The sequence below is a fragment of the Bombina bombina genome, chromosome 7, assembly GCF_027579735.1.
Source record: "Bombina bombina isolate aBomBom1 chromosome 7, aBomBom1.pri, whole genome shotgun sequence".
Taxonomy (NCBI): Eukaryota; Metazoa; Chordata; class Amphibia; order Anura; family Bombinatoridae; genus Bombina; species Bombina bombina.
The window spans coordinates 386,561,943-386,634,031 of NC_069505.1; the positions used below are offsets into that span (position 1 = coordinate 386,561,943).

Genomic DNA, 72,089 nt, shown 5'->3' on the forward strand with positions numbered 1-72,089 from the left:
ATGGTAGTGAGTTTGTAATGATTGCTGATTGTATTCACCTGTTTGTATGTGAGCGGCGCGAATGCTTTCACAGTGGGCATTTTTTTGTTGTTTGCTGAAATGTTGTTTTCCAACAATGAATCTCAATGTGAAAGTGTCAAATATCACACATACAGTGCATGTTTGTAATGTTTGATCATATGCGTAATCAATATTTCTTAAACGCGATCTTATAGTAACAAGCACACGTCCAGGCTAACATGAATGAAAGTGCATAGTTGTGTATAATGTGCATCGAATGTGATCGATCAATGTTGCTGCAACATTGTTTGTAAACGATAAAGTAACATCTGCCATCTGTAGTATTGTATATATAAGTGATTTCCGAGATGTCAATATTTTATGCGTCCCATTAAAATGCCACTAATACTGAATAACTTCCGGCTGTCATCTGTAGTATTGTATATATATAAGTGATTGCCGAGCAGTCAATATTGTATGTGTCCCTTTAAAATCGCAAAAATAATTCAGAACTTCCCGTCTGCCATCTGTAGTATTGTATATATAAGTGATTGCCGAGCTGTCAATATTGTATGCGTCCCTTTCAAATCGCAATAATAATTCCAAACTTCCCGTCTGCCATCTGTAGTATTGTATATAGAAGTGATTGCCGAGCTGTCAATATTCTATGCGTCCCTTTAAAATCGCACTAATACTGAATAACTTCAGGCTGTCATCTGTAGTATTATATATATAAGTGATTGCCGAGCTGTCAATATTGTATGCGTCCCTTTCAAATCGCAATAATAATTCCGAACTTCCCGTCTGCCATCTGTAGTATTGTATATATAAGTGATTGCCGAGCTGTCAATATTGTATGCGTCCCTTTAAAATCGCACTAATGCTGAATAACTTCCGGCTGTCATCTGTAGTATTATGTATATAAGTGATTGCCGAGCTGTGAATATTGTATGCGTCCCTTTAAAATCGCACTAATGCTGAATAACTTCCGGCTGTCATCTGTAGTATTATATATATAAGTGATTGCCGAGCTGTCAATATTGTACTCGTCCATTTAAAATGGCACTAATACTGAATAACTTCCGGCTGTCATCTGTAGTACTGTATATATAAGTGATTGCCGAGCTGTCAATATTGTATGCGTCCCATTAAAATGGCACTAATACTGAATAACTTCCGGCTGTCATCTGTAGTATTGTGTATATAAGTGATTGCCGAGCTGTCAATATTGTATGCGTCCCTTTCAAATGGCACTAATGCTGCATAACTTCCGGCTGTCATCTGTAGTATTATATATATAAGTGATTTGCGATCTGACAATATTTATTAATTGTCCCATTCAAATCTCCCTAATAATGCTGTTCCAAACTGTTCTTTACGTATATGTTGTATTGTAGTATTGAGTGTTAAAGTTCAGAAAGGGGCGGTACAGTCGTGAATCTGTGATGTGTATGGTTGAATCTTCTAATGACGTCATGATATTATTAACCTGCCTATGTAGTTCTGAAATCCTCATTGTGTTGTTGTATTGTGCTACATTGTTATTGTGTGCTGAATAAAATCTAAATGTGTGCTTTGTGGTTGCGTGATGGGTGATGCGTGTTATGTACATGTACGTATATATTGTGATTGTGTCCCACATATGCTGACTTCTATATAGCGGTCTGGCATTGTTGTTCCTTCCCATAAAGTGACATCTGTAATCTGGTGTAATGATGTTCTTGTTGTACGTAATTCCTAATGGTTTCTGGTGATGGAATCATGATGTTAAAAGTACAGTAAAATCCATATGTTCTGTTTTGTGATTCCTAGAGAGAATGTAATGTGTTTTTCCCCCATCATTTGAATGCACATGTATGAGTGAATGTTAAAAGTAATGTATGTGCATCCATGACTGATCATGTGTTAAGCCTATGTAGATATGCTGTTGCTGCAAGCATATGAGTTGAATAACTGAAATGCAATAATAAAGGTAAATGAGAATTTTTTCCCATTGTGTAGTGTTTGTGAATCCTGAAAAGTTGACATTATTTTTGTGTCCGTTTAAATGTAATATTTTTTTTAAAAAAAGTTTGTTACTAGTGATGTTGATTTGTAGTTGATGTAATATAAAAGTCTGAAACAATTTAATGGTGTTGTGAATATTCAATAAGTAAAATCCATAAATCCACCATAGGGAAATAGTCATTTCTTGATCTATTTATCATAACTGGGTCTAACGCATAAAATCATGTCTTTTCTAGCGCTGGTATTTGGAGTTTTTCTGTCTACGCTATTTGCGTGCGTTAGGGAAATGTGGGTTTCTCGTGCACGAGCATGTCTTCCCAATAGAAGTCAATGGAGGCTCTAAAAATTGGTAATTTTTTTTTTCTAAGACTGGTTTTCCTCGTAAAGTGAGTGACGTCATGAGCTTGTGTGAAAAAGTAACTAAATCGTGTTCTTTTTGTAATAAATAAATATTTTTTGTATGTCATGTGGTGTATATTGTTTGTATGCATTGATGAGTGTATATTTGTGATAATGTTATTAGTTAGATGTAGGTATATGAGGGTCTTTTCCCGTGTGTCAATGTAAGTCAATGGGAAAATGGATTTGTGTTGTTTTTTTTCTAACACCCGAGATCTCGCAACTTTGATCCTTTGTATTTTGATGAAAAATTATTAAATCTTAAAAATAAATATAGTGTAGTGTTTGTATGAGTGTAAGTGTACTTTGTGTAATATTTGTTTTGTGATTCGTGAATGTTTATTTTGTCGGTATATGTTTACTACTGGGTCTGAGGTGTCGGTAGAAATTTGAGTGTTGGGTGATTTTTGAGTGTCGGTAAATGACCTCTAAATACCGGAGTCCGTAAGAAACCAGCGTTAGGGGCCTCTAACGCTGGTTTTCACGGCTAACGCCAAACTCCAAATCTAGGCCATGATGTTCTTTTTACTGACATAAATAAATATACTTTATGCTCGTGCCATTATTTACTACTAGGAGATTGATATTCAAGTCTTTTACCACAACATGAGCCTTGACAATAACTCCTCCACACGGAGTAAGGCAAAGAAAGATTATACTTGTTAAAGAACATCAGTCAGTTCTCTCAGTCTCTTTAATCCTTCAGGGCCTTTGCTTCCTTTTAGAGACCTTTGTCCAACGTTCACTTTGAGCTGTTCCTCTTAATGGCTGTGTGGGTCTTTTGGTATTGTCTTGAGAGTTATCTGGAATCTCTGGACAATCCAGCTTAAGCAGTTGGCAGAGACCTGGTATGTCTTGTTTCTCCTTGATAGTGATTGTTCTGCCCTCATGGTGTATGTGAAGTGCGAAAGGGAATCCCCATCTGTATAATATCTGATTTTTTCGCAGTAGTTGTGTCAGCGGACGGAGAGCAGAACGCTTCTGCAGTGTTTTGACAAAGGTCCTGGTAAAATTGTATGACTGAGCCCTGATTTTTTCTAGCTGCAGTCATGATTTCTTCTTTTTCTTGGAAGCGTAATAGTTTAATTATGACGTCCCTTGGTGGTTCTGTGTCCTTTGGTTTTGCTCTTAGAGCTCTATGGGCCCTTTCCATTTGGAATTTTCCATCCTCAGCAGAGCTTGTGATAGCCTGGAATAGTTGTAGAAGATAATTGCTTAATTCTGTTGTAACTATAGTTTCAGGGATACCCTTTAGACGTATATTACACCTCCTGCTCCTATTTTCCAGGTCTTCCAGCTTGTCATTAATGTCTGCCAATTCCTGTTGTTGATCAGCCATTTGTTGAGTTATGGTTGTAATGTCTTCTTCCAGTGTTTCTTCTTTTTCTTCCAAGGATTCTAACCTGGATCCCAGTTCCGAAATATCCTGTTTGATTTCAGTGAGACTGTTTGTAACAGTGTTCTGGAGGGTGTCCAGCTTTTCCCACATTTTGTCAAATATTGTGGATATGTCTTGTTTGGAGACAAGGTTCCTTATGTCACTTCTGGTAATGGGTATATTATTACCCGCTGGCGAAGTTGGTTCTAGAACTTCTTCCATTTCTTCCTCAGTTACAACAATTTCTTTATCATGAGCCTTTTCTCCTTTCTGAGGTTTAAAAAATATATTGGCTACTGCAGGTTTATTTGTAGCATTTAGTTTACTTTGTCTTCTGACTGACATGATATAGCTCATATAATAAAATGGAGGAACACTTGAAATGATCTAGCTGTTGAACAAAGGATAGCAAGACCCCTGTTTATGTCCTGAAGTGGGAGAAAGTCTGCTGCAGCACTAGTGTTTTAATAGCACTTTGGAGTCACATGCGAAGCCGGAGTGGTTTACAGGAGAAAAATAAATTGCAGGGAGTGATTTATATAGGGTGAATGTTCTGTGTCAAAGTTATTTTCCTTCCATCCAAAGTTTCTGAGTAGTTTTGGTGATATGCTGTGTACTATAGATAGGTACAATCTGTGCTATATCACCATACAATGCTATTTCTTTTTATGTGTTATTTTGTGATCCAGCTTTCACATTTTAATGCTTTATTTACTTATGCTTCCTCTGCAGCCCGATTCATTAACATCATGTAGGGTTAAAAGTCTTTATTAAATAGTAGGCATGTTGCTGCTCAAGTCTCTCTGGCTGTTTATAACATGCTGCCTCCCATGTGGCTGATTCCCTGCTATGGCGTCTTAAAATTGTCTTTCTTCCTCAATCACCCTGTAGATTAATTGCTTGCCATATTCCCCTCTGAACTCCTTACCCTGTGATGTGGCAGCTTCCTTGCAGTTTTAACCTCTGTTTTCTCTCCAGCTTATCTGATTCTTAGGAGACCGGCATTTTGGTTCTTGTACTCCTCAGCTTGCAAGACGTCAAAGACTGCATGTCAGCTTTTACACTGAGCAAACTGAGTGGTCATAAAACACAGAGGATTGATGTATAAACACTCCGGTGGTGTTTTAGTGACCCTCTGGGAGCTTATGATAACCTTTTCTCCACTTTTCTTATTCACTGCACCTGGAGCTCACATATCACACGTCCTCCATTATGCCTGCCTTGGCTCCACCCTCTACACCATTATTTTAAAGGGACATCATATAAAAAAATGTTTAAACAATTGAATATGATGCAGCATAACTTTAAGATATTTTATGTTAAGATGTACTTAAAGGGACAATGTACCCAAAAAAATTCTTTTATGATTCACATTGAGCATGAACTTTAAATCAACTTTATAATTTACTCACATTATCAAATTTTATTCTTTCTCTTGGTATCTTTATTTGAAATGCAAGAATGTAAGTTTAAATGCCGGCCCATTTTTGGTGAACAAACTGGGTTGTCCTCGCTGATTGGTGGATAAATTCATCCACCAATAAAAAAGTGCTGTCCTGACTACTGAAACCAAAAAAAAAGCTTAGCTGACTTCTTTTTCAAATAAAGATAGCAAGAGAACAAAGAAAAAATGATAATAGGAGTAAAATAGAAAGTTGGTCATTTACTTCCAGAAACAACACGTGCACAGTCTTTTTATATTTACAATTTTTGAGTCACCAGCTCCGAATGAGCATGTGCAATAGTTCACAGCATATATGTAGATGCATTTGTGATTGGCTGATGGCTGTCACATGATACCTAAAAGAATTTTTTTAATTTTTTTTGTTTATGAAAAGCACTATCTGAATCTTGAAAGTTTATTGCTTTTATGACTGTCCCTTTAATGGGTAATGATTTCCAGGCAACAATATACTGCCTCAAATAGTATATAAAGCGAACGTTAAAAATTGGATAGTAATAGCACATTCACTTAATATAGTATTTGAAACAGTATATTTTTGTCTGCAAAACATTAACCCATTAAAGGGACAGTCATAAAGGAAATAAACCTTCAAGATTCAGATAGGGGTTTTCATAAAAAAAAAAAAGTTATCAACAATTCAGCTTTGTTCTTTGGTATTCTTTTCAAATTTAATTTTCTTCAAAAACTGATGATTGATAAAATGAAGGGTTAAAGGGACATTATTGTGAAAATTCAACTTTTAAGATCCATATAGGCAATCAAATATTATTCTAATTATTTGAAGATTGTAGCGGAAAACCAATTAATTTAACCATGATGCTTTTGTCCAAAAAATAACAAGATAACCAAAAAAATATGTATTTAACAATTTTTTTTAATGAACGATTAACAAAAAAATTAAATCGATAGGGCTTGAACTGGATTCATTCTTCTCTATTTTCTTTAAACCGCATTTGATTCCTTTAAAAAGAAAAAAAATATATATACATTTTAAAATGGGAAAAGCACAGACTAATTAAAAAAGGTATTGGTTAAAACTAGAATAAAATATACTAACATGAGAAATATCTAGCAACAAGGCTATTCCGAACTTCGACTCCACCAGCGGTGGAATCTCTTGAAGCATCAAGATCTTCATTGTTTTCATTATTACTGAGGACAGTGAAATCCACATCTCCATCTTGCAGCGCTATGTTGTGCAAAATGCAGCACACCAAAATGATATCTGATACCTTGCACGGGTCATATTGCAGCACTCCACCGGATCTATCTAGACACCTAAATCTAGTTTTTAATAAACCATAGGTGTGCTCAATGGCTGACCGAGTGCTCCGTTGAGCATCATTATATTTTTTGTGAGCGTCGGTTCTTGGATTTGTGAATGGCGTCATGAGCCAGTGCCGACAAGGATATCCACTGTCTCCTAACAAAGAAAAAGATTGTAAATAAATTAGAAAACATTTACAATAAAATAAAAAAAAGTCAAAAATAAAATGTGAAATAGACTATCAAATAAAGGAATAATATACATAATTACCTAATAGCCATCCATCAGGCATCTCTGCCGACTCAAACATCCGATAAAGTGCCGACTGTTGAAGAATATAATAGTCATGACATGACCCAGGAAAATTTGAGCGGACACTCATTATTTTGAGCTTTGCATCAGAAACCATTGGTACATTTAAGGAATGGTTGTGTTTCCGATTTCTAAACTGCTCTTCTTTGTGTTGCGGAGGTCTCAATTGGATGTGTGTACAATCAATAGCCCCTAAGACATTGGGCATACCAGCAACTTTAAAAAAATTAGTTTTCAAACTTTGCCAACCTTCAGCATTATTAGGGAAATGAATAAATCATTTTAAATGCTTCAAAATAGCTTTGAGCACATGTGTCAGATGCCTTGAAAAAGAAGGTTGACTGAGGCCCACAACTATACTACTGACAGATTGGAAAGACCCCAGTGATGTGCAGTAATAGGAGGCAGGGGAGATTTCCAATAATATTTATTTAAAAAAAAAAGTTTTTTATTGTATTTATTTTTTGGGCACCCCCCAAGTGTACCCCCCCACCCCCCATGGCGATTGCTCATTACCCACATCATTTATTTGTGTATTTATTTCTTATTTGTGTACTACAGTACTGCGCTTGCGCTGCCAATTCATTATCCATTGTTGCGCAATTAGGAGGCAGTGAGTCGGTCCGCTGCCCTCCATTAATTGCGCAACATGGATCTACATAACAATAGACTGCTCACTTAGAGCTGCGCCACCTACTGGTGACTCTCTGGGGCCTCATACAAGCTCCAATGGAGGCGGTTCTCAAAACCGCCTCCATGATGAGCTAGATCATCACTCAGCCAATCTGCCCAATCATCATTCAGCACTGCAGGGAGGCGTGCCTGCTGGGCTGCTGAGTGACAGTCTGGACTCTGGAGTGTGATGTTGCGCCGCCGACACAGTGAGTCAGACTGGCCTGGCGGGAAGACTCAGTAGCTCAGTAGTTGGAGGGAGCTGCTGCTGCAGATAGTGTGACTGCGTGTCCGTGCTGCCCTGCCCTCAGTGCCCGCCTGGGCTGAAACTACTGCTCACAGCCTCACACTACTGCTGCTCAGTCAGTCAATTAGCTGCGGACCGCGGTTGTGGAGGGGAGAGAGCCGGTAAGAGAGCAGAGAGAGTGAGACTCAGCCGGGGGTGGACTCGGGTGGAGGAGCGGAGGCTAGCCAGTGCCACTTGGGTGGACCCGGACACCCGGTGGAGTGAGTCAGGTCAGGAGTGACAGAGTCTCTCAGTCTTCTGTCTGACGCAACCGACCGGATGGACCTCATCAGCTCAGGACAGGTAAGGTTCCTTCCACTAAACCTTCTCACTTCTGTGCTGGCTGATATAAGGGTAGCAACTCTTACCCTGACATAAATGGAGCAGGTTACCAGCATAAATAAATGCAACAATGAGAGCAGTCAGTTTGATAGTTTGGTGTTATGCAGATATACTAGAATATTTATAGGACAGTTCAAAGCCCATATCAAATTAAAAAAAAGAAAGTGAAAGTATTTAATTATAAGGATTAAGGACTGTATAAAGTACTGTAAATGTGATCAGAATTTTTGGGAAAGTTATTTAAAAATTTCTGGGAAAGTTATTTAAAAAAAATAAAATAAGTGCACTGTAGTGACCTGCCTGTGTCTCTCCCCTCCCTCCATTGTGTCTCTCTCCCCCTCCCTCCATTGTGTCTCTCTCCCCCTCCCTCCATTGTGTCTCTATCCCCCTCCCTCCATTGTGTCTCTCTCCCCCTTCCTCCCCTGTGTCTCTCTCCCCCTCCCTCCCCTGTGTCTCTCTCCCCCTCTCTCCCCTGTGTCTCTCCCCCCTCCCTCCCCTGTGTCTCTCCCCCCTCCCTCCCCTGTGTCTCTCCCCCCTCCCTCCCCTGTGTCTCTCTCTCCCCTGTGTCTCTCCCTCCCCTGTGTCTCTCCCTCCCTTGTGTCTCTCCCTCCCCTGTGTCTTTCCCTCCCCTGTGTCTCTCCCTCCCCTGTGTCTCTCCCTCCCCTGTGTCTCTCCCTCCCCTGTGTCTCTCCCTCCCCTGTGTCTCCCCCCCTGTGTCTCTCCCCCTCCCTCCCCTGTTTATCTCCCCCTCCCTCCCCTGTTTATCTCCCCCTCCCTCCCCTGTTTCTCTCCCCCTCCCTCCCTTGTTTCTCTCCCCCTCCCCTGTTTCTCTCCCCCTCCCCTGTCTCTCTCTCTCCCACTCCCCTGTCTCTCTCTCTCCCACTCCCCTGTCCCTCTCTCTCCCACTCCCCTGTCCTTCCCTCTCCAATTCCCCTGTCCCTCTCTCTCCCCCTCCCCTGTCCCTCTCTCTCCCCCTTCCCTTTCTGTCTCTCTCTCTCCCCCCCCTCTCTCTCTCTCTCTCTCTCCCCCCTCTCTCTCTCTCTCTCTCTCTCTCTCTCTCTCTCCCCTCTCTCTCTCTCTCCCCTCTGTCTCTCTCTCTCTCTCCCCTCTGTCTCTCTCTCCCCTCTGTCTCTCTCTCTCTCTCTCTCTCTCCCCTCTGTCTCTCTCTCTCTATCTCTCTCTCTCTCTCCCCTCTGTCTCTCTCTCTCTCCCCTCTGTCTCTCTCTGTCCCCTCTGTCTCTCTCTCTCTCTCTCTCTCTCTCTCCCCCCTCTGTCTCTCTCTCTCTCTCCCCTCTGTCTCTCTCTCTCTCCCCTCTGTCTCTCTCCCCTCTGTCTCTCTCTCTCTCTCTCTCTCCCCCCTCTGTCTCTCTCTCTCCCCTCTGTCTCTCTCTGTCCCCTCTGTCTCTCTCTGTCCCCTCTGTCTCTCTCTCTCTCTCTCCCCTCTGTCTCTCTTTCTCTCCCCTCTGTCTCTCTCTGTCCCCTCTGTCTCTCTCTCTCTCCCCTCTGTCTATCTCTCTCTCCCCTCTGTCTCTCTCTCTCTCTGCCCTCTGTCTCTCTCTCTCTCCCCTCTGTCTCTCTCTCTCTCCCCTCTGTCTCTCTCTGTCCCCTCTGTCTCTCTCTCTCCCCTCTGTCTCTCTCTCTCTCTCTCTCCTCTCTCTCTCTCTCTCTCTCTCTCTCTCCCCTCTGTCTCTCTCACTTTCTCCCCTCTGTCTCTCTCTCTCTCCCCTCTGTCTCTCTCTCTCTCTCTCTCTCCCCTCTGTATCTTTCTCTCTCCCCTCTGTCTCTCTCTGTCCCCTCTGTCTCTCTCTCTCTCCCCTCTGTCTCTCTCTCTCTCCACCTCTGTCTCTCTCTCTCCCCTCTGTCTATCTCTCTCCCCTCTGTCTCTCTCTCTCTCCCTCTCTCCCTCTATCTCCCCTCTGTCTCTCTCTCTCCCCTTTGTCTCTCTCTCTCTCCCCTCTGTCTCTCAGTCTCTCTCCCCTCTGTCACTCTCTCTCCCCTCTTTCACTCTCTCTCCCCTCTTTCTATCTCTCTCCCCCTCTGTCTCTCTCTCTCTCCCCCTCTGTCTCTCTCTCTCTCTCCCCTCTGTCTCTCTCTCTCCCCCCTCTGTTTCTCTCTCTATCCATCTCTCTCTCCCTGTCTCTCCCACCCCCTCTGTCTCTCTCCTTAAGTGTCTCCTTGTCCCCCATGGTCTCTCTTCCTCCCCCTCTGACTCTCTCATCCCTTATGTGCCTCTCTCTCTAACCCTTTGTCTGTATGTCTCTCTCTCTAACTCTGTCTCTGTCTCTCTCTCTCTCTCTCTCTCTCTCTCTCTCTCCTGTCTCTACCTCTCCCCCCAAGTGCTTTTCTGTGTTTCTCTCCCCCTCCCCTGTCTCTCTCTCTCCCACTCCCCTGTCTCTCTCTCTCTCCCACTCCCCTGTCCCTCTCTCTCCCACTCCCCTGTCCTTCCCTCTCCAATTCCCCTGTCCCTCTCTCTCCCCCTCCCCTGTCCCTCTCTCTCCCCTTTCCCTTTCTGTCTCTCTCTCTCTCTCTCTCTCTCCCCTCTCTCTCTATCTCTCTCTCTCTCTCTCTCTCTCTCTCTCTCTCTCTCTCTCTCTCTCTCTCTCTCCCCTCTCTCTCTCTCCCCTCTGTCTCTCTCTCTCTCTCCCTTCTGTCTCTCTCTCCCCTCTGTCTCTCTCTCTCTCTCCCCTCTGTCTCTCTCTCTCTCTCTCCCCTCTGTCTCTCTCTCTCTCCCCTCTGTCTCTCTCTCTCTCCCCTCTGTCTCTCTCTGTCCCCTCTGTCTCTCTCTCTCTCCCCTCTGTCTCTCTCTCTCTCTCTCCCCTCTGTCTCTCTCTCTCCCCCCTCTGTTTCTCTCTCTATCCATCTCTCTCTCTCCCTGTCTCTCCCACCCCCTCTGTCTCTCTCCTTAAGTGTCTCCTTGTCCCCCATGGTCTCTCTTCCTCCCCCTCTGACTCTCTCATCCCTTATGTGCCTCTCTCTCTAACCCTTTGTCTGTATGTCTCTCTAACTCTGTCTCTGTCTCTCTCTCTCTCTCTCTCTCTCTCTCCTGTCTCTACCTCTCCCCCCAAGTGCTTTTCTGTGTTTCTGTCTACCTTTTATCTATTTAATTAATGAATTGGTGGTGCCATCTGAAGGCGTGGCTTTATTTAAAGGGATGGGGTCAAGCGCCCCACCATCATTAAATTTCACCAAGACATTTTTATATTTACTGGATAATGAAGGAACCTATAAGCATAATTTGCAGCATTAAAGTATAAAGTATGTTTTGAACATATTTTACTTGGTCTGGATTTCTAGATATCATAATCAGAGCAAGCATTTTGTTATCTGGCAAGACGTTCTGTTTACAATCCTTTAGACTAAAATCAGATGTTTACTAAGGTGACCAGTTTCCAAAATGCCATTTAAAGGGACATGAAACCCATATGTTTTCTTTCATGATTTAGAAAGAGCATACAATTTTAAATAACTTTCCAATGTTCATCTATCTAATTTTCTTCATTCTCTTGATATCCTTTGTTGAAAATCATATCTAAATATGCTCAGTAGCTGCTGATTGGTGGCTGCACATAAATACCTGATGTGATTGGCTCAACCATGTACATTGCTATTTCTTCAACAAAGGATATCTAAAGAATGAAGGCATATCGTAGCCAGTGCCTCACCTTCCTCTGACCTCACCGCACGTCACTGAAAGACCCAGTAGCCAAAAAATGGATAACTGCCAATAATTTTATCATTCCTGGAAGAGCATTGGTCCTTCCTGTCTTTGGGTCGATATCAGCCTCAACGAGATGATACAAATTAATTAAGGACTGTCTATTCAGTCGGAATCTTCTTTTTATTTCTTGGTCAGAAAGGGCTTCCAAACCAATTCTTAAACAAAAAATTCTTGGAACCCTTCTTCTTGTTTCTGGATCCGCATCTTGCTCTGCGACCTGTTGTGGGCGATTTCTGTTTCGAGAAACAGCAATAACCGCAAGAAAAAGGAAATTTTCCATTGCAAACAAGAACAAAAAACAACTACTTGCGCTTTTCCACTATCTCGCAACCTAAAAATTGGTGAATATAGAAAAAGTGAATAGGACATGCGACAATTTTGATAAATACAAGATAATTGCGAATAAAAAAGGGCGTGTATGAAAAGGGTATACATGTAATAGAAGTATTAGGCATTTCCAGACAATTGATTCTCAAAATTCGAAACTTGCGAGTGAACATAAGTCACTTTATTCGCATATCAGAGAAATAGAGACTTTTCTGGTGCATCAACTTTAATAAATATGTCGATATAATGTTAACTTTCATTTTATGAGAAAAATATGAGAATTTTCATATTCGGCGCTTGATAAATCTTGCCCAAAGTTACATTACAGCAAGTGAATAGTAATATGTTACAGTGGTTTTCCATGTATCTGCAATTGCAGTGTAAAAATATTGTCTTGTTTCATGAGAAGACATAGGAACAGCAATGATTTAAGACTAAACAGACTAAGAATGGAAAAAAGGCAATTGTTTCAAACAATAATAGATCTTACTTCTAATTAAGAGGCTTAATCTTTATAAAATAGATTTTATTTCTGGTAGTGCATTATTTTGCTTGGGGGGGGGGGGTATGATCATAAAGTTGCTGAGATAGAAAAGTTTACATTGGAAATAAAAAGCCACATAAACAAAAGCATCTGTACAGATGTGTAATTAGGCCATGTGAGAACAGACCTGCCATGTTTGTTTAGGGAAATGCCCTTTTATACCATTTCTATAAGAGATTATTAACTTGTTACTTCCTTAACATACCATATTCATCACAGTCACATTTATTTAGCCTTGTACTAATGAGTTTGTATACAGGGCATGTACCTTTATCCAAGGGCCCCATCACCATAATAGCTGTCTGTTGCCCCTCATCTAATAATAGATCTTCTAGTTAAGGGGCTTTTCAAGTGTTTTGCCTTTTCTGTTGATGTGCTGCCCTAGGCACTGGTAATATATTGAGACTTTCCATGTATTGTTTTTTTTCTGTAGTTATACAGCTCTAGGCACTAGTAATTTGTTCAGACGTTGTAGGTTATTGGTGTTTAAGGCACTGGTAATATTTTTGTGGAACTACAGCCAATGTGTTGTGTGCCAGATGAAGAAATAACAGAGACCAGACCAAATATCCAAACAATGGCTAACCCTTCACAGGCTGATCTCTAATTCACTGCTAGCAGAACTTCCCTTACAGACAAAGGGAAAGTGAAGCTCTTGCTAAGTGTAACAGCTAATATAATCGGAACATTCCTAGATAGGAGAAATAGATCTGATAAGTCATTATTAATCACACCACCCAGCTCCTCCAATAGCAGGTGCAATGGGAAGGGGAGCAAAGAATCACAATAACGCTAGTGTCATTATTGGCACCTCACTTGTAATCCTGCTCTTATTTGCACATTTCTTTCATGTTGGTTGAGTTGTTAGGCAAAATACAGACAAAGAAGAGTTTTATTTCTCTTAGAAAAACTAAGTCTTGTTTGTTACATTTCATGTGAGTTACCTGCAGACAAGACTATGTGACATTACAAATATTATTTAAAGATAAATGAGGTTTCTACCAGTATAAATTAGACTTGTGCGCGGCAGAAAAATTAGTTTTGGATGTTTTAGAATTTCGTTTTAGGATCGATTCAAATTCGGATACATTCAAATGCATTTGTTTCTGATTCATTCGGATTAAAATAAATTTGGATGTATTTGGTTCGGATTCGATTTGTAAATTCGGAAGTTCGGTATGTGTTAGTTTGGATGTGTTGTGTATTAGATTAGTATTATGTACTGTAATATTAGGTGTAACTCATAGCAGAGTGATATAACCTAATATACTGTAAACTACTAGTGTAATTGTGGTTAGTCCATGGCCATCCGAATGTAACAAATAAATCCAAACTAATTTGAATTTATTATTTATTTGAATTTTTATTTATTTGAATTTTATTATTTATTTATTTATTTATTGGGATCTTTCTAACGCCGGTATTTAGAGTCGTGGCTGAAGTGAGCGTTAGAAATCTAACGACAAAACTCCAGCCGCAGAAAAAAAACTGGAGTTAAGAGCTTTATGGGCTAACGCCGGTTTATAAAGCTCTTAACTACTGTGCTCTAAAGTACACTAACACCCATAAACTACCTATGTACCCCTAAACCGAGGCCCCCCCACATCGCCGCCACTCTATTAAATTTTTTTAACCCCTAATCTGCCGACCGCACGCCGCCACCTACGTTATCCCTATGTACCCCTAATCTGCTGCCCCTAATACCGCCGACACCTACATAATATTTATGAACCCCTAATCTGCCACTATCGCTGACACCTGCATATTTTTTTTAACCCCTAATCTGCCGCTCCGTACACCGCCGCAACCTACATTATACCTATGTACCCCTAATCTGCTGCCCCTAACACATCCGACCCCTATATTATATTTATTAACCCCTAATCTGCCGCCCCCAAAGTCGCCTCCACCTACCTACAATTATTTTATTTATTTTTTTATTTTATTTTTAGAGTTCTCATGCAACCTTTTTACTCAGCAAAGTTTGTTCAGTTATGAGACAAGCATATTTAGCTAGTAAGGATTAAAACAAAGTTCATCATGTCAACAAAACACCATGATATTCAAAATACAGATACTATAGGGATATATAAATCATGGAATACTGTGACAAAGCAGCCAACATAAATGTCCTCATCAAACAACAATTTTCCTGGTAGCACTGTCTCTGGATACAGTCAAGACCTCTTATAAAATTAGAGATAAAGATGCAGTTGTAAACTATAGATCTCCTATACTATGAAGAGCTAAGTAGCATTTTAAATGTAAAGACAAGATATAAAAACAGATTATACATCCTAATAAACTAGAGCAAGCTTTTGAGTTTCAAATGCAAAGTCTATCAGTCAGTAGGTGTGCAATTTGATAGGAAGCCATTGGACACTCACTACTCGCCAACTTAGGGACATTTAAAAGTTACCAATTATCCTATCTCAAAATAAGTAATGTTCCATGAGAGACTCACTATCAATCCTTCCCACTGGTTATATTGTGAGAGTCCGGGTTATACATTTGGAGAGATCGTGGGAGAGAAGCAACCATCATCCTGTACTGGATCAACTTCGTAGAGGTTTCTCCTTTATCAAGCATCAAGTGGGTAGTTTTCCTCTCCCCCATTGAGTCGTTCTCACTAAAAACTTCCAATAGATCTGGACAGGAAGAGAAGTGCAGATCCTGCAAGAGGGAGAAAAATTGCGGCCATATTTCCTTTCTGCATTTGGCGCGCACGGTATCCTTAGTCTTTTTTTGCTCCTGTGCTCTGGCTGTTGAGCCTAATGTGAGGGCCGGCTTAGTAATGCCTGTGCTGAGTACGCTAAGCCCCATGTACTTGCTATCTTGCTGAGCCACATTCAGAGCCCCTTTATGCACAAACACCGGCTCCGTTATAACAGGGACCGAATCCTTAACAAAGCCAGCCGGAACACTATCCAGGCACATGAGACCTGCAGCACAAGTATGCGCATCTCCGGTCAAAGCAGGCTCAAGACGTCCACATCGCTGGGAGACACAAGAAACCCCGTGTCTGAGCGCATTAGTCAAAAGTCCCTCAAGAGCAGCATGGTGCTCCGCAAGGATACATCCTAGGGTCTCCACAAAGCTATTTAGGCTTGTCATATTTTGTAGTTCAGGCGTCAAGGCGGTTATATAAAGGGATTAATTATAGAATAAGTGTCTTCTCTGCGCAACTATAAAAAACAGTATTACCGCAGTATGAGTGCTTCAAGATGGCCGCTCCCTTAGAGTATAGCATGGAAGATGTAAGCAATATAAAGTAGTTCCATGTCCTTTCGACTCCTCTTTACCTCATCAAAACTTCTCCTGTGTATCTCGATGGTCTTAGCCGCCACTTCGTGAGCTTTTGGGCATCCCTGAGCGATCTAAAATGTGGCCATGAATTTCATATGAGCAGAACTCTGTATATGTGCGACCGCTCAGGCAGCCATCTTGCTCCGCCCCCCCACCTACAATTATTAACCCCTAATCTGCCGACCGGACCACACCGCTACTATAATAAATGTATTAACCCCTAAAGCTAAGCTCTAATGCGAGCTCAATCTGATTGGCTGATCGGATCAGCCAATCGGATTGAACTTGAATCTGATTGGCTGATTTCATCAGCCAATCAGAATTTTCCTACCTTAATTCCGATTGGCTGATAGAATCCTATCAGCCAATTGGAAATCGAGGGACGCCATCTTGGATGACGTCCCTTAAAGGAACCGTCATTTGTCGGGAAGTCGTCGGTGAAGATGGATGTTCCGCGTCGGCGGGATGAACTACATGGATCCGGAAGAAAGAAGATTGAAGATGCCGCTTGATAGAAGACTTCAGTCGGATCATGGACCTCTTCAGCTCCCGCTTGGATGAAGACTTTAGCCGGATCATGGACATCTTCAGCCCCCCGCTTGGGCTTGGATCAAGACATCGGAGGCTCTTCTGGATCGATCGGTGAACCCGGCGTGGTGAAGACAAGGTAGGGAGATCTTCAGGGGCTTAGTGTTAGGTTTATTTAAGGGGGGTTTGGGTTAGATTAGGGGTATGTGGGTGGTGGGTTGTAATGTTGGGGGGGGGGTATTGTATTTTTTTTTTTTTACAGGCAAAAGAGCTGAATTCTTTGGGGCATGCCCCGCAAAGGGCCCTTTTCAGGGCTGGTAAGGTAAAAGAGCTTTTCTATTTTAATTTTAGAATAGGGTAGGGCATTTTTTATTTTGGGGGTCTTTGTTATTTTATTAGGGGGCTTAGAGTAGGTGTAATTAGTTTAAAATTGTTGTAATATTTTTCTAATGTTTGTAAATATTTTTTTATTTTTTGTAACTTAGTTCTTTTTTATTTTTTGTACTTTAGTTAGTTTATTTCATTGTATTTATTTGTAGGTATTGTATTTAATTAATTTATTGATAGTGTAGTGTTAGGTTTAATTGTAGATAATTGTAGGTAGTTTAATTTATTTATTGATAGTGTAGTGTTAGGTTTAATTGTAACTTAGGTTAGGATTTATTTTACAGGTAATTTTGTAATTATTTTAACTAGGTAGCTATTAAATAGTTATTAACTATTTAATAGCTATTGTACCTGGTTAAAATAAATACAAAGTTGCCTGTAAAATAAATATTAATCCTAAAATAGCTACTATATAATTATAATTTATATTGTAGCTATATTAGGATTTATTTTACAGGTAAGTATTTAACTTTAAATAGGAATAATTTATTTAATAAGAGTTAATTTATTTCGTTAGATTTAAATTATATTTAAGTTACGGGGGTGTTAGTGTTAGGGTTAGACTTAGCTTTAGGGGTTAATACATTTATTAGAGTAGTGGTGCGGTCCGGTCGGCAGATTAGGGGTTAATAATTGTAGGTAGGTGGAGGCGACGTTGAGGGCGGCAGATTAAGGGTTAATAAATATAATATAGGGGTCGGCAGTGTTAGGGGCAGCAGATTAGGGGTACATAGGGATAACGTAGGTTGCGGCGGTGTACGGAGCGGCAGATTTTGGGTTAATAATAATATGCAGGGGTCAGCGATAGCGGGGCAGCAGATTAGAGGTTAATAAATATAATATAGGGGTCTGCGGTTTTAGGGGCAGCAGATTAGGGGTACATAGGGATAACGTAGGTTGCGGCGGTGTACGGAGCGGCAGATTAGGGGTTAATAATAATATGCAGGGGTCAGCGATAGCGGGGGCGGCAGATTAGGGGTTAATAAGTGTAAGGTTAGGTGTGTTTAGACTCGGGGTACATGTTAGGGTGTTAGGTGCAGACTTAGGAAGTGTTTCCCCATAGGAAACAATGGGGCTGCGTTAGGAGCTGAACGCTGCTTTTTTGCAGGTGTTAGTTTTTTTTTTCAGCTCAAACAGCCCCATTGTTTCCTAGGGGGGAATCGTGCACGAGCACGTTTTTGAAGCTGGCCGCGTCCGTAAGCACCGCTGGTATCGAGAGTTGCAGTGGCGGTAAATATGCTCTACGCTCCCTTTTTTGGAGCCTAACGCAGCCCTTCTGTGAACTCTAAATACCAGCGGTATTTAAAAGGTGCGGGGGAAAAAAAGCATGCGTAGCTAACGCACCCCTTTGGCCGCAGAACTCTAAATCTAGCCGTTAGGGTTTATTTTATAGGTAAGTATTTAGTTTTAAAAAGGAATAATTTAGTTAATGATAGTAATTTTATTTAGATTTATTTGAATTATATTTAAGTTAGGGGGGTTAGGGTTAGACTTAGGTTTAGGGGTTAATACATTTAGAATAGTGGTTTGGACGTTGGGGACGGCAGATTAAGGGTTAATAAGTGTAGGTAGGTTAAGGAGACATTGGGGCGGCAGATTAGGGGGTTAATAAATATAATGTAGGTGTCGGCGATGTTGGGGGCAGCAGATTAGGGGTTATTAAATATAATGTAGGTGGCGACGATGTTGGGGGCAGCAGATTAGGGGTTAATAAATATAATGTAGGTGGCGGCGATGTCCGGAGCGGCAGATTAGGGGTTAATAAGTATAATGTAGGTGTCTGCAATGTTGGGGGCGGCAGATTAGGGGTTAATAAGTGTAAGATTAGGGGTGTTTAGACTTGGGGTTCATGTTAGGGTGTTAGGTGTAAATATAACTTTAGTTTCCCCATCGGAATCAATGGGGCTGCCTTACGACCAGCTCACCCTTGATTTAAGCAGCGCTGGTATTGGAGTGTGGTATGGAGCTCAATTTTGCTCTACGCTCACTTCTTGCCTGTTAATGCCGGGTTTGTAAAAACCTGTAATACCAGCACAGTAGGTAAGTGAGCGGTGAGAATAAACTGAACGTTAGCACCGCACAGCTCATAACGCAAAACTCGTAATCTGGCCGTTTGTTATTTTTGTAAGGTTAGGTTTTTGGTTTTCAGTAATTTTAGGGTTGTTTTATTCTCTGCAAGGGTATTTTTTTATATTTTCTGTAATCTTAGTTTTGTTTTTTCAGTAATCTTAGGGTTTTTTATTTTATGTAATGTTTGGGTTTTTTGTAATGCAGGTTTTTTTTGTTTGTAATTTTTGAATGCTTTTTAGGTAGTTAGTATATTTTTAATTTTATTTCAGTGTATTTTAATTGGGGTTAAGTTAGGGGGTGTCAGGTTACGGGGCTTTGTTTTTAGTTTAATGCTTTGTGCTGTGGGGGTAAGAGGATTAGGGGTTAATAGGTTAATTGGGTGTTTGCATTGTGGGGGCTGGCAGATTAGGGGCTAATAGGTTAATTGGGTGTTTGCATTGTGGGGGGTTGGCGGATTAGGGGTTAACAAGTTAATAAGGTGTTTGCGATGTCGGGGGATGGCGGTTTAGGGGTTTATATGTTTTATTAGTGATTGCGATGTATGGGGATGACGGTTTAGGGGTTAATAAATTTTATTAGTGATTGCGATGTATGGGGATGGCGGTTTAGGGGTTAATATGTTTATTTAGTATTTGTGATGTGGGGGATGGTTTTTAATGGTGTTTTAACATTTGGGTTAAAAAAAATTCCGGTTTAGATTTTTACGTGTGACTTCAACATTTTTTTTTTTATGTTTATGTTACGCGTGCAATATGATATACTGGCATAAGCTACTGTGGAACATAAAAGGGCCATAAAGATCACATTCTGGGGGTTGGGGTCCATATTGCTATGCTGAATGTTAAATATTACATTTCCCAACATCCCTGTCTCTCACTGCTGATATATATAAAAAAAATGGCCATTTTCAAGCATCTTGACATGGACTTCAACCCCATTAGACTGCCACATTCAACTCTCTGTCCCTATACTACTAACTCCTTAAGGTGCTACACTGTCCCTGTTACCTACTCACCCACTCTGCACACATTCAGGGAGGGGTTTCTATAAGAAACACCACATTTTGACCCAACAGCCACTTTATCTACAGTGGAGGGTTATAATGGGAGTCACACATATATTGCAGCAATGAGGCTGAGCCAATCAAGAATGCAGGACAGCTAACCGGCCAATTATCCCTAGTAAACTAACTGGTATTTATAGTTCTCAATCCAGGACATTTTTAACTTAGGGAGGCTTCAAACAGTTTTCTTTCACCCCTATATCAGAGCAACATTAAACTTGTTGAACTGGTCATTTTCATCTGAGACAACAGACAGTAAAAGATGTTTTGTGATCCAGAAGTTTAAATATTATATCTCCCAGCATGCCTTTCTCCAGAACTGCCAACTAATTTGCATAGTCGGTAAAGTCAGACAAAATTACATTACAGCAAGTGAATAGTAATATGTTACAGTGGTTTTCCATGTATCTGCAATTGCAGTGTAAAAATATTGTCTTGTTTCATGAGAAGACATAGGAACAGCAATGATTTAAGACTAAACAGACTAAGAATGGAAAAAAGGCAATTGTTTCAAACAATAATAGATCTTACTTCTAATTAAGAGGCTTAATCTTTATAAAATAGATTTTATTTCTGGTAGTGCATTATTTTGCTTGGGGGGGGGGTGATCATAAAGTTGCTGAGATAGAAAGGTTTACATTTGAAATAAAAAGCCACATAAACAAAACCATCTGTACAGATGTGTAATTAGGCCATGTGAGAACAGACCTGCCATGTTTGTTTAGGGAAATGCCCTTTTATACCATTTCTATAAGAGATTATTATCTTGTTACTTCTTTAACATACCATATTCATCACAGTCACATTTATTTAGCATTGTGCTAATGAGTTTGTATACAGGGCATGTACCTTTATCCAAGGGCCCCATCACCACAATAGCTGTCTGTCGCTCCTCATCTAATAATAGATCTTCTAGTTAAGGGGCTTTTCAAGTGTTTTGCCTTTTCTGTTGATGTGCTGCCCTAGGCACTGGTAATATATTGAGACTTTCCATGTATTGTTTTTTTTCTGTAGTTATACAGCTCTAGGCACTAGTAATTTGTTCAGACGTTGTAGGTTATTGGTGTTTAAGGCACTGGTAATATTTTTGTGGAACTTCAGCCAATGTGTTGTGTGCCAGAAGAAGAAATAACAGAGACCAGACCAAATATCCAAACAATGGCTAACCCTTCACAGGCTGATCTCTAATTCACTGCTAGCAGAACTTCCCTTACAGACAAAGGGAAAGTGAAGCTCTTGCTAAGTGTAACAGCTAATATAATCGGAACATTCCTAGATAGGAGAAATAGATCTGATAAGTCATTATTAATCACACCACCCAGCTCCTCCAATAGCAGGTGCAATGGGAAGGGGAGCAAACAATCACAATAACGCTAGTGTCATTATTGGCACCTCACTTGTAATCCTGCTCTTATTTGCACATTTCTTTCATGTTGGTTGAGTTGTTAGGCAAAATACAGACAAAGAAGAGTTTTATTTCTCTTAGAAAAACTAAGTCTTGTTTGTTACATTTCATGTGAGTTACCTGCAGACAAGACTATGTGACATTACAAATATTATTTAAAGATAAATGAGGTTTCTACCAGTATAAATTAGACTTGTGCGCGGCAGAAAAATTAGTTTTGGATGTTTTAGAATTTCGTTTTAGGATCGATTCAAATTCGGATACATTCAAATGCATTTGTTTCTGATTCATTCGGATTAAAATAAATTTGGATGTATTTGGTTCGGATTCGATTTGTAAATTCGGAAGTTCGGTATGTGTTAGTTTGGATGTGCTGTGTATTAGATTAGTATTATGTACTGTAATATTAGGTGTAACTCATAGCAGAGTGATATAACCTAATATACTGTAAACTACTAGTGTAATCGTGGTTAGTCCATGGCCATCCGAATGTAACAAATAAATCCAAACTAATTTGAATTTATTATTTATTTGAATTTTTATTTATTTAGTTAGTGTACTTTAGAGCACAGGAGTTAAGAGCTTTATGGGCTAACGCCGGTTTATAAAGCTCTTAACTACTGTGCTCTAAAGTACACTAACACCCATAAACTACCTATGTACCCCTAAACCGAGGCCCCCCCACATCGCCGCCACTCTATGAAATTTTTTTAACCCCTAATCTGCCGACCGCACACCTCCGCCACCTACGTTATCCCTATGTACCCCTAATCTGCTGCCCCTAATACCGCGACACCTACATAATATTTATGAACCCCTAATCTGCCGCCCCCGCTATCGCTGACACCTGCATATTTTTTTTAACCCCTAATCTGCCGCTCCGTACACCGCCGCAACCTACATTATACCTATGTACCCCTAATCTGCTGCCTCTAACACAGCCGACCCCTATATTATATTTATTAACCCCGAATCTGCTGCCCCCAACGTCGCCTCCACCTACCTACAATTATTAACCCCTAATCTGCCGACCGGACCACACCGCTACTATAATAAATGTATTAATCCCTAAAGCTAAGCTCTAATGCGAGCTTAATCTGATTGGCTGATCGGATCAGCCAATCGGATTGAACTTGAATCTGATTGGCTGATGAATTTTCCTACCTTAATTCCGATTGGCTGATAGAATCCTATCAGCCAATCGGAATTCGAGGGACGCCATCTTGGATGACGTCCCTTAAAGGAACCGTCATTTGTCGGGAAGTCGTCGGTGAAGATGGATGTTCCGCATTGGCAGGATGAACTACATGGATCCGGAAGAAAGAAGATTGAAGATGCCGCTTGATAGAAGACTTCAGTCGGATCATGGACCTCTTCAGCTCCCGCTTGGATGAAGACTTTAGCCGGATCATGGACATCTTCAGCCCCCCGCTTGGGCTTGGATCAAGACATTGGAGGCTCTTCTGGATCGATCGGTGAACCCGGCGTGGTGAAGACAAGGTAGGGAGATCTTCAGGGGCTTAGTGTTAGGTTTATTTAAGGGGGGTTTGGGTTAGATTAGGGGTATGTGGGTGGTGGGTTGTAATGTTGGGGGGGGTATTGTATGTTTTTTTTTTACAGACAAAAGAGCTGAATTCTTTGGGGCATGCCCCGCAAAGGGCCTTTTTCAGGGCTGGTAAGGTAAAAGAGCTTTTCTATTTTAATTTTAGAATAGGGTAGGGCATTTTTTTATTTTGGGGGTCTTTGTTATTTTATTAGGGGGCTTAGAGTAGGTGTAATTAGTTTAAAATTGTTGTAATATTTTTCTAATGTTTGTAAATATTTTTTTATTTTTTGTAACTTAGTTCTTTTTTATTTTTTGTACTTTAGTTAGTTTATTTCATTGTATTTATTTGTAGGTATTGTATTTAATTAATTTGTTGATAGTGTAGTGTTAGGTTTAATTGTAGATAATTGTAGGTAGTTTATTTGATTTATTTATTGATAGTGTAGTGTTAGGTTTAATTGTAACTTAGGTTAGGATTTATTTTACAGGTAATTTTGTAATTATTTTAACTAGGTAGCTATTAAATAGTTATTAACTATTTAATAGCTATTGTACCTGGTTAAAATAAATACAAAGTTGCCTGTAAAATAAATATTAATCCTAAAATAGCTACAATATAATTATAATTTATATTGTAGCTATATTAGGATTTATTTTACAGGTAAGTATTTAGCTTTAAATAGGAATAATTTATTTAATAAGAGTTAATTTATTTCGTTAGATTTAAATTATATTTAACTTAGGGGGGTGTTAGTGTTAGGGTTAGACTTAGCTTTAGGGGTTAATACATTTATTAGAGTAGCGGTGCGGTGCAGTCGGCAGATTAGGGGTTAATAATTGTAGGTAGGTGGAGGCGACGTTGGGGGCGGCAGATTAGGGGTTAATAAATATAATATAGGGGTCGGCGGTGTTAGGGGCAGCAGATTAGGGGTACATAGGGATAACGTAGGTTGCGGCGGTGTACGGAGCGGCAGATTAGGGGTTAATAATAATATGCAGGGGTCAGCGATAGCGGGGGCAGCAGATTAGGGGTTAATAAATATAATATAGGGGTGTGCGGTGTTAGGGGCAGCAGATTAGGGTACATAGGGATAACGTAGGTTGCGGCGGTGTACGGAGCGGCAGATTAGGGGTTAATAATAATATGCAGGGGTCAGCGATAGCGGGGGCGGCAGATTAGAGGTTAATAAGTGTAAGGTTAGTGGTGTCTAGACTCGGGGTACATGTTAGGGTGTTAGGTGCAGACTTAGGAAATGTTTCCCCATAGGAAACAATGGGGCTGCGTTAGGAGCTGAACGCTGCTTTTTTGCAGGTGTTAGTTTTTTTTCAGCTCAAACAGCCCCATTGTTTCCTATGGGGGAATCGTGCACGAGCACGTTTTTGAAGCTGGCCGCGTCCGTAAGCACCGCTGGTATCGAGAGTTGCAGTGGCGGTAAATATGCTCTACGCTCCCTTTTTTGGAGCCTAACGCAGCCCTTCTGTGAACTCTAAATACCAGCGGTATTTAAAAGGTGCGGGGAAAAAAAAGCATGCGTAGCTAACGCACCCCTTTGGCCGCAGAACTCTAAATCTAGCCATTAGGGTTTATTTTATAGGTAAGAATTTAGTTTTAAAAAGGAATAATTTAGTTAATGATAGTAATTTTATTTAGATTTATTTGAATTATATTTAAGTTAGGGGGGTTAGGGTTAGACTTAGGTTTAGGGGTTAATACATTTAGAATAGTGGTTTGGACGTTGGGGACGGCAGATTAAGGGTTAATAAGTGTAGGTAGGTTAAGGAGACATTGAGGCGGCAGATTAGGGGGTTAATAAATATAATGTAGGTGTCGGCGATGTTGGGGGCAGCAGATTAGGGGTTATTAAATATAATGTAGGTAGCGGCGATGTTGGGGGCAGCAGGTTAGGGGTTAATAAATATAATGTAGGTGGCGGCGATGTCCGGAGCGGCAGATTAGGGGTTAATAAGTATAATGTAGGTGTCTGCAATGTTGGGGGCGGCAGATTAGGGGTTAATAAGTGTAAGTTTAGGGGTGTTTAGACTTGGGGTTCATGTTAGGGTGTTAGGTGTAAATATAACTTTAGTTTCCCCATCAGAATCAATGGGGCTGCCTTACGACCAGCTCACCCCTGATTTAAGCATCGCTGGTATTGGAGTGTGGTATGGAGCTCAATTTTGCTCTACGCTCACTTCTTGCCTGTTAACGCCGGGTTTGTAAAAACCTGTAATACCAGCACTGTAGGTAAGTGAGCGGTGAGAATAAACTGCATGTTAGCACCGCACAGCTCATAACGCAAAACTCGTAATCTGGCCGTTTGTTATTTTTGTAAGGTTAGGTTTTTGGTTTTCAGTAATCTTAGGGTTGTTTTATTCTCTGCAAGGGTATTTTTTTTATATTTTCTGTAATCTTAGTTTTGTTTTTTCAGTAATCTTAGGGTTTTTTATTTTATGTAATGTTTGGGTTTTTTGTAATGCAGGTTTTTTTTGTTTGTAATTTTTTAATGCTTTTTAGGTAGTTAGTATATTTTTAATTTTATTTCAGTGTATTTTAATTGGGGTTAAGTTAGGGGGTGTCAGGTTACGGGGCTTTGTTTTTAGTTTAATGCTTTGTGCTGTGGGGGTAAGAGGATTAGGGGTTAATAGGTTAATTGGGTGTTTGCATTGTGGGGGCTGGCAGATTAGGGGCTAATAGGTTAATTGGGTGTTTGCATTATGGGGGGTTGGCGGATTAGGGGTTAACAAGTTGATAAGGTGTTTGCGATGTCGGGGGATGGCGGTTTAGGGGTTTATATGTTTTATTAGTGATTGCGATGTATGGGGATGGCGGTTTAGGGGTTAATACATTTTATTAGTGATTGCGATGTATGGGGATGGCAGTTTAGAGGTTAATATGTTTATTTAGTATTTGTGATGTGGGGGATGGTTTTAAATGGTGTTTTAACATTTGGGTTAAAAAAAATTCCGGTTTAGATTTTTACGTATGACTTCAACATTTTTTTTTTTATGTTTATGTTACGCGTGCAATATGATATACTGGCGTAAGCTACTGTGGAACATAAAAGGGCCATAAAGATCACATTCTGGGGGTTGGGGTCCATATTGCTATGCTGAATGTTAAATATTACATTTCCCAACATCCCTGTCTCTCACTGCTGATATATATAAAAAAAATGGCCATTTTCAAGCATCTTGACATGGACTTCAACCCCATTAGACTGCCACATTCAACTCTCTGTCCCTATACTACTAACTCCTTAAGGTGCTACACTGTCCCTGTTACCTACTCACCCACTCTGCACACATTCAGGGAGGGGTTTCTATAAGAAACACCACATTTTGACCCAAAAGCCACTTTATCTACAGTGGAGGGTTATAATGGGAGTCACACATATATTGCAGCAATGAGACTGAGCCAGTCAAGAATGCAGGACAGCTAACCGGCCAATTATCCCTAGTAAACTAACTGGTATTTATAGTTCTCAATCCAGGACATTTTTAACTTAGGGAGGCTTCAAACAGTTTTCTTTCACCCCTATATCAGAGCAACATTAAACTTGTTGAACTGGTCATTTTCATCTGAGACAACAGACAGTAAAAGATGTTTTGTGATCCAGAAGGTTAAATATTATATCTCCCAGCATGCCTTTCTCCAGAACTGCCAACTAATTTGCATAGTCGGTAAAGTCAGACAAAGGGCAAGATTTATCAAGCTCCGAAAAAATGCGCAAAAAAAAATCGCGGAAATTTTCATAGCTATTCGCAATTTCCGAAATCCAATTATTCGCCAATATTTATTAATATTGTTTAGACAAATTTCGTGCAAAAGTTTTTTGCGATGACAAGCGAATGACTAGTATAGTTTCTTGGAGAATGCAATGATTTTCACTTTATTTATTTATTCACTATTTATCACTCGCAAGTAATTATCATGACTTTTACTTCCGAGAATAGTTTCATTGTTATTATTGTTATTGTCCTATTTAAATAAAAGAAATTAAACACGTGATTGTTTCTTATTGTTATTTCTTATTTATGATTAAAGTTGTTTTTATTCTGCCCCTTTTTTGGCGCTTCTGCACACTGTAAAGTTGCCCTCATTTGGTCGCTAAAACTATCTTCTTTTCATTGTTCTTTTTCATAATATATATTTTTATTTTTAATTTTTTTTTGGTGCAATATATTTACAGAGATTTATATATATATCGTATTTATTAATATATCAATATTTTTCTACTCCAATCTTTTTTTTAATTTATATATTTATAATTTTTAATCCAAAAAATAATTGATATATTTTTTTATACATTAAATTATTTATTTATTTATTTATTATGTCTGCTGCTGGCCTACAGGAAAACGCATCAACTGCCAGCAAAACAAAAGGTGGTCGAAATATATATTTTAGCCTATCTCAAAACAATGTTCTTGTAGACAAAATTTTAAATCACTATGATGTCCTGCTAGGCTGTAGAAGCAGGCAGACACCTATGGCACGTAAAAGGCAGATATGGCAAGATATAAGCCAGGAGGTATCTGCACAGGGTATAAACCCCAAAAATGTAAATAATTGTAAAAAACGTTTTTCGAATATAAAAAGAATAATTAAAATGAAACTATGCAAAGAAAAACGTTCAGCAAGAGGTACAGGGGGTGGTCCAGGATATACTGCTGATCTAATGGAGTATGAGAAGAAAGTTCTTAATTTGATGGGGCCTGAGGTTGTGGAGGGAATTGAAGTGCAAGGAGACACAGACGATTATGCAGGTAAACTATTATTATTATTATTATATTTATATTGCTAATGAAGTATTTAAATCCTAATTGAAATTGATAAATGTTTTCATTCTCCTCACTCATTACTGGTGATTGATTTCAAATACAATTTTTTTCCTTATATTAAAATTTATTTTTGTTTTCTTTGAAACTTTTGTTGAAAAGCACATTCGATGTTCAATCTGTTTTTCACTTTTTGTTTGTAATGGAAGTAACTTAAATAATGCAGTAATATATTTCCAATTTTGTGCATTGCCTATTTCACTTTAATGGATATATTACATTAATCTTGGCTATTGATTACCCTTTTTTTTTTTAGGATCCCCACCTACACAATCAGATGCTCATGCATTAACAGAGATTGCCGCTTGCAGCAGCGTCCTGCAAGAAGTTGGTAGGTATTTGTGCCTATATTGTCCCTCAAGAGTGTGCTATATGTATTTTGCCTCTATAATTTTTTTTTTTTTTTATTTTTTTTTTTTTTTTAAGAAGAGAATGATAATGATCAGAATATTGAAGGAGAGGAAACTTTGCTCCTTTTTGAAGGTAAAGATAAAAAAAAATTTGTGTGCAAATCATATTAAAACATTATGACATTTTTTTTGTAGATTCAGATACAGCATGAAATTATAAGCAACTTACAATTTCACTACATTTTTCAGCTTTTATTAATTATATTGCTATCTATATTTTATAAGATGGAATGTAAATCTTAGCATCCATCCCATTTTAGGATCAGCACCATGCTTAGTGCTTGTTTATTGGAACCACTGACCATGGTGCTGAAACTAAAATATGATGGATGCTTTAAGAATTGCATTCCAGCTTATAATGTACAGATAGCAATAGAATTAACAAAAGCTGACAATTGTAGTGAAATTGTAAGTTGCTTATATCCAGCAATTACAAAATTTGAATGTAATTGTTGTGGAATATTATACTTTAAAGATGCTGATACATGTGTATTCTGCCCTTTTAAAATCTCATCAATATTAAATTTAATTTTCATATTTTCAGTGAAAGATGATAGTAATCTATAATAGGTGGCATTGTCAAAATGAAATTATTGTTTATCTTTATTATAGATGATTCTGAAAATGTTGAATACGTTCTGAATTTACAACCAATACAGTTGACATCTCCTGTACATTCCTCAAGTACAAATGTAGAAGTACCAGAAGAAGAAATTGGAGATGTACACGAAGATATCCAACAAGAAGCACAAGCACCAACTGAAGAGGCAATATCAGTAAATTTGGTTAACATTCTGCAATTAGCCACAAATTTTCAGAATGAACAAAGGGCTTTTTTTCAACAGATGAGTGACCTGCAAAGTGAACGTTTGGAAATTGACAGGCAGAGTTTACTTGCACGTCAAGAGACAAATAGGTTGCTTGCATTACTAGTGAATATTTTACAAACAAGAATTGAGAATCATTGATTTTTTTTTGGGTGGGTTTTCTTAAAATGTTTTTTTTGTTTTTTAAACAGTTAATGTATAAATGTTGGTTATGATTTATAACATATCATATGTTAAATTAAAAACTATTAATGCCATTTGAATGTATTTCTCTATTATTAATCTTTACCTTTTTTTAAAAAAATAACAGACACATATATTATAATATAATAATTTTTTATAGAAACTAAACCAAAAATGCAAATATAATTGAAACATAGAAAGTTAAATTTTCAGGGTTATTTTTTTTTTTTTTTTTTAATACATTTGCTCCATTATGGCTCTTCTAAAATTTTGGATGCTTCTTGTTATTGTATGCATCATGACTTCTAACCGATCAAATTCTGCGATTATCGTCTCTCTTGAGATGAGTCCAAGTTCTTCTTCCACAACCTCTTTTAAAGATAAAAACATTTATTAAAAAATTGTTAGTAAGATTTAACATTCATTTTGTACAATTTTTATAAACTGAAGTTTATAATATATATTAATGTGACAATCAACATTACATGCTTCATATAGAACTGAGAATTGGAATACACTTTATAATTTACTCCAATTATCTAAGTTTGTATATTGACAATATCAGTAAATTAGAAAGATGTTTCAAATTTTATGCTGTATCCAAATGCGTTTTGTATAAAGAACATTTCCACGAACATCCTACAATGTATAAATATTTGTTACTAAATATATATATATATATATATATATATATATATTTATATATCTATATATATATATATGTATACATTTTTTAATATATATATATATATTCATATATATAGATAAATAAATATATATATATATATATATATTTATAAAAACAAAATAATAATGATGGCTAAAAACAAAAGTAAATAATTTGTACTTACAGTGGGGCAAAAAAGTATTTAGTCAGCCACCAGTTGTGCAAGTTCGCCCACTTAAGAAGATGAGAGAGGCCTGTAATTTTCATCATAGGTATACCTCAACTATGAGAGACAAAATGTGGAAGCAAATCCAGACAATCACATTGTCTGATTTGGAAAGAATTTATTTGCATATTATGGTGGAAAATAAGTATTTGGTCACCTACAACAAGCAAGATTTCTGGCTCTCACAGACCTGTATCTTCTTCTTTAAGAGGCTCCTCTGTCTTCCACTCATTACCTGTATTAATGGCACCTGTTTGAACTTGTTATCAGTATAAAAGACACATGTGCACAACCTCAAACAATCCCACTCCGAACTCCACTATGGTGAAGACCAAAGAGCTGTCGATGGACACCAGAAACAAAATTGTAGATCTGCACCAGGCTGGGAAGACTGATTCTGCAATAGGCAAGCAGCTTGGTGTGAAGAAATCAATTGTGGGAGCAATAATTAGAAAATGGAAGACATACAAGACCACTGATAATCTCCCTCGATCTTGGGCTCCACGCAAGATCTCACCCCATGGGGTCAAAATGATCACAAGAATGGTGAGCAAACATCCCAGAACCACACGGGGGGACCTAGTGAATGACCTGCAGAGAGCTGGGACCAACGTAACAAAGGATACCATCAGTAACACACTACGCCGCCAGAGACTCAGATTCTGCAGTGCCAGACGTGTCCCCCTGCTTAAGCCAGTACATGTCCGGGTCCGTCTGAAGTATGCTAGAAAGCATTTGGATGATCCAGAAGCAGATTGGGAGAATGTCATATGGTCAGATGAAACCAAAGTAGAACTGTTTGGTAGAAACACAACTTGTCGTGTCGTGTTTGGAGGAGAGAGAATGCTGATTTGCAACCAAAGAACACCATACCTACTGTGAAGCATGGGGGTTGCAAAATCATGCTTTTGGGGCTGTTTCTCTGCAAAGGGAACAGGACGACTGATCCGTGTACATGAAAGAATGAATGGGGCCATGTATCGTGAGATTTTGAGTGCAAACCTCCTTCCATCAGCAAGGGCATTGAAGATGAAACGTGGCTGGGTCTTTCAGCATGACAATGATCCCAAACACACCGCCCGGGCAACAAAGGAGTGGCTTTCGTAAGAAGCATTTCAAGGTCTATCTCAACCCCATAGAAAACCTTTGGAGGGAGTTGAAAGTCTGTGTTGCCCAGCAACAGCCCCAAAACATCACTGCTCTAGAGGAGATCTGCATGCAGGAATGGGCCAACATACCAGCAACAGTGTGTGACAACCTTTTGAAGACTTACAGAAAACGTTTGACCTCTGTCATTGCCAAAAAAGGATATATAACAAAGTATTGAGATGAACTTTTGATATTGACCAAATACTTATTTTCCACCATAATTTGCAAATAAATTCTTTCCAAATCAGACAATGTGATTGTCTGGATTTGTTTCCACATTTGGTCTCTCATAGTTGAGGTATACCTATGATGAAAATTACAGGCCTCTCTCATCTTCTTAAGTGGGAGAACTTGCACAATTGGTGGCTGACTAAATACTTTTTTGCCCCACTGTACGTGTACCAATGTTTCTTGTGGAAGTAGATTCTTCGGCTTCAACATCATCTATGAATAAAACAAATTAATGAAATGGATTACCATATTCAAATAAAGATGCTTATAGAAAAGCACAATCATTATATTACAAATACCAAAACCAACCTTCAAAACCCACAGAATCGGAGTCCGAAGAATGTTCTACTGTTATTTTTGGTCTTTGGATAGGTAGAACAAAATCTGGCTCTTCCGTTCTAATTTCTACTGCTGCTTCTATAACCAAAAAAAATTATATCTATATAATATAGGCCTTTTCTGTTTTTCAAAAGCTGTTATTGCGCAGTAGAGACCTGTAATCGTTGCTAGTGCTGATCGGGTGTGAGGGTGGTGTGAGGTTGGCGTTTCCGGGCGTGAGAGAGCTGAAAAGACATAGCGAGTAGAGAGAGGGAGAGAGACAGCAAAAGAGAGAGGGGAGAAAGGGGAGAGAGAAATCAAGAGAGAGGGGGGAGAGAGACAGCAAAAGAGAGGGGGGAGAAAGGCGAGAGAGAAATCAAGAGAGAGGGGGGATAGAGACAGCAAAAGAGAGGGGGGAGAAAGGGGAGACAGAGAGCAGAAGAACGGGAGAGAGAGACAGCAAAAGAGAGAGAGATAGAGAGAGAGCATTGTACATTAACTTTATGACCTATTTATCTTTGTTGTAATTTTAATAAATCTGTGGACATTATTTCACGGGTATTATACAAATAAAATGTAAGTGAAACACTTTTGGTTATATATGAGTAATCAATTACTGAGTGTCTAAAAAAGTCAAAATTTACCATACCTTCTGTATTTTCTTCGAAAGGTTTTTCAATTACAGTAATCTGTCTATTTTCAAGTGTGACTAAGGGCATCGGTGGGGATCCGGAAGTTTCATCACTAACAACCTCCATCCCAGATAGCAAGGATAACTTGCCACAAACTTGTAGCTAACTTTTGCTGTAAGTCGGTATAACTTGCTGCAAGTGTTCACTGGCAAGTGTGTTTACTTGCATCATAATTGCAGCAAAAGTTCTAGTTGACACTTTTTCAACTTGCAGCAAGTTTACCTGGCAAGTCTCTAGCAAGAGCATTCTGGCAAGTCAACTGCAAGAGCTCTGCAAGTTTGTAGCCAATTTTTGGCAAGTCAACTACAAGAGCTTTGCAAGTCTATTGTCAATTTCTGGCAAGTCAACTGCAAGAACTCTGCAAGTTTGTAGTCAATTTCTGGCAAGTCAACTGCAAGAGCTCTGCAAGTGTCTAGTCAATTTCTGGCAAGTCAATAGCAAGAGCTCTGCAAGTCTGCTGCAAATTTCTGACAAGTCAACAGCAATAGCCCTTCAAATCTGCAGCAAATTTCTCACAATTTAACAGCAAGAGCCCTTTAAGTCTACTGCAAAAGCTCTGCAAGTCTGTTACAAATCTCTAACAAGTCAACTGCAAATCTTTAGCATATCTCTGGCACATATATCACAATTAAGAGCAGTGTCTGCCACAAGAGCACTACAAATTTACTATTATTTACGTCAATCATATTTACAAATTAATAATAAAATGTTTTTTTCCTGCAAAAGTTATCTATGTAAGTTGTTTGTATGAATTTAATTGATCTTAAAGTTGTATCCATGCATTATCTGAGGTAATATATATTCATATATAAAACTAATATTATGACAGGTAATATATTAAAGGGACACTAAACCCACATTTTTTCTTTCATGATTCAGACAAAGCATGCAATTTTAAGCAATTTTCTAGCTTACTCCTATTATCAATTTTTTTTCCGTTTTCTTCCTATTTTTATTCGAAAAAGCAGGAAAGTAAGTTCAAGAGACCATTTTTGGTTCAGCACAAGGGTATCGCTTGCTGATTGGTGGCTAAATGTAGCTACCAATATGTAAGCACTACCCAGGTGCTAAAACAAAAATGGGCCAGCTCCTAATCTTACATTTCTGCTTTTTCAAATAAAGATAGCAAGAGAACGAAGAAAAAATGATAATAGGAGTACATTAGAAAATAGCATGCTCTATCTGAATCATAAAAGCAAAACAATGGGTTTAGTATCCCTTTAAGTTGAATACTTGATGTATTCTTATATTAGAGTTATATTATAACACTAATATCATTATCTCAGGTACAGTATGGCCCCTTTTTACAGCACACCCCTTTAAGGCATTCCACTTATAAATCAGTCTTCAGTTCTGCCCATCGTTATTATGTTTCATGTTTTTATCTCCCTTTCAGTCTTTTTTGGCCGTCATTTTAATTGATTATTTTCTTTATGAATATTTGTTTTACAGATCTCTCCATATCTGTGCAGATATAAAAAATAATTAATTAACTAACTGCAATTGTTACCAGAAGTTAAACTAGGAAAATCATATTTATTTTTTATATTTTACTGATTTTAATAAAATTAGCATTTGCCTGTCTGGTAAATATGATCTGTTAACCTCAATACTGTATGAAGATAAAAATATTCACCAAAAAATCCTTTAGAAATGACTCCATAAAAACAACAGCATTGACTCTTACAAAAATAATTTAAAGTGTTATTAGGCTTCAAATTTTCCAGGTATTAAAACATTTTAAATATGACATTGTAATAAACCAGAGAATAACTTATAGTATAGGCCTAGGGTACAAGTTTAATGCAGATGCACAATAATGTTGACAGAACAACAAAAATATAATATGATGTCCATCTGTATCTGTTCTATGATCTTGAATTTGGCACCGGCCTGTAAAAATAAAAACAAATATTACATAAACATGGGCATTCTGTGCTAATTGCTTAGTCTACAGCAGAACTTTAATTTGTAGAACTAAAAAAGTAAATCTGACAAAAAAAATAACGCCTTTATTTCAACTTCAAGGTTGTGATGAATACTAAAAAAGAATTGTATTTTTAACTTCCATAAATTCTCATGTCAATGCAATTTCCATCTGGATATTAACATATTTGGCCACGTTCCTTCCTAATCAAACAGATCACTACCTGCCAATGGGATGCTTAGAACCTATACTTTAACCCCTTAAAGACTAGCAACGTACCCTGTACATCACTCGGCTTTGAATAGGGAAGTGCTATTAAATGCGCGGTCTCGCCGCCAGTGTTGAGGCCACACTATTTACGATGACAAGAAGGGAGGGTATAATAGCGCAGTACCGCCACTTGTGGCGGGACACGTGCTATTTAAAAAAATATAACCCTTAATGAGCGGCAACATACATGGTACATCTCAGTCGTTAAAGGGTTACTATATTGAGACTTTTTTTCCTTAAGATATTTATATTTTACTTCTCTAGAAATCAATATGCACTATTTGATACCCTATGTTGTAATTTAAATTTTTGGTTGTGTTCCTAGACTTTTGGAGATAAAAGAGGGAAAGTCACAATGTGCAGTTTATTTCCTTTTCAATTGTGTTTTTTTCCTTTTACAAAATATTAAGTAATATGCTATCTAGATGTGTCATATTCTAAATCTTCATATCCCCACTTCCCTTCCCAAAGGAAAATGATATAGCAGAGTAGCATTTAGTAAGACAGTATTCTATTTACTTCTGTGATACTCCCATGCTATGTGAGGTGCTGCACTGCTTGCTTATTTAAAGGGACATTAAACACTAAGAGCCAGATTACAAGTGAAGTGCTAAATATTGCTTGTGTGCAAGCAATATTAGTGCTCCATTGAGTAATACCAGCGCCCGCTAATATTAGCTGGTATTACAACTCAAGTGTAAAATTACGCAAGCTCAGAATCTAAGTGCAGTGAAGGGGGTAAGTAGCTCAGCGATGCAGCAAATATAACACCCAACTCCGACCAACTTTACCCCCAAAATACTACCTAGTGCAAATATTTTATTAAAACATAAAAATAATACAATTTGTATTTTTTTTATAAAATACACTACACTGTATTTTGGGGGCATTTGGGGCATATTTATAAAATTGACCAGAGATCTGATCTCTGGTTAATTTTATAAGCGCTAGTTGCTACCACAAGCATATAGTAGCAATAACCAGACACTTCTAATGGCTGGTTATTTATTGCGTGCCTGCAAAAGGGCACATTTGTCCACTTGCGGGCGCGCAATAAATTAGCGCTCCACTTATAATCTAGCCCTAAATAAATGCTAGATACAATGAAGCATTGAAAGAAAAGCTTAGTCTGTGAATAACATGTAGATGTATTTTTTAAAGTTATATTTGGTGTTTAAACATTAACAAACTAAGTGTAAAGTTTTAGTGTCTATAAAACAATGGGATCTTACTTAGGTTACATTATCTGCTGTGGCCAATTAGGGACAGTTATAAATTTATCACTAGAGTGTGCAGCCAATGGCTGTGTGGAATATAACAGTGTTCTGCACTTCCATTTCTAACAGGAGCTGAAAAGCTCACAACTTCAGAATAGAATTACAGGAAAAGGGGACAAAATAAATAATGAAAGTATATATATATATATATATATATATATACACACACACACAGTTTATCATTTTATATTACCATCTCAAGGTGTTTATTGTCCCTTTAAAAGGGCCTTAATAGTAAAAAAAAAATGACATCCTTTAATGTAAATTTAAGACTATTGACCCTGCACTACTGTGAGATTAACCCACACAAAGGCTTTAAACACACAATGGAAGTACTGATTGGTACCTGCAGAGCACTGCTGGTCCAGAGCAAAAACTGCCAAATGCTGCTTATCTAATCAGAAATACTAGTTGAATGACTAGCACTCATGATTGGATCAGCAGCACTTCCGCTCAGGATCAGCAGTGCTCTGTGGTTCCAAGCGGTACTTCTACTGTGTGTTTAATCCCTTTGTGGGTTAGTGCAGGGTTGATGGTCTTAAAATTAATTAAAACAAATTAGAGCATGCATTTTTTTTTTACTAATATGCTCTTTTAAAGAAATATATATTGTTTTATCTTAAGTTGCATGTTGCTGAAGCACTGAAAATTGTAAAGGGAGTTTCATTTATTGTTCCTGTGATAGGAGCATTCCTTTGTTTGAAGAATGTTTCTTTTTAGACAAGATTTATAATTCATTAACATTTTAATTGATATTAGTTGATAGTGCAATAAAAATCCTGTCACAAAGAAGCACCACTATCAAAATGGAACATTCCTTTCAAAGGGTCAGCTCAATCCAAGCACAGAGAAAACTCTAACATGGCTGCTCTATTTATGATCATGGGAGGATCAGGGAAGTGAGTAAAACACTCCCCTGCTGTATCACATCCATATAAGCATGTTGTATAAACAGAAACAAACACTCCCCTGCTGTATCACATCCATATAAACATGTTGTATAAACAGAAACAAACACTCCCCTGCTGTATCACATCCATATAAGCATGTTGTATAAACAGAAATAAAACACTCCCCTGCTGTATCACATCCATATAAGCATGTTGTATAAACAGAAACAAACACTCCCCTGCTGTATCACATCCATATAAACATGTTGTATAAATAGAAACAAACACTCCCCTGCTGTATCACATCCATATAAGCATGTTGTATAAACAGAAATAAAACACTCCCCTGCTGTATCACATCCATATAAGCATGTTGTATAAACAGAAATAAAACACTCCCCTGCTCTATCACATCCATATAAGCATGTTGTATAAACAGAAATAAAACACTCCCCTGCTGTATCACATCCATATAAGCATGTTGTATAAACAGAAACAAACACTCCCCTGCTGTATCACATCCATATAAGCATGTTGTATAGACAGAAACAAACACTCCCCTGCTGTATCACATCCATATAAGCATGTTGTATAGACAGAAACAAACACTCCCCTGCTGTATCACATCCATATAAGCATGTTGTATAAAAAAAACAAAAACAAAAAACAATTATAAAAGAAATGACTCAGTGGGGTGATTTAAACAAGAAAAAACATAACTGCTTACCTGTGACCACAAACAATTCTTGTGTGGGATTGGCAATCCCCTATGCATCTTCTCATTTCATGGTCAGTAATGTCTTTATAGACCCTTTGACATGTTTCTGTAATAGAAAACAACATCAAATAAATGAGTATAAAGTTAGATATGCAAAATAATTAGATAAAGTCTGTTCAGCAATAGTCTGTCCCGTTACATGGGCATAATACACTTTGTGATTATAACATGAATTATTTAATTATAAATAATAAGACAACTTTTCATTATACTTTCATTATTTTGCCCGCTTTGCCTGTAATGTAATGGTCTATGCAAAAGTTTTCCAGTGGCCAAATTTCACCACCATTTTCCTTATTTGGAGGAGCTAATCCTGATGTACTTCATGTGACAGTAACTCTAGTCACATCATACTGTCAGTAGGCTTTTCCTCATTTTATGTATGTTATCACAAAGTCACATCATACTGTCAGTATGCCTTTCCTTGTTTTGTTAGCACAAAGTCCATGCTAAAGCCAATTAGAAAGATATACAGACTATTGTTAATCATTTGAGGTCTGAAGCCTGCATTACCAATTTTCAGCATAGTAAAAGCCCATATTATTCAGAGTTAAAGGGACATGAAACCCAATTTTTTTTTCTTTCGTTATTTAGAAAGAGCATGTCATTTTAAACAACTTTCGAATTTACTTATTTTACCTAATGTGCTTCATTTTCTTGATATCACTTGCTGAAAAGCATATCTAGATATGCTCAGTAGCTGCTGATTGGTTGCTGCACATAGAGGCCTTGTGTGATTAGCTCACACATGTGCATTGCTATTTCTTCAACAAAGGCTATCTAAAGAATTGAGCAAATTAGATAATAGAAGTAAATTGGAAAGTTGTTTAAAATTGCATGCCCTATATGAATCATGAAAGTTTAATTTCGAATAGATTGTCCCTTTAAAGGGACATGAAACCCATCATTTTTCTTTCATAATTAAAATAGAGCAGGATTCTTCAAACCATGGGTCGGGACCCATTACTGGGTCACAACACTATGTGTACTGGGTCCCGACTTGTGTGTGTGTTGTAGGAGTGTGTGTGGTGTATTGTATGAGATTGTCCCTTTAAAGGGACATGAAACCCATCATTTTTCTTTCATAATTAAAATAGAGCAGGATTCTTCAAACCATGGGTCGGGACCCATTACTGGGTCACAACACCATGTGTACTGGGTCCCGACTTGTGTGTGTGTTGTAGGAGTGTGTGTGGTGTATTGTATGAGATTGTGTGTGTGCTGTGCATGTGTTGTGTATGAGAGTGTGTGTGTTGTATTAGTGTGTGTGTTATATGAGAGAGTGTGTGGTATGTGTGTTGTATGAGTGTGTGTGGTATGCGTGTGTTATGAAAGTGTGTCTGTATGTGTGTGTTGTAAGAGTGTATGGGGTGAGTGTGTATTATATGAAAGTGTGTGTGTTGTATGATAGTGTATGTGGTATGTGTGTTATATGAAAGTGTGTGTTGTATGAGAGTGTGTGTGGTATGTGTGTTACATGAAAATGTGTGTTGTATGAGAGTGTGTGGTGTGTGTGTTGTATGAGAGTTTGTGTGTGGTATGCGTGTGTTATGAAAGGGACCACCAGAGCATCTATCAGCTCCGCCTGGGGGTCCCTGGACCTCGACCCGTATCTCGGGAGCTTGGCATTTAAGAGCCTTTATTCTATCCTGGATCTCATCCAAAGAAGTTTCTGTCCTGAGAGCCTCAGACAGTGCATCAAACCAATACACTGCCACACTAGTGACGGTAGCAATACACACAGCTGGTTGTCATTGCAGGCCCTGGTGTACAGTGTGAGTAAACCCTCTAACTTTTTGTCCATAGGATCTTTGAAGGTACAACTATCCTCTATGGGAAAAGTAGTTCTCTTAGCTAAGGTAGAAATGGCCCCTTCCACCTTAGGCACTGTTTGCCAAGCCTCTTTGTTAGAGTCGGCTATGGGAAACATCTTCTTAAAAATAGGAGAGGGAGAAAAAGGTATGCCCGGTCTCTCCCATTTCTTAGCAATTATTTCATAAGCTCGGTCAGGGACCGGAAACACGTCTGTCGAGGAAGCAACCTTGAAATATTTGTTCAGCTTACTAGACTTCTTAGGAACAACCACTACCGTGGAGTCACTGTCGTCCAAAGTAACTAAAACCTCCCTAAGTAACAGACGGAGGTGTTCTAGCTTAAACCTAAAAGATACAACCTCAGAATCAGCCAGAGGAATTACACTTTCTGAATCTGAAATTTCTCCTTCAGATGCTACAGCGGTATCCTCCTCTTCGGTATTCTGGGAGGGCACCTCCGAAATTGCAACAATTGCATCAGAAACCTCGCTTACTAAATGTCTGATTTTCCTTTTTACGCTTTCCCTGCCACATTGGAAAAGCAGACAACGCATCATAAGAGAAGCTATGTCTTTTAAGGTAACTCCAGCGGGAGCTAGAGCAGAAGTGCAGAGCACTGCTTGTGAGGGAGGTAACATTTGGGACGCTTGGGGAGAAAGCTGCGGCATATTTTGAACCTCGTCATAAGACTCTTGGACAGTATCGGCTTTAGAAAAATTTTGCTCAGAAAAAATATTTTCCCTATAATTTAAAGTCCTCTCAATACATGAGGGACAGAAAGGGATAGGTGGTTCCACATTTGCATCAAAACACAAGGAGCAAGTGACATCTTGCAAGTCTCCTTGGTCCATACTGTTCACAATGAGTAAATTAATAAATAAAAAACCTCAAAAATGAATTAAAATTTTTGTAATGAAAATATGTTACTGTGTCTTTAAATTTAAACAGGTAACTTTTTTACCCAACTATGTCAATTATGAAAATATCACAATTTGAACACTACAGACACCTTTACACCTCAGTAACCCTGCTGAGGTGCCTACCTGACTGCTAAACAGGAGTCAATGTCCCTTTTCTTGTGGTGCAGGAACGATCCGGACCTCAGCAATAAGAATAGTGCCAACGGATAATGCTAGAAACGTCTGCTTTACTGGAAACCATGCGTTTCTAGTGACACGCTACTGAACTGAAGCCCAACGTGGGCGTTACTATATGCACCTCATCTCCCGATCGGCCTGTTTGCTAAGTAAAGCCGTCGGGAGACACAAACCACCAGAGCAAATGAAAAAGCTTTACTCCCAGCTCCAGTGCCTGCAGATATGGCTGTCTAAAATCCTCTCCAGTCTAGGAGAGTCTGTAGTCCCAAAACATAAAGCGCCCCTTCCTGTATGAGCCTTATATGTTCATTTTTCCAATAAATGTTCACACCTTTATCTCTGAGATGCTTTGTTTCCTTGGCCCCAGAATAAAAAAGCAGCACTTACCTCGTATCTGCCTGACAGCAAGGCAGCTCACAGGCTTGAGAGGTCCTATCCCTCACATCAACCTGTGGAGAAATAAAAGTCTGAGTAAATTACATGGGAGGCACAGTGAGAATTATGTCCCACAAGTTTCCATTGCTCTAAAGCCACCACTGCTCTACTGAAGAGACTGATATGGACTACGGCTACACTCTAGGACAAAGCAGCACAATCTTGCACTACTTTAAAAATAATAAACTCTTGATTGAAGAATTTTATCTAACAACTCACTTTACCACTTCCTAGCACTAACGTAGGCAAAGAGAATGACTGGAGTGGGAGGGAAGGGAGGAGCTTTTTAACAGCTTTGCTGTGGTGCTCTTTGCCGCCTCCTGCTGACCAGGAGGTGAATATCCTATTAGTAATTAAGATGATCTGTGGACTCATCGTGTCATGAAAAAGAGAAATCGTTTAACCCCTTGAGTGCTAACAATGGCTCTGAGCTGTCACAGGGTTTCACACTCTGGTGCTAACAACGGCTCAGAGCTGTCGCTAGCACTCTCCCACCTTGAGGGAGATCTGGGGGCTCCCACCCGCTCCTACCCCGGCGATTGGGCCTGCATAGTGACAGGCATCACCGGGGCTTCACGTTATGCATGGTGATGTCACACGCAATGACTTGATGACGTCACCGTGCAACTTTATTTAACATTAACAATGTTAAATATCGAAGCAGGGGGCATGCTGCTTAGAAGCCTGTATCTCAGGCATCTAAGCAGCTACAGACCCCCAAGACCCACTGTTGGAAATGAAATCGTCTAACCTTTCCAACAGTGTAAGTCTTGGGGATCTGAAAAAAAAAGGAAAAAAATAAATATATATTTTAAAAAAATATAAAACAAAAAAAAAAAAAAACTAAAAAAGCTTAGCACCAAGGTGGGAAAGTGCTTAGCACTGAAGGGTTAAAAATTAAATCTCATGCTCTATACTGAATCATGAAAGACAGAAAAACCTTGGGTTTCATGCCCCTTTAAATTATAGTAAATGGTGCAAAATAAAAAGTATATTGCAAAGTTGCATAACTAAACATTTTATATTGTGATCTCAATGTGTGTTATGCCCCTTTAAAGCATATATGTCTATATGTGTGTACATATATATTAAAGTGATGGTAAATCCTAGCGTTGGTGAAACGCTAGGATTTACCATTGGAACAAATAAAGGGAACTTTCATTCATGACGTATAAAATACTTCATGCTGAAAGCTCTTTTTTTTGTTTGCAGCGTTTACCGCACTGAGCTGCTAAGGCAACCTACGGCAGAACGGTATTTGACTGAGGTGACGTTTCCACCTCTTAGCCAATAGCCTTGCAGGAAATTTGAGGCCTGTCACTTTAATGTTTTTATATGTGTATATATGACTGTAAATACATATATACACATATAAATACAATAATATATATGTATACATATTTTTATATATATATATATATACACATACATACATAAATACATACATACAAAAACATCTTTAGCAATGTATGTGTCTCAATGTCAAAGCCATTTGCCTGCCTTTTTTTTTCTAGCACCCGAGATCTCATATCTTTTGAACCCTTAAAAGGTTTTTTGTGCAATATTTTTTTTAAATAATTTTTTATTAGACTTTCGACTAGATTGCGAGTTTTGCGTTATGAGTATAACGCTGCTTTTTCACTATCGCTTCTATTACGAGTCTTGTAAGTACAGCTGTACCGCACACTTTTTTGGCCGTCACGCAACGTAACTACAACACCTTTCAAAAAGTCATTTTTCAATGGGACTTCCATAGAAGTTGTTTGTATTTTATTTTTTTATTACAGGCAAAAGAGCTGATTTATTTGGGGCAATGTCCTGCAAAAGGCCCTTTTAAGGGCTATTGGCAGTTTAGTTTAGGCTAGGGGTTTTTTATTTGGGTGGGGGGCTTTTTTATTTTGATAGAGCTATTAGATTAGGTGTAATTAGTTTAAATATTTGATCATTTATTTTTTTATTTTGTGTAATTTAGTGTTTATTTTTTTGTAATTTAGTTAATTGTATTTAATTAATGTAATTTATTTAATTTTAGTGTAATGTTAGGTGTTAGTGTGAGGCAGGTTAAGGTTTATTTTACAGGTAAATTAATTTTTTATTTATTTTAACTAGATAGTTAGCAAATAGTTAATAACTATTTACTAACTAGTCTACCTAGTTAAAATAAATACAAACTTAGCTGTTAAATAAAAATAAAACCTAAGCTAGCTACAATGTAACTATTACAGGTATACCCCGCTCATACAGCGGGTTAGGGACCGGAGCCCCGCTGTAAAGTGAAAACCGCCTTAAAGTGAAACAAGGCAGTTATAGCTTTCTTTTCAGTGTTTAAAATCTTGAAAACATGTTTGAACTAACATATATTAGGGGTGCAATAGTGCTACGTTTAGTTTAACACTAGCACAGCAAGTATTCAATTAGTATTCAATAAATACTGTACCTGTAAAATAGTGACAATTACTGTAGTAAAATTTGCCAGGCTAGCACTGAGACAAAGATTGCACTGCAATGCTGTTAACAGAGTGAACTAAGCATAACAAAATATTGCCATTCACTTTTCTCGCAATCTCACAATGATTACAGCACTGTTTCAAAATCCTTGGAGGTTGAACTTCAGCTCCACAAAGCGCTGTATTAGCGAATCGCTGTAAAGTGAAGCGCTGTAAAGTGAGGTATACCTGTAGTTATATTGCAGCAAGCTTAGGGTTTATTTTATAGGTAAGTATTTAGTTTTAAATAGGTATTATTTAGTTAATGATAGTAATTTTTATTTAGATTTATTTTAATTATATGAAAGTTAGGGGTGTTAGGGTTAGACTTAGGTTTAGGGGTTAATATATTTATTTAGTATTAGTGATGTGGGAGGCCAGAGGTTTAGGGGTTAATAACTTTAGTATAGTGGCGGTGACATTGGGGGTGGCAGATTAGGGGTTAATACATTTATGTAGGTGGCGGCGACGTTGGGGGCGGCAGATTAGGGGTTATTAAATTTATGCAGGTGGCGGTGACATTGGGGGCAGCAGATTAGGGGTTAATAAGTGTAGGTAGGTGGCAGCAACATTGGGGGCGGCAGATTAGGGGTTAAAAATTGTAATGTAGGTGTCGGCGATGTCGGGGGCAAAAGATTAGGGGTGTTTAGACTCGGGGTTTATGTTAGGGTGTTAGGAGTAAACATAAATTTTCTTTCCCCATAGGAATAAATGGGGCTGCGTTACGGAGCTTTAGGCTCCTTTATTGCAGGTGTTAGGCTTTTTTTTAAGCCGGCTCTCCCCATTGATGTCTCTGGGGAAATCGTGCACGAGCACGTAAAACCAGCTCAAAGCAGCGCTGGTATTTGTGTGCGGTATGGAGCTCAACGCTGCCATATTGCCTGCTAACGGCCGGGTTTTTGCAAACCTGTAATAGCAGCGCTATTAAAGGTGAGCGGTGGAAATAACTTGCAAGTTAGTAGCGAGCCGCTCATAACACAAAACTCGGAATCTGGCTGATGGTTATTTACCTGCTCTCATCCAAGGTAATCCAGAAAATCTAGCCTGTTGGGGAGGCCTGGGGACAGGTTTGAAAACCACTGCCCTAGATCAAAATAATTGGCAACTGATATTAAAGGGACTGTTAACAAGGATTATTTTTTAGGGAATAGGGATTTAATCTCAGTTTCTTGCTGCAAGTTTTTTAATTTACGTTAAAGATTTTGATTACAGTAGAATCATTTCAAAAAGTAAATTAAAACATTTGCAGCAAGAAAATTAGATTAAAATCACTAATTACCTTAAAATATTTACTGTATTTTGTAATGCATGTTAAATAAAACACCCTAACAGCTCACTTGCATATGAATAATACCTTTTTAATGTAGGGCCAAATTAAACAAGCAAGGGTTACATTATTAACCCTTCAGCATCTACATAGCAGGACATAGTTATTTTAAACTGCACAAATACTGTAACTCACACCAAAAACAACACAAAATATTAACCCCTGCCAGGCTTCTGAACAGCATCAAAGCAATTCATAAAATACAGCTTGCACCCTTCTAGTACTGCTATATATCAGAAAGTCACAAGCAGATGCAGTTTGTTTGCTAATGTCTGTATATTTCATACACTTAACAGTAACATCTCTCAGATAAAAGAATAAAACAGTGATAGATTTTACTAAAAAAGTTTTCTAATTACAAAAATGCTCATTTTCAAACAGAAAAATAAAGATGCACATTTCAATTGTATTTGGATTATCCCTTTAACATTTAAATCTAGTTGTGTTTGTATGTTCTGTGTAATACAGTAGCAGGTGGCTTACTAATGCTGCTAAACAAATCATACACAGCATGTGTGTGTGCAGCTAGTGAGATAACTCTTTTTATATATACAGGGAGTGCACAATTATTAGGCAAATTAGTATTTTGACCACATCATCCTCTTTATGCATGTTGTCTTACTCCAAGCTGTGTAGGCTTGAAAGCCTACTACCAATTAAGCATATTAGGTGATGTGCATCTCTGTAATGAGAAGGGGTGTGGTCTAATGACATCAACACCCTATATCAGGTGTGCATAATTATTAGGCAACTTCCTTTCCTTTGGCAAAATGGGTCAAAAGAAGGACTTGACAGGCTCAGAAAAGTCAAAAATAGTGAGATATCTTGCAGAGGGATGCAGCACTCTTAAAATTGCAAAGCTTCTGAAGCGTGATCATCGAACAATCAAGCGTTTCATTCAAAATAGTCAACAGGGTCGCAAGAAGCGTGTGGAAAAACCAAGGCGCAAAATAACTGCCCATGAACTGAGAAAAGTCAAGCGTGCAGCTGCCAAGATGCCACTTGCCACCAGTTTGGCCATATTTCAGAGCTGCAACATCACTGGAGTGCCCAAAAGCACAAGGTGTGCAATACTCAGAGACATGGCCAAGGTAAGAAAGGCTGAAAGACGACCACCACTGAACAAGACACACAAGCTGAAACGTCAAGACTGGGCCAAGAAATATCTCAAGACTGATTTTTCTAAGGTTTTATGGACTGATGAAATGAGAGTGAGTCTTGATGGGCCAGATGGATGGGCCCGTGGCTGGATTGGTAAAGGGCAGAGAGCTCCAGTCCGACTCAGACGCCAGCAAGGTGGAGGTGGAGTACTGGTTTGGGCTGGTATCATTAAAGATGAGCTTGTGGGGCCTTTTCGGGTTGAGGATGGAGTCAAGCTCAACTCCCAGTCCTACTGCCAGTTTCTGGAAGACACCTTCTTCAAGCAGTGGTACAGGAAGAAGTCTGCATCCTTCAAGAAAAACATGATTTTCATGCAGGACAATGCTCCATCACACGCGTCCAAGTACTCCACAGCGTGGCTGGCAAGAAAGGGTATAAAAGAAGAAAATCTAATGACATGGCCTCCTTGTTCACCTGATCTGAACCCCATTGAAAACCTGTGGTCCATCATCAAATGTGAGATTTACAAGGAGGGAAAACAGTACACCTCTCTGAACAGTGTCTGGGAGGCTGTGGTTGCTGCTGCACGCAATGTTGATGGTGAACAGATCAAAACACTGACAGAATCCATGGATGGCAGGCTTTTGAGTGTCCTTGCAAAGAAAGGTGGCTATATTGGTCACTGATTTGTTTTTGTTTTGTTTTTGAATGTCAAAAATGTATATTTGTGAATGTTGAGATGTTATATTGGTTTCACTGGTAAAAATAAATAATTGAAATGGGTATATATTTGTTTTTTGTTAAGTTGCCTAATAATTATGCACAGTAATAGTCACCTGCACACACAGATATCCCCCTAAAATAGCTAAAACTAAAAACAAACTAAAAACTACTTCCAAAAATATTCAGCTTTGATATTAATGAGTTTTTTGGGTTCATTGAGAACATGGTTGTTGTTCAATAATAAAATTAATCCTCAAAAATACAACTTGCCTAATAATTCTGCACTCCCTGTATATATAATCTAATGGTTGATCTTACCTGATTGCAGTTGCACATGACTTGTCTGCACTCTGGCACTCTGCAGCACACACAGAAAGTTCATGGTAGTGAGACAGTGAGTGCAGTCAAATGCCGCAGCGCCCTCTGTGGTGGTAAGACCACACTGCACACAATATTATATGCTAAACAAAGTCTAATGTAAACTGTAGCTAAAAGCTAGTAGTATGAGTGACACATGAACTTTAATTTAATTTATTCCAGAACACAACAAATATACAATGCCTTGCTATAAAACTATGTATTATTTAGCTTTAGAGTCAGAATTTAAAATACAAGTTAGCCATCTTAAAGGGGCATTCCAGCAAAATGTGCATCATTGCATTTCTATTTTGAATAGAATAATTTTTCCAATACACATGCATTAGCAAAAATGCTCTAGAAAAAATATATCACTGTTTAAATTTACCTTTCCTAATAGGAGCATATAAACACTAATTTTAAAAAGTGTATCTGCGAAGAGAGCCAGCGGTTGTGTACATGACACATGCTGAGTCAGTTCCCATGCAATACATGCAATACCAGCTCTGAGCACATGCAGTGTACTTAAGTATGCTTCACATGTACACTGTTTTTTGTGTACTTAAAGGGACAAACTACTCCAGAATTTGTATTGTTTTAAAAGATAAATAATCCCTTTATTACCCATTCCTCAGTTTTGCACAATCAACACAGTTCTATTAATATACTTTTTACCTCTGTGATTACCTTGTATCTAAGCCTCTGCAGACTGCCCCTTATCTCAGTTATATTAATATACTTTTTACCTCTGTGATTACCCTGTATCTAAGCCTCTGCAGACTGCTTCTTATCTCAGTTATATTAATATACTTTTTACCTCTGTGATTACCTTGTATCTAAGCCTCTGCAGACTGCCCCTTATCTCAGTTATATTAATATACTTTTTACCTCTGTGATTACCTTGTATCTAAGCCTCTGCAGACTGCCCCTTATCTCAGTTATATTAATATACTTTTTATCTCTGTGATTACCCTGTATCTAAGCCTCTGCAGACTGCTTCTTATCTCAGTTATATTAATATACTTTTTACCTCTGTGATTACCTTGTATCTAAGCCTCTGCAGACTGCCCCTTATCTCAGTTATCTTAATATACTTTTTACCTCTGTGATTACCTTGTATCTAAGCCTCTGTAGACTGCCCCCTTATTTCAGTTCTTTTGATAGACTTGTATTTTAGTCAATTAGCACTGACTCATAAATAACTACACAGGAGTTAGCACAATGCTATCTATATGACACACATGAACTAGCAGTGTTTAACTGTAAAAACCGGTCAAAATGCACTGAGATAAGAGGCGGTTCAATGGTTTAGAAATTAGCATATGAGCCTACCTAGGTTTAGCTTTCAACAGAGAATACCAATTGAACAAAGCAAATTTGCTGATAAAAAAAGGAAATGGGAAAGTTGTTTAAAAGTGCATTTTTTATTATCTAGTTTTGACTAGACTGTACCTTTAAGTATGCTTTGCATGCATGCTCACAGTAAAAGTTCTCACAAAAGGCACAGTGAATGATAATTTTTAGTAATAGGTTTACCTACCTTTGTTTAGTAGATGTCATTGTTTGTTTATTAATCTCATTTTCTTGCTGCATGTGTTTTCATTTCTTTTTTTCACTTCTTGAAAGCTTCTCCTGTGATGCCGAATAAAATCTTTAACCCTCCCATTTCAGCTGTCTCTTCAGATGTGTGCACATAGAAACTTTTGGCTGAAAATAGAAGCCTTAGTATGTTGCTCCAGGGCACTAAGATAACAGCAGCTGTCCCTTTAATAACCAAGTTTTCAATATTTAAAGGGGCAGATAGCAAAATAAAATGTTGGTGGAAAGGATTATTTCATTAATATTAAAAAGATATGTTTCTGTCATGAATCCTCACCTTTTTAATATATTTCACGAGAATTTTAATTGAAAGCTGACTCCTGTACTATCCCTCTGTGAGGACCTTTATGCAAAGCCTGTCACTGAAAGCTATCTGTTTATGAGTATTATGACTGCGCATACACAGCGCTCATCACATTACGCAGAACAGCAAATAATGGTAGCGATTATGCAGATCCGGATTTCTTTTTCAACAACAAGTAACTCACATGCGTTGCCCGTTACAAGAGACTGAGCATTTTGAATGGGAGATTTCTGAACCACGAGAGCGAGTCCACAGCCTATACTTATTGATTCAGTCCAAATTATATGGGGTGGTGAGGAGAAGCATTGAACATTAGGTAGAAGCGACTTGCAGATACTAAAGTTGATTACCAGTGTAGTATTTGATTTGGACTTTGCATTATTAATTTTTCCCCACAAAAAAAAGTTTTTTTTGTTTAATTTTTTAAATATACTAATTGGCTTTTACCCACTTTAACTCAGTATTTATTATAATGTATTACTGTGTAAACGCAGACAAGGTCTCCTGCCTTTTCTACAAACACTTATATTGTGTGTCCCATTTAAAGGGACATGAAACCCAATTTTTTTCTTTCATGATTCAGATATAGCATGCAATTTAAAAATAACTTTTCAATTTATTTATTTTATCTAATTTGTTTTGTTCTTTTGGTATCCCTTGTTGAAAAGCACACCTAGGTAGGCTCAGAAGCTGCTGATTGGTGGGTGCACAAATATGCCTCATGTAATTGGCTCACCCAATGTGTTAACTAGCTCCCAGTAATGATTGATTTTCTTCAACAAAGGATACCAAGATAATAAAGCAAAATAGATCATAGAAGAAAATTTGGAATTTTTTTTAAAATTGTATTCTCTTTCTCAATCATGAAAACATTTTTTTAGGTTTCATGTTTTATTGCTTTAATGCTTTTGTAAGATATAGGCAAACAGAATAAATGGGTGTAGGTGAAATGATAAAAGTATATATTGTACAACTTCTGGATGGTGGGCTAAAACAGCAAGATTACTACTTTTTCTATTTATTATTGTAAGTATGGTGATTACAGACAATTTACCTTGCTACCACATATTGGGCCAGATTACAAGTGGTGCGTTAAATATTTATTTTGTTCGCTCGTAAACACAGCTGAAAGTAAACTTTTAACATGGGCAGGTTAGCGCTTGTATTACATGTTGAAAGTAAATCATTTGAACATGAGTAAAACCTGATGCATGCTAACTTCAGGACTTTGAATATTATGATCCCCTTAACTTCTTCTCCATATAGTTTTCAATAGAGCGCGCTTTTAAAAAAATACTTATTGTTTGCGCACTAACCCAACACTGTGTAAGACCTACAGCGTTATAGCTGAAGTAAGTTAAAGCACCTTTTCATATACCATATACCTTTTAACCCTTATAAAAAAAAATTGTAGTAATATTTCAATTAATCATTTTATTAGGTAGTGTATATATGGGTGTAACACTTTATTTTAATGTACTTATGTTGTATTTGGTGCACATTTTTTTAAAAAACCCTAACAGTTTGCGCTAGGGGGGCGATTGACTAATGTGCGGGCGGACATGATCCGCTGTAGCAGATCATGTCCGCCGCACATCAATAAATGCTGACAACATACGCTGTCAGCATTTATCATTGCACAAGCATTTATAGTGAAATGCTTGTGCAATGCCACCCCTGCACATTCGCGGCCGCTAGCAGGGGGTGTCAATCATCCCGATCGTATCCAATTGGGCTGATTGCTGTCTGCCACCTCAGAGGTGGCAGATGAGTTAAGGAGCAGCGGTCATAAGACCACTGCTTCTTAACTCCTGTTTATAGCGAGCCCAAAGGCTCGCGCGGAAACAGATGCATACAGGTGTTGATAAATCGACCCCTAGAGCTTCACTCGCACAAACTTGACAAATTCAGTCCATTTGCATGCATAGGTGTCTGCTCCCCACCCTGATCCCTGACTATAATAGTCCAGACTGGACTGGAGTCCAGATAAGTCAAAAAGAGAAGTGACCTTTTATTACGATGTGTTTTATTAAAGTGAAAGTAATATTGTTAAACAGAGTTGTCTTATCGGATGATAAAAAAAACCTGCCAGCATAGAGATAGAAGAAATTCAGAAAAAAATATTGACAATGATTCCCTTGAATATATTTTAGTTTCTAATTCAGAATGAGGAGGATTATGGCCTTTTGTTACATAATAAATATTTAGTTTGCAGCTTTTCATAAGGTAAATAGTAAAATTCAGTTTCATTATATATTATCTTATATAATATATTTTAATATATGTTGAAATAATTCCTAAAGGTGCTAAAAGTGACATAGCTAGTATAAAAAGATGAGTCAAAGAAATTATTACTTCCACGGTATGACCTCAATGTAAGTATAATCAATGCAAAGTATCTTCAAGTCAATAAATATGTAAAATCAAGGAATAGTGAATTTTTAGATACCAAAATTAAAATTATGTAGGGGAAACATAAAGGGCAAGATTAAGGGACATATTTATCAATGTGCGAGCGGACATAATATGAGGTAGCGTATCATGTCAGCCACACATCAATAAATGCCGACAACATATGCTGTCGGCATTTATCATTGCTTCAGCAGTTCTTGTGAACTGCTGGTGCAATGCCGCCCCCTGCAAATTGGCCGCTAGCAGGGGGTGTCAATCAACCCGATCATATTCGATCGGGTTGATTTCTGTCCTCCGCCTCAGACCAGGCGGACAAGTTATGGAGCAGACGGACAAGTTATGGAGCAACGGAGCTTGATATATATGCCCCTAAGAGTGGAGCACAATTTTGCACTCCTGCGAGCGTGTTATCTGCACTCAATTTTTTACTATTGTGCACCCAGTTGTGCACTTATTACAGGTTGGAAGTAACAATTTTGCTCTCTCGTTGTCGCATCCTTGTGCAGAAAAAAAGGCTATGCGAATTTGAGAGCATAGGATCGTATTCCTCCTAGGCTTTAATAGAGCCTTATTTTGAACAAGAACAAAAAAATAACAGCTGTCATGTGTGTTTTCATATATTGGCACTCTTTTAACTTTGCAATGCAATATTTTTATGCAATAGTTTCTATCAGACAGTGTCAATATGAATGTAACTGCACTGTTACATATGTTTTTGATGTGTATCGGGCAACTATTTAGTCGAGTGTAACAGTTAACCAGAGCTATGAAGTCACATTAATCCAAAAAACCTAAATCGTGATTGCACTCTTGCGTTCGCATTTACTTTCAATTTGTAAAATTAATGGTCTTATCTGTATGCCCAAAAGGGAGCAAACTTGCACATTAATTCATACGCAAAAAATAGTGTGCCACTTGTAATCTGGCAGAAAATTTGCAGCTAATTTGTAAAGAAAATCTATTCTAAAGACTTTTTATGCAGACTTGCAATAAATGTGCTGCAAACTTTTGAAGCTTGGCAAGTCTAGCAAGAGTTTAGCAATTCCTTTGCAATTTTAACAGAAAAAAAAGCACAAGCTATACACAATTGTGGCAAACTTGCAGCAAATTTACAAAGCAAGTCTATTCTGAAGACTTTCTACGCAGACTTGCAACAAATGTGCTGCAAACTTTTGAAGCTTGGCAAGTCTAGGAAGAGTTTAGCAATTCCTTTGCAATTTTAACAGAAAAAAAAGCACAAGCTATACACAATTGTGGCAAACTTGCAGCAAATTTACAAAGCAAGTCTATTCTGAAGACTTTCTACGCAGACTTGCAACAAATGTGCTGCAAACTTTTGAAGCTTGGCAAGTCTAGCAAGAGTTTAGCAATATATTTGCAATTTTTACAGACAAAAAAACAAATGCTATACACAATTGTGGCATACTTGCTGCAAATTTACAAAGCAAGTCAATTCCAGAGACTTTCAATAAAGACTTGCAACAATTGTACAGCAAACTTTTGAAGCTTGGCAAGTCCAGCAAGAGTTTAACAATTCATCTTCAAACTTGCAGCAAAAATACATGCTATCTGGGATAGTCCTCAGATATTTAGGGCATCTTTTGTTTGTTTTTTCTCTCCTGTCTGATCCAATAAAAAAATATATATATAAAATTAAGATTTCCTTTTGTTAAAAACAATTATATAGTGCACAATAGCGTTATTGCTAGATGACATTCTTTTTACTTGTGCCCCAAGAATGTATCCAGGCGCATAATAACAGGCATTCCACAATAACCTTTTTTGGGGCGCAAGCAAAAAAGAAAAAGTCATGTGGCAATCATTGCGCACTGTATAATTATCTTTCATTTTCGAGAACACAAATTAGCAATATTTGATGAAAGTGCATTGTTTTTGGACCCTTTCTTGGGGCATAATAACAGTATACGATACCTTTTTTGGGGCACAAGTAAAAAATGAAAAGTCATGTGGCAATCGTTATTGCGCACTATATAATTATAACTTTCATTTGCAAGAACCATAATGTTTATAAATTTTATTTTAAAGTTGCAACAGTTTTTTTGGGGCATAATAACAGGCGTTCCGCGATACCTTTTTGGGGCGCAAGCAAAAAGATAAAGTCATGTGGCACTAACGCTATTGCGTAATTGCGCACTCTATAATTATAACTCATTTTCAATTTAGAATAATGTATATAAATATTTTTTACAAAGTTGAAACATTTTTTTTGGGATCCTTTCTTGGGGCATAATAAAAACATTTCTTGATAGTGTAAACTAAAATAACAAATTGAATCAAATATAATAGAATGTAACATATACCTTGATTCAAATATATATTTAATTCTTAGTGGACAGAAAATAATTTATCCTTATATTATACTTACATTCTCTAAGAAATCTTATAATCGATCGTTTTAATTCTTTGTCTCTTCGGCTTAGGTCCGAAAAGCGCTTAAGACAGTCGCGCTGGGTCCTTCTAAACCCAGCGACTCTGCGGACTCTACTGGTCATTTCGGACAAAATTATATTTCGCTGGTCTTGAATGACCCCATATACGCCCCCAATTCTTTTTGGGAAATATTTCCTCATGAAAGCAGTTATAATAATCAGCTCTCCAAGAGTGAATTTGGGCTTCCTGGCAAAAGGCATTTTACACTCTGATCCAAAAATAGGAAAACATGCGCTTTTATTGGATCATGTTTTTTTTGGTTGTTTTTATAGTCTATAATTTAGACATTTAAGGTACTTTTGAAAAATTATGGATACTTAAATAAATATTTTTGCATCATTGTTTTTAGTATTTATGCTGCTTATGGCTTTTAATAATAATAATGTTTAACTGAGGGATTTTTTTTTTCAATTAATATGTTTATTTTATAAATATGTTTATGTAAGACAAAGCACTAAAGAGACAAGGATGCTCTTTTCCTCCATCATAAAAGGATGCTCTTCTCCTACACTGTCTATGAATTTATTTTTTGCCATCAATTATTAGACATATTATTGTTGATTTTAAAGGGACAGACAAAACATGAATGTTTGTTGTTTAACAATGGTAGCTAATCCATATATAACACATTCAACAATTTTGAAGTTTTTGGGTTTGTACATTTGTATATAATGGACCTTTAATATAACAGTATTGGTTACACCATTATTTTAAAGGGACATCATATAAAAAAATGTTTAAACAATTGAATATGATGCAGCTTAACTTTAAGATATTTTATGTTAAGATGTACTTAAAGGGACAATGTACCCAAAAAATGTCTTTTGTGATTCACATTGAGCATGAACTTTAAATCAACTTTATAATTTACTCACATTATCAAATTTTATTCTTTCTCTTGGTATCTTTATTTGAAATGCAAGAATGTAAGTTTAAATGCCGGCCCATTTTTGGTGAACAAACTGGGTTGTCCTCGCTGATTGGTGGATAAATTCATCCACCAATAAAAAAGTGCTATCCTGAGTACTGAAACCAAAAAAAAAAGCTTAGCTGACTTCTTTTTCAAATAAAGATAGCAAGAGAACAAAGAAAAAATGATAATAGGAGTAAAATAGAAAGTTGGTCATTTACTTCCAGAAACAACACGTGCACAGTCTTTTTATATTTACAATTTTTGAGTCACCAGCTCCGAATGAGCATGTGCAATAGTTCACAGCATATATGTAGATGCATTTGTGATTGGCTGATGGCTGTCACATGATACCTAAAAGAATTTATTTTTTATTTTTTTTGTTTATGAAAAGCACTATCTGAATCTTGAAAGTTTATTGCTTTTATGACTGTCCCTTTAATGGGTAATGATTTCCAGGCAACAATATACTGCCTCAAATAGTTTATAAAGCGAACGTTAAAAATTGGATAGTAATAGCACATTCACTTAATATAGTATTTGAAACAGTATATTGTTGCCTGCAAAACATTAACCCATTAAAGGGACAGTCATAAAAGAAATAAACCTTCAAGATTCAGATAGGGGTTTTCATTAAAAAAAAAATTAAATCGATAGGGCTTGAACTGGATTCATTCTTCTCTATTTTCTTTAAACTGCATTTGATTCCTTTAAAAAGAAAATATATATATATATATAAATTTTAAAATGGGAAAAGCACAGACTAATTAAAAAAGGTATTGGTTAAAACTAGAATAAAATATACTAACATGAGAAATATCTAGCAACAAGGCTATTCCGAACTTCGACTCCACCAGCAGTGGAATCTCTTGAAGCATCAAGATCTTCATTGTTTTCATTATTACTGAGGACAGTGACATCCACATCTCCATCTTGCAGGGCTATGTTGTGCAAAATGCAGCACACCAAAATGATATCTGATACCTTGCACGGGTCATATTGCAGCACTCCACCGGATCTATCTAGACACCTAAATCTAGTTTTTAATAAACCAAAGGTGCGCTCAATGGCTGACCGAGTGCTCCGATGAGCATCATTATATTTTTTCTGAGCGTCGGTTCTTGGATTTGTGAATGGCGTCATGAGCCAGTGCCGACAAGGATATCCACTGTCTCCTAACAAAGAAAAAGATTGTAAATAAATTAGAAAACATTTACAATAAAATAAAAAAAAGTCAAAAATAAAATGTGAAATAGACTATCAAATAAAGGAATAATATACATAATTACCTAATAGCCATCCATCAGGCATCTCTGCCGACTCAAACATCCGATAAAGTGCCGACTGTTGAAGAATATAATAGTCATGACATGACCCAGGAAAATTTGAGCGGACACTCATTATTTTGAGCTTTGCATCAGAAACCATTTGTACATTTAAGGAATGGTTATGTTTCCAATTTCTAAACTGCTCTTCTTTGTGTTGCGGAGGTCTCAATTGGATGTGTGTACAATCAATAGCCCCTAAGACATTGGGCATACCAGCAACTTTAAAAAAATTAGTTTTCAAACTTTGCCAACCTTCAGCATTATTAGAGAAATGAATAAATAATTTTAAATGCTTCAAAATAGCTTTGAGCACATGTGTCAGATGCCTTGAAAAAGAAGGTTGACTGAGGCCCACAACTATACTACTGACAGATTGGAAAGACCCCAGTGACGTGCAGTAATAGGAGGCAGGGGAGGCAGCGCCTCCCCAGTCCAATCAGGGAAAAAAAAGATTTCCAATAATATTTATTTAAAAAAAAAAAAATAATTTTATTGTATTTATTTTTTGGGCACCCCCCAAGTGTACCCCCCCCACCCCCCATGGCGATTGCTCATTACCCACATAATTTATTTGTGTATTTATTTCTTATTTGTGTACTACAGTACTGCCCTTGCGCTGCCAATTCATTATCCATTGTTGCGCAATTAGGAGGCAGTGAGCCGGTCCGCTGCCCTCCATTAATTGCGCAACATGGATCTACATAACAATAGACTGCTCACTTAGAGCTGTGCCACCTACTGGTGACTCTCTGGGGCCTTATACAAGCTCCAATGGAGGCGGTTCTCAAAACCGCCTCCATGATGAGCTAGATCATCACTCAGCCAATCTGCCCAATCAGCATTCAGCACTGCAGGGAGGCTTGCCTGCTGGGCTGCTGAGTGACAGTCTGGACTCTGGAGTGTGACGTTGCGCCGCCGACACAGTGAGTCAGACTGGCCTGGCGGGAAGACTCAGTAGCTCAGTACTTGGAGGGAGCTGCTGCTGCAGATAGTGTGACTGTGTGTCCGTGCTGCCCTGCCCTCAGTGCCCGCCTGGGCTGAAACTACTGCTCACAGCCTCACACTACTGCTGCAGACCGCGGTTGTGGAGGGGAGAGAGCCGGGAAGAGAGCAGAGAGAGTGAGACTCAGCCGGTGGTGGACTCGGGTGGAGGAGCGGAGGCTAGCCAGTGCCACTTGAGTGGACCTGGACACCCGGTGGAGTGAGTCAGGTCAGGAGTGACAGAGTCTCTCAGTCTTCTGTCTGACGTGACCGACCGGACGGACCTCATCAGCTCAGGACAGGTAAGGCTCCTTCCACTAAACCTTCTCACCTCTGTGCTGGCTGATATAAGGGTAGCAACTCTTACCCTGACATAAATGGAGCAGGTTACCAGCATAAATAAATGCAACAATGAGAGCAGTCAGTTTGATAGTTTGGTGTTATGCAGATATACTAGAATATTTATAGGACAGTTCAAAGCCCATATCAAATTAAAAAAAAGAAAGTGAAAGTATTTAATTATAAGGATTAAGGACTGTATAAAGTACTGTAAATGTGATCAGAATTTCTGGGAAAGTTATTTAAAAAATTCTGGGAAAGTTATTTAAAAAAAATGTGTCTCTCCCTTCCCTCCATTGTGTCTCTCTCCCCCTCCCTCCATTGTGTCTCTCTCCCCCTCCCTCCATTGTGTCTCTCTCCCCCTTCCTCCCCTGTGTCTCTCTCCCCCTCCCTCCCCTGTGTCTCTCTTCCCCTCTCTCCCCTGTGTCTCTCCCCCCCTCCCTCCCCTGTGTCTCTCCCCCCTCCCTCCCCTGTGTCTCTCCCCCCCTCCCTCCCCTGTGTCTCTCCCCCCTCCCTCCCCTGTGTCTCTCCCTCCCCTGTGTCTCTCCCTCCCCTGTGTCTCTCCCTCCCTTGTGTCTCTCCCTCCCCTGTGTCTCTCCCTCCCCTGTGTCTCTCCCTCCCCTGTGTCTCTCCCTCCCCTGTGTCTCCCCCCCCTGTCTCCCCCCCCTGTGTCTCTCCCCCTCCCCTGTTTATCTCCCCCTCCCTCCCCTGTTTATCTCCCCCTCCTTCCCCTGTTTCTTTCCCCCTCCCTCCCCTGTTTCTCTCCCCCTCCCCTGTTTATCTCCCCCTCCCCTGTCTCTCTCTCTCCCACTCCCCTGTCTCTCTCTCTCTCTCCCACTCCCCTGTCCCTCTATCTCTCCAACTCCCCTGCCCCTCTCTCTCCCACTCCCCTGTCCCTCTCTCTCCCCCTCCCCTGTCCCTCTCTCTCCCCCTTCCCTTTCTGTCCCTCTCTCTCCCCTCTCTCTATCTCTCTCTCTCCTCCCTCTCTCTCTCTCTCTCCCCCCTGTCTCTCTCTCTCTCCCCTCTGTCTCTCTCTCTCTCTCCCCTCTCTCTCTCTCTCTCTCTCTCCCCTCTGTCTCTCTCTCTCTCCCCTCTGTCTCTCTCTCTCCTCTCTCTCTCTCTCTCTCTCTCTCCCCTCTGTCTCTCTTTGTCTCTCTCCCCCCCCTCTGTCTCTCTTTCTCTCCCCTCTGTCTCTCTCTCTCTCCCCTCTGTCTCTCTCTCTCTCCCCTCCGTCTCTCTCCCCTCTGTCTCTCTCTCTCTCTACCCTCTGTCTCTCTCTCTCTCCCCTCTGTCTCTCTCTGTCACCTCTGTCTCTCTCTGTCCCCTCTGTCTCTCTCTCTCTCTCCCCTCTGTCTCTCTCTCTCCCCTCTGTCTCTCTCTCTCCCCTCTGTCTCTCTCTCTCTCTCTCTCTCTCTCTCTCTCTCTCTCCCCTCTGTCTCTCTCTCTCTCCCTGTCTCTCTCTCTCTCTCTCTCTCTTAGGGTTTATTTTATAGGTAAGTATTTAGTTTTAAAAAAGGAATAATTTAGTTAATGATAGTAATTTTATTTAGATTTATTTTAATTATATTTAAGTTAGGGGGGTTAGGGTTAGACTTAGGTTTAGGGGTTAATACAATTAGAATAGTGGTTTGGACGTTGGGGACGGCAGATTAAGGGTTAATAAGTGTAGGTAGGTTAAGGAGACATTGGGGGGGCAGATTAGGGGTTTAATAAATATAATGTAGGTGTCGGCGATGTTGGGGGCAGCAGATTAGGGGTTATTAAATATAATGTAGGTGGCGGCGATGTTGGGGCAGCAGATTAGGGGTTAATAAATATAATGTAGGTGGCGGCGATGTCCGGAGCGGCAGATTAGGGTTTAATAAGTATAATGTAGGTGTCTGCACTGTTGGGGGCGGCAGATTAGGGGTTAATAAGTGTAAGATTAGGGGTGTTTAGACTTGGGGTTCATGTTAGGGTGTTAGGTTTAAATATAACTTTAGTTTCCCCATCGGACTCAATGGGGCTGCCTTACGACCAGCTCACCCCTGATTTAAGCAGCGCTGGTATTGGAGTGTGGTATGGAGCTCAATTTTGCTCTACGCTCACTTCTTGCCTGTTAACGCCGGGTTTGTAAAAACCTGTAATACCAGCACTGTAGGTAAGTGAGTGGTGAGAATAAACTGCACGTTATCATAACGCAAAACTCGTAATCTGGCCGTTTGTTATTTTTGTAAGGTTAGGTTTTTGGTTTTCAGTAATCTTAGGGTTGTTTCATTCTCTGAAAGGGTATTTTTTTTTTATATTTTCTGTAATCTTAGTTTTGTTTTTTCAGTAATCTTAGGGTTTTTTATTTTATGTAATGATTGGGTTTTTTGTAATGCAGGTTTTTTTTGTTTGTAATTTTTGAATGCTTTTTAGGTAGTTAGTATATTTTTAATTTTATTTCAGTGTATTTTAATTGGGGTTAAGTTAGGGGGTGTCAGGTTACGGGGCTTTGTTTTTAGTTTAATGCTTTGTGCTGTGGGGGTAAGAGGATTAGGGGTTAATAGGTTAATTGGGTGTTTGCATTGTGGGGGCTGGCAGATTAGGGGCTAATAGGTTAATTGGGTGTTTGCATTGTGGGGGGTTGGCGGATTAGGGGTTAACAAGTTAATTAGGTGTTTGCGATGTCGGGGGATGGCGGTTTAGGGGTTTATATGTTTTATTAGTGATTGCGATGTATGGGGATGGCGGTTTAGGGGTTAATTAATTTTATTAGTGATTGCGATGTATGGGGATGGCAGTTTAGGGGTTAATATGTTTATTTAGTATTTGTGATGTGGGGGATGGTTTTAAATGGTGTTTTAACATTTGGGTTAAAAAAAATTCCGGTTTAGATTTTTACGTGTGACTTCAACATTTTTTTTTTTATGTTTATGTTACGCGTGCAATATGATATACTGGCGTAAGCTACTTTGGAACATAAAAGGGCCATAAAGATCACATTCTGGGGGTTGGGGTCCATATTGCTATGCTGAATGTTAAATATTACATTTCCCAACATCCCTGTCTCTCACTGCTGATATATATATATATATAAAAAATGGCCATTTTCAAGCATCTTGACATGGACTTCAACCCCATTAGACTGCCACATTCAACTCTCTGTCCCTATACTACTAACTCCTTAAGGTGCTACACTGTCCCTGTTACCTACTCACCCACTCTGCACACATTCAGGGAGGGGTTTCTATAAGAAACACCACATTTTGACCCAACAGCCACTTTATCTACAGTGGAGGGTTATAATGGGAGTCACACATATATTGCAGCAATGAGGCTGAGCCAGTCAAGAATGCAGGACAGCTAACCGGCCAATTATCCCTAGTAAACTAACTGGTATTTATAGTTCTCAATCCAGGACATTTTTAACTTAGGGAGGCTTCAAACAGTTTTCTTTCACCCCTATATCAGAGCAACATTAAACTTGTTGAACTGGTCATTTTCATCTGAGACAACAGACAGTAAAAGATGTTTTGTGATCCAGAAGTTTAAATATTATATCTCCCAGCATGCCTTTCTCCAGAACTGCCAACTAATTTGCATAGTCGGTAAAGTCAGACAAAGTTACATTACAGCAAGTGAATAGTAATATGTTACAGTGGTTTTCCATGTATCTGCAATTGCAGTCTAAAAATATTGTCTTGTTTCATGAGAAGACATAGGAACAGCAATGATTTAAGACTAAACAGACTAAGAATGGAAAAAAGGCAATTGTTTCAAACTATAATAGATCTTACTTCTAATTAAGAGGCTTAGGCCTAGATTTGGAGTTCGGCGGTAAAAGGGCTGCTAACGCTCCGCAGGCTTTTTTCTGGCCGCACCATAAATTTAACTCTGGTATCGAGAGTTCAAACAAATGCTGCGTTAGGCTCCAAAAAAGGAGCGTAGAGCATTTTTACCGCAAATGCAACTCTCGATACCAGAGTTGCTTACGGACGCGGCCGGCCTCAAAAACGTGCTCGTGCACGATTCCCCCATAGGAAACAATGGGGCTGTTTGAGCTCAAAAAAAACCTAACACCTGCAAAAAAGCAGCGTTCAGCTCCTAACGCAGCCCCATTGTTTCCTATGGGGAAACACTTCCTACGTCTGCACCTAACACCCTAACATGTACCCCGAGTCTAAACACCCCTAACCTTACACTTATTAACCCCTAATCTGCCGCCCCCCGCTATCGCTGACCCCTGCATATTTTTTTAAACCCCTAATCTGCCGCTCCGTAAACCGCCGCAACCTACGTTATCCCTATGTACCCCTAATCTGCTGCCCTAACATCGCCGACCCCTATATTATATTTATTAACCCCTAATCTGCCCCCCTCAACGTCGCCGACACTTGCCTACACTTATTAACCCCTAATCTGCCGAGCGGACCTGAGCGCTACTATAATAAAGTTATTAACCCCTAATCCGCCTCACTAACCCTATCATAAATAGTATTAACCCCTAATCTGCCCTCCCTAACATCTCCGACACCTAACTTCAATTATTAACCCCTAATCTGCCGACCGGAGCTCACCGCTATTCTAATAAATGTATTAACCCCTAAAGCTAAGTCTAACCCTAACACTAACACCCCCCTAAGTTAAATATAATTTTTATCTAACGAAATAAATTAACTCTTATTAAATAAATGATTCCTATTTAAAGCTAAATACCTGTAAAATACATCCTAATATAGCTACAATATAAATTATAATTATATTATAGCTATTTTAGGATTAATATTTATTTTACAGGTAACTTTGTAATTATTTTAACCAGGTACAATAGCTATTAAATAGTTAAGAACTATTTAATAGTTACCTAGTTAAAATAATAACAAAATTACCTGTAAAATAAGTCCTAACCTAAGATATAATTAAACCTAACACTACCCTATCAATAAATTAATTAAATAAACTACCTACAATTACCTACAATTAACCTAACACTACACTATCAATAAATTAATTAAATACAATTCCTACAAATAAATACAATTAAATAAACTAGCTAAAGTACAAAAAATAAAAAAGATCTAAGTTACAGAAAATAAAAAAATATTTACAAACATAATAAAAATATTACAACAATTTTAAAATAATTACACCTACTCTAAGCCCCCTAATAAAATAACAAAGCCCCCCAAAATAAAAAAATCCCTACCCTATTCTAAATTAAAAAAGTTACAAGCTCTTTTACCTTACCAGCCCTGAACAGTGCCCTTTGCGGGGCATGCCCCAAGAATTTCAGCTCTTTTGCCTGTAAAAGAATAAATACAATACCCCCCCCACCCAACATTACAACCCACCACCCACATACCCCTAATCTAACCCAAACCCCCCTTAAATAAACCTAACACTAAGCCCCTGAAGATCTTCCTACCTTGTCTTCACCATACCAGGTTCACCGATCCGTCCTGAAGAGCTCCTCCGATGTCCTGATCCAAGCCCAAGCAGGGGCTGAAGAGGTCCATGATCCGGTCAAAGTCTTCATCCAAGCGGGGCAGAAGAGGATCTTCCATCCGATTGAAGTCATCATCCAGGCGGCATCTTCGATCTTCTTCCATCCGGAGCGAAGCGGCAGGATCCTGAAGACATCCAGCGCGGAACATCCATCCGGACCGACGACTGAACGACGAATGACTGTTCCTTTAAGGGACGTCATCCAAGATGGCGTCCCTCGAATTCCGATTGGCTGATAGGATTCTATCAGCCAATCGGAATTAAGGTAGGAATTTTCTGATTGGCTGATGGAATCAGCCAATCAGAATCTAGTTCAATCCGATTGGCCGATCCAATCAGCCAATCAGATTGAGCTCGCATTCTATTGGCTGATCAGAAACAGCCAATAGAATGCGAGCTCAATCTGATTGGCTGATTGGATCAGCCAATCGGATTGAACTTGATTCTGATTGGCTGATTCCATCAGCCAATCAGAAAATTCCTACCTTAATTCCGATTGGCTGATAGAATCCTATCAGCCAATCGGAATTCGAGGGACGCCATCTTGGATGACGTCCCTTAAAGGAACAGTCATTCGTCGTTCAGTCGTCGGTCCGGATGGATGTTCCGCGCTGGATGTCTTCAGGATCCTGCCGCTTCGCTCCGGATGGAAGAAGATCGAAGATGCCGCCTGGATGATGACTTCAATCGGATGGAAGATCCTCTTCTGCCCCGCTTGGATGAAGACTTTGACCGGATCATGGACCTCTTCAGCCCCCGCTTGGGCTTGGATCAGGACATCGGAGGAGCTCTTCAGGACGGATCGGTGAACCTGGTATGGTGAAGACAAGGTAGGAAGATCTTCAGGGGCTTAGTGTTAGGTTTATTTAAGGGGGGTTTGGGTTAGATTAGGGGTATGTGGGTGGTGGGTTGTAATGTTGGGGGGGGGGTATTGTATTTATTCTTTTACAGGCAAAAGAGCTGAAATTCTTGGGGCATGCCCCGCAAAGGGCCCTGTTCAGGGCTGGTAAGGTAAAAGAGCTTGTAACTTTTTTAATTTAGAATAGGGTAGGGAATTTTTTATTTTGGGGGGCTTTGTTATTTTATTAGGGGGCTTAGAGTAGGTGTAATTATTTTAAAATTGTTGTAATATTTTTATTATGTTTGTAAATATTTTTTTATTTTCTGTAACTTAGATCTTTTTTATTTTTTGTACTTTAGCTAGTTTATTTAATTGTATTTATTTGTAGGAATTGTGTTTAATTAATTTATTGATAGTGTAGTGTTAGGTTAATTGTAGGTAATTGTAGGTAGTTTATTTAATTATTTTATTGATAGGGTAGTGTTAGGTTTAATTATATCTTAGGTTAGGACTTATTTTACAGGTAATTTTGTTATTATTTTAACTAGGTAACTATTAAATAGTTCTTAACTATTTAATAGCTATTGTACCTGGTTAAAATAATTACAAAGTTACCTGTAAAATAAATATTAATCCTAAAATAGCTATAATATAATTATAATTTATATTGTAGCTATATTAGGATGTATTTTACAGGTAAGTATTTAGCTTTAAATAGGAATCATTTATTTAATAAGAGTTAATTTATTTCGTTAGATAAAAATTATATTTAACTTAGGGGGGTGTTAGTGTTAGGGTTAGACTTAGCTTTAGGGGTTAATACATTTATTAGAATAGCGGTGAGCTCCGGTCGGCAGATTAGGGGTTAATAATTGAAGTTAGGTGTCGGCGATGTTAGGGAGGGCAGATTAGGGGTTAATACTATTTATGATAGGGTTAGTGAGGCGGATTAGGGGTTAATAACTTTATTATAGTAGCGCTCAGGTCCGCTCGGCAGATTAGGGGTTAATAAGTGTAGGCAGGTGTCGGCGACGTTGAGGGGGGCAGATTAGGGGTTAATAAATATAATATAGGGGTCGGCGATGTTAGGGGTAGCAGATTAGGGGTACATAGGGATAACGTAGGTGGCGGCAATTTGCGGTCGGAAGATTAGGGGTTAATTATTTTAAGTAGCTTGCGGCGACGTTGTGGGGGGCAAGTTAGGGGTTAAGAAATATAATATAGGGGTCGGCGGGGTTAGGGGCAGCAGATTAGGGGTACATAAGTATAACGTAGGTGGCGGTCGGCAGATTAGGGGTTAAAAATTTTAATCGAGTGGCGGCGATGTGGGGGGAGCTCGGTTTAGGGGTACATAGGTAGTTTATGGGTGTTAGTGTACTTTAGGGTACAGTAGTTAAGAGCTTTAGAAACCGGCGTTAGCCAGAAAGCTCTTAACTCCTGCTATTTTCAGGCGGCTGGAATTTTGGCGTTAGAGCTCTAACGCTCACTTCAGAAACGACTCTAAATACCGGCGTTAGAAAGATCCCATTGAAAAGATAGGCTACGCAAATGGCGTAGGGGGATCTGCGGTATGGAAAAGTCGCGGCTGAAAAGTGAGCGTTAGACCCTTTAATCACTGACTCCAAATACCAGCGGGCGGCCAAAACCAGCGTTAGGAGCCTCTAACGCTGGTTTTGACGGCTACCGCCGAACTCCAAATCTAGGCCTATATCTTTATAAAATAGATTTTATTTCTGGTAGTGCATTATTTTGCTTGGGGGGGGGGGGTGATCATAAAGTTGCTGAGATAGAAAGGTTTACATTTGAAATAAAAAGCCACATAAACAAAACCATCTGTACAGATGTGTAATTAGGCCATGTGAGAACAGACCTGCCATGTTTGTTTAGGGAAATGCCCTTTTATACCATTTCTATAAGAGATTATTATCTTGTTACTTCTTTAACATACCATATTCATCACAGTCACATTTATTTAGCCTTGTACTAATGAGTTTGTATACAGGGCATGTACCTTTATCCAAGGGCCCCATCACCAGAATAGCTGTCTGTCGCCCCTCATCTAATAATAGATCTTCTAGTTAAGGGGCTTTTCAAGTGTTTTGCCTTTTCTGTTGATGTGCTGCCCTAGGCACTGGTAATATATTGAGACTTTCCATGTATTGTTTTTTTTCTGTAGTTATACAGCTCTAGGCACTAGTAATTTGTTCAGACGTTGTAGGTTATTGGTGTTTAAGGCACTGGTAATATTTTTGTGGAACTTCAGCCAATGTGTTGTGTGCCAGATGAAGAAATAACAGAGACCAGACCAAATATCCAAACAATGGCTAACCCTTCACAGGCTGATCTCTAATTCACTGCTAGCAGAACTTCCCTTACAGACAAAGGGAAAGTGAAGCTCTTGCTAAGTGTAACAGCTAATATAATCGGAACATTCCTAGATAGGAGAAATAGATCTGATAAGTCATTATTAATCACACCACCCAGCTCCTCCAATAGCAGGTGCAATGGGAAGGGGAGCAAACAATCACAATAACGCTAGTGTCATTATTGGCACCTCACTTGTAATCCTGCTCTTATTTGCACATTTCTTTCATGTTGGTTGAGTTGTTAGGCAAAATACAGACAAAGAAGAGTTTTATTTCTCTTAGAAAAACTAAGGCCTAGATTTGGAGTTTTGTCGGTAACGACCCGAAAAACTAACGCCGGCTTTTTTCTGGCCGCACCATAAAAATAACTCTGGTATCGAGAGTCCACATAAAGGCTGCGTTAGGCTCCAAAAAAGGAGCGTAGAGCATTTTTAACGCAGCTTCAACTCTCGATACCAGAGTTGCTTACGGACGCGGCCAGCCTCAAAAACGTGCTCGTGCACGATTCTCCCATAGGAAACAATGGGGCTGTTTGAGCTGAAAAAAAACCAAACACCTGCAAAAAAGCCACGTTCAGCTCCTAACGCAGCCCCATTGTTTGCTATGCGGTAACCCTTCCTACGTCTGCACCTAACACTCTAACATGTACCCCGAGTCTAAACATCCCTAACCTTACACTTATTAACCCCTAATCTGCCGCCCCCGCTATCGCTGACCCCTGCATATTATTATTAACCCCTAATCTGCCGCTCTGTAAACCGCCGCTACTTACATTATCCCTATGTACCCCTAATCTGGTTCCCTAACATCGCCGACCCCTATATTATATTTATTAACCCCTAATCTGCCCCCCACAACGTCGCCTCCACCTACCTACAATAATTAACCCCTAATCTGCCGACCGCAAAGCGCCGCCACCTACATTATCCTTATGTACACCTAATCTGCTGCCCCTAACACCGCCGACCCCTATATTATGTTTATTAACCCCTAATCTGCCCCCCACAATGTTGCCTCCACCTGCCTACACTTCTTAACCCCTAATCTGCCGACCGGACCTGAGCGCTACTATAATAAAGTTATTAACCCCTAATCCGCCTCACTAACCCTATCATAAATAGTATTAACCCCTAATCTGCCCTCCCTAACATCGCCGACACCTAACTTCAATTATTAACCCCTAATCTGCCGACCGAATCTCGCCGCTATTCTAATAAATGTATTAACCCCTAAAGCTAAGTCTAACCCTAATACTAACACCCCACTAAGTTAAATATAATTTAAATCTAACGAAATTAATTATCTCTTATTAAATAAATTATTCCTATTTAAAGCTAAATACTTACCTGTAAAATAAATCCTAATATAGCTACAATATAAATTATAATTATATTGTAGCTATTTTAGGATTTATATTTATTTTACAGGTAACTTTGTATTTATTTTAACCAGGTACAATAGCTATTAAATAGTTAAGAACTATTTAATAGCTAAAATAGTTAAAATAATTACAAATTTACCTGTAAAAGAAATCCTAACCTAAGTTACAAATAAACCTAACACTAGACTATCAATAAATTAATTAAATAAACTACCTACAATTACCTACAATTAACCTAACACTACACTATCAATAAATTAATTAAATACAATTGCTACAAAGAAATACAATTAAATAAACTAGCTAAAATACAAAAAATAAAAAAGAACTAAGTTACAAAAAATAAAAAAATATTTACAAACATTAGAAATATATTACAACAATTTTAAACTAATTACACCTACTCTAAGCCCCCTAATAAAATAACAAAGCCCCCCAAAATAAAAAAAATGCCCTACCCTATTCTAAATTACTAAAGTTCAAAGCTCTTTTACCTTACCAGCCCTGAACAGGAATCAGCCAATCAGATTCAAGTTCAATCCGACTGGCTGATACGATCAGCCAATCAGATTGAGCTCGCATTCTATTGGCTGTTCCGATCAGCCAATAGAATGCGAGCTCAATCTGATTGGCTGATCGGATCAGCCAATCGGATTGAACTTGATTCTGATTGGCTGATTCCATCAGCCAATCAGAATATTCCTACCTTAATTCTGATTGGCTGATAGAATCCTATCAGCCAATCGGAATTCGAGGGACGCCATCTTGGATGACGTCATTTAAAGGAACCGTCATTCATCGTTCAGTCGTCGGCCAGGATGGATGTTCCGCGGTGGAGGTCTTCAGGATGCTGCCGCTTCGCTCCGGATGGATGCCGCTTGGATGAAGACTTCAATCGGATGGAAGACCTCTTCTGGCCCGCTTGGATGAAGACTTCAGCTGGATCATGGACCTCTTCAGCCCCCCGCTTGGGCTTGGATCAGGACATCGGAGGAGCTCTTCTGGACCGATCGGTGAACCTGGTATGGTGAAGACAAGGTAGGATGATCTTCAGGGGCTTAGTGTTAGGTTTATTTAAGGGGGGTTTGGGTTAGATTAGGGGTATGTGGGTGGTGGGTTGTAATGTTGGGGGGGTATTGTATGTTTTTTTTACAGGCAAAAGAGCTGAATTTTTTGGGGCATGCCCCGCAAAGAGCCCTGTTCAGGGCTGGTAAGGTAAAAGAGCTTTGAACTTTAGTAATTTAGAATAGGGTAGGGCATTTTTTTATTTTGGGGGGCTTTGTTATTTTATTAGGGGGCTTAGAGTAGGTGTAATTAGTTTAAAATTGTTGTAATATTTTTCTTATGTTTGTAAATATTTTTTTATTTTTTGTAACTTAGTTCTTTTTTATTTTTTGTACTTTAGCTAGTTTATTTAATTGTATTTCTTTGTAGCAATTGTATTTAATTAATTTATTGATAGTGTAGTGTTAGGTTAATTGTAGGTAATTGTAGGTAGTTTATTTAATTAATTTATTGATAGTGTAGTGTTAGGTTTATTTGTAACTTAGGTTAGGATTTCTTTTACAGGTAATTTTGTAATTATTTTAAATATTTTAGCTATTAAATAGTTCTTAACTATTTAATAGCTATTGTACCTGGTTAAAATAAATACAAAGTTACCTGTAAAATAAATATAAATCCTAAAATAGCTATAATATAATTATAATTTATATTGTAGCTATATTAGGATTTATTTTACAGGTAAGTATTTAGCTTTAAATAGGAATAATTTATTTAATAAGAGATAATTAATTTCGTTAGATTTAAATTATATTTAACTTAGGGGGGTGTTAGTATTAGGGTTAGACTTAGCTTTAGGGGTTAATACATTTATTAGAATAGCGGCGAGATTCGGTCGGCAGATTAGGGGTTAAAGGGACAGTCAACACCAGAATTTTTGTTGTTTAAAAAGAAAGATAATACCTTTATTACCCATTCCCCAGTTTTGCATAACCATCACAGTTATAATAATACATGTTTTACCTCTGTAATTATCTTGTATCTAAACTTCTGTTTACTGCCCACTTATTTCAGTTCTTTTGACAGACATGCAGTTTAGCCAATCAGTGCTCAGTCCTAGGTCACTTTACGTGCCTGAGCTCAATGTTATCTATATGAAACATGTGAACTAATGCCCTCTAGTGGTCAAAATGTATTCAGATTAGAGGCAGTCTTCAAGTTCTAAGAAATTGGCATATGAACCTCCTAGTTTTAGCTTTCAACTAAGAATACCAAGAGAGGTGATAAAAGTAAATTGGGAAGTTGTTTAAAATTGCATGCCCTATTTAAAACATGAAAGTTTTTTTTGGACTTGACTGTCCCTTTAATAATTGAAGTTAGGTGTCGGCGATGTTAGGGAGGGCAGATTAGGGGTTAATACTATTTATGATAGGGTTAGTGAGGCGGATTAGGGGTTAATAACTTTATTATAGTAGCGCTCAGGTCCGGTCGGCAGATTAGGGGTTAAGAAGTGTAGGCAGGTGGAGGCGACGTTGTGGGGGGCAGATTAGGGGTTAATAAATATAATATAGGGGTCGGCGGTGTTAGGGGCAGCAGATTAGGGGTAAATAAGGATAACGTAGGTGGCGGCGCTTTGCGGTCGGCAGATTAGGGGTTAATAAGTGTAGGCAGGTGGAGGCGACGTTGAGGGGGGCAGATTAGGGGTTAATAAATATAATACAGGGGTCGGCGGTGTTAGGGGCAGCAGATTAGGGGTACATAAGGATAACATAGGTGGCGGTCGGCAGATTAGGGGTTAAAATTTTTTTTTCGAGTGTCGGCGATGTGGGGGGACCTCGGTTTAGGGGTATATAGGTAGTTTATGGGTGTTAGTGTACTTTAGAGCACAGTTGTTAAGAGCTTTATAAACCGGCGTTAGCCCAGAAAGCTCTTAACTACTGACTTTTTTCCTGCGGCTGGAGTTTTGTCGTTAGATGTCTAACGCTCACTTCAGAAACGACTCTAAATACCGGAGTTAGAAAAATCCCATTGAAAAAATAGGATATGCAATTGACGTTAGGAGATCTGCGGTATGGAAAAGTCGCGGCTGGAAAGTGAGAGTTAGACCCTATTTTGAGTGACTCCAAATACCGGCGGTAGCCTAAAACCAGCGTTAGGAGCCTCTAACGCTGGTTTTCACGGCTAACGCCAAACTCTAAATCTAGGCCTAAGTCTTGTTTGTTACATTTCATGTGAGTTACCTGCAGACAAGTCTATGTGACATTACAAATATTATTTAAAGATAAATGAGGTTTCTACCAGTATAAATTAGACTTGTGCGCGGCAGAAAAATTAGTTTTGGATGTTTTAGAATTTAGTTTTAGGATCGATTCAAATTCGGATACATTCAAATGCATTTGTTTCTGATTCATTCGGATTATTCCTATGTACCCCTAATCTGCTGCCCCTAATACCGCCGACACCTACATAATATTTATTAACCCCTAATCTGCCGCCCCCGCTATCGCTGACACCTGCATATATTTTTTAACCCCTAATCTGCCGCTCCGTACACCGCCGCAACCTACATTATACCTATGTACCCCTAATCTGCTGCCCCTAACACAGCCGACCCCTATATTATATTTATTAACCCCTAATCTGCCGCCCCCAACGTCGCCTCCACCTACCTACAATTATTAACCCCTAATCTGCCGACCGGACCACACCGCTACTATAATAAATGTATTAACCCCTAAAGCTAAGCTCTAATGCAAGCTCAATCTGATTGGCTAATCGGATCAGCCAATCGGATTGAACTTGAATTTCATCAGCCAATCAGAATTTTCCTACCTTAATTCCGATTGGCTGATAGAATCCTATCAGCCAATCGGAATTTGAGGGACGCCATCTTGGATGACGTCCCTTAAAGGAACCGTCATTTGTCGGGAAGTCGTCGGTGAAGATGGATGTTCCGCGTCGGCGGGATGAACTACATGGATCCGGAAGAAAGAAGATTGAAGATGCCGCTTGATAGAAGACTTCAGTCGGATCATGGACCTCTTCAGCTCCCGCTTTGATGAAGACTTTAGCCGGATCATGGACATCTTCAGCCCCCCGCTTGGGCTTGGATCAAGACATTGGAGTCTCTTCTGGATCGATCGGTGAACCCGGCGTGGTGAAGACAAGGTAGGGAGATCTTCAGGGGCTTAGTGTTAGGTTTATTTAAGGGGGGTTTGGGTTGGATTAGGGGTATGTGGGTGGTGGGTTGTAATGTTGGGGGGGGGTATTGTATGGTTTTTTTTTACAGGCAAAAGAGCTGAATTCTTTGGGGCATGCCCCGCAAAGGGCCCTTTTCAGGGCTGGTAAGGTAAAAGAGCTTTTCTATTTTAATTTTAGAATAGGGTAGGGCATTTTTTTTATTTTGGGGTTCTTTGTTATTTTATTAGGGGGCTTAGAGTAGGTGTAATTAGTTTAACATTGTTGTAATATTTTTCTAATGTTTGTAAATATTTTTTTATTTTTTGTAACTTAGTTCTTTTTTATTTTTTGTACTTTAGTTAGTTTATTTCATTGTATTTATTTGTAGGTATTGCATTTAATTAATTTATTGATAGTGTAGTGTTAGGTTTCATTGTAGATAATTGTAGGTAGTTTATTTAAATTATTTATTGATAGTGTAGT

At 38.7% G+C, this 72,089-nt stretch overlaps 3 long non-coding RNA genes across 3 annotated transcripts; all 3 read right to left on the bottom strand.

Moving 5' to 3' along the window:
* Positions 1-6,105: 6,105 nt before the first annotated feature.
* Positions 6,106-6,407, bottom strand: LOC128635929 (uncharacterized). The gene is made up of 2 exons (XR_008398619.1): positions 6,307-6,407; positions 6,106-6,209 (listed from the first exon to the last, which is right to left on the bottom strand). It is a non-coding gene; the product is annotated as an uncharacterized LOC128635929 (long non-coding RNA).
* A 25,506-nt stretch (positions 6,408-31,913) lies between these two features.
* LOC128635931 (uncharacterized) lies at positions 31,914-32,590 on the bottom strand. Its single transcript, XR_008398621.1, has 3 exons — positions 32,519-32,590; positions 32,046-32,114; positions 31,914-31,968 (listed from the first exon to the last, which is right to left on the bottom strand). It is a non-coding gene; the product is annotated as an uncharacterized LOC128635931 (long non-coding RNA).
* A 1,692-nt stretch (positions 32,591-34,282) lies between these two features.
* LOC128635930 (uncharacterized) lies at positions 34,283-47,023 on the bottom strand. The gene is made up of 3 exons (XR_008398620.1): positions 47,005-47,023; positions 37,653-37,749; positions 34,283-34,454 (listed from the first exon to the last, which is right to left on the bottom strand). It is a non-coding gene; the product is annotated as an uncharacterized LOC128635930 (long non-coding RNA).
* Positions 47,024-72,089: the final 25,066 nt, after the last annotated feature.